This window comes from Cibotium barometz, chromosome 5 (genome assembly GCF_041138505.1).
Source record: "Cibotium barometz isolate CiBa-2024 chromosome 5, ASM4113850v1, whole genome shotgun sequence".
NCBI lineage: Eukaryota > Viridiplantae > Streptophyta > Polypodiopsida > Cyatheales > Cibotiaceae > Cibotium > Cibotium barometz.
Genome location: NC_141050.1, coordinates 42,513,945 through 42,586,033, shown reverse-complemented (window position 1 = coordinate 42,586,033; position 72,089 = coordinate 42,513,945). Strand labels below are relative to the sequence as shown.

Here is a 72,089-nt window from a genome sequence, read left to right as displayed (position 1 = left end):
TCACCTTGAACCATTTGACATCAAAGATGAATAGACTAAATGCTCTAAATCCAACCTCAAGAATATCTTGAATAGTTCCACAATACTCAAGATTGTCCTCTATGACATTGGTATCATGTCTACTAGCTCGACTTTCTTGCTCAAAAGTTTCCAAAAGTTTCCATCACACCACAATCAAATGTGTTTCTTTTAGAATCCACATGCACTGTGTGAAAGTGCCTTCCCTCTGACCATATTGCATTATATAGTTTTTATTAACATTAAATAAAAGCATGAAATTTATTATAGTGCATTAAACAAGGTATATACGTGAGATATAGATGAAGAATGTACTTACTTCTTGAGAGTCACATCCTCTTACATACTCATGCTCTTCTCTTGTGATCATCTCTCCATTTTGTGATGCCATTGATATTGCCATACGAAGCCATTCTATATTGATTACATCTAGTAGAGTATCCGTTGTGGGCGAGAATGGCAAGCGTCTATTTGCTCTTTTAAAATCTCTTCTTTCATCCTTTCGTCTATTGGTTGCATCCTTGTATGTCACAATCCACTTCTCCATGATGGGACTATTTAGAATGTAGAATGTATTCACCTTGTGGCATAATGCTTCATCCAGTCTTTGTTGCCTTCCTTTTCCCTGAGGCACATTAATGATTAGTCGATCATCCTCCTCATTGCTCCACAATCATGGCATGGAAGGATCTATGCGAGATATATGTTTTGAGATATACACAAGAGACTCTTGCATCAACCATACCGGATCTGCCATGCTTGCTTCTGGCCTTGCTCTTTGTCTCACAAAGTCCTTTAAGGTTTTCATGAACCTTTCAAGAAAAAACATCTATCAAACATGAACAACACCACACAGTGCCACTTCATCAACCAAATGCACCACAAGATGCAATTGGCTAGCGAGAATTGAAAAGTTGTCCTCAATCATACACACTACCTTAATAGCATTGAGACAAGCCATCTCAATGAATGTAGGATCTATCTCCTTTAAGAATATGTACCTACATACATAGCAATCATGTGTACTATTTACCAATACATAACTTGTGAGAGCGCATGAGAATACCAAATAAGCAATATAACTTAGTGAATTGAATTGAAGTTTCATACCTCACCAAGCTTCTCATTTTTTGTAAATAGCCTCTCTCACCTTCTTGTCTCCACAACCAACTATACCAATTGGAAGCATAAACTATGCATAGAAAAAATTGGAAGTTAGTATATGAGCTTACAAATTATATACCACAAAGAGAAAATGAATAAGTGATTATTTATATACCTGTAATATTTGTGCCAATCATGTGTCTTGAGGCCATATAATTGTTCCTCTCCTTTATTTTTGGTCTTTGTTGGGAAGGCACCCTTCAATGAATGCATTACTCCCATCGGTATACAAAAAGAGGCACCACGTTATCGTATATAATTGTTCCTCTCCTTTATTTTTGGTCTTTGTTGGGAAGGCACCCTTCAATGAATGCATTCGGTATACAAAAAGAGGCACCACTTTATCGTATATAATGTCCGTTACATCGATCACACACACACACAACGAATATTTTCTCTCAACCATGCCTTGGAACAACTTTCGACCCTTGATGATCACTTCCATACGTCTTTAACTTGGCCAAAACTGATTTAGGGTTCGTACAAAACACACAACAATATCCAAAACTGTAAACAAAAAATTGCCCAGAGTTTCGTTGGCTGCACAGTAAACATAGCAACGTTTTTTCACTACCCAACAGCAAAATGTCACTACTAATAAGCAGTGACCTGCGAACTATGACTCCCGCCTAAATCACCACCAACGGGTGTCAATACCTACCTACTTTCCCTATCCTGCACATGTAATGGCTACGCCTACAGCCTCTGACTATTCCTCCCACCACACCTCTTCTCTCAAGGGTTTTGCATCAATCAACTCTCCCTCTCCAAGGTAAGCCCTCTTTCTTGCTTTCTTCAAGCTTTAGTGAAAAGCTTCAATCTTTGCCTTCTTGTTCATAGCTCAATGTGAGCTTTTCTTCCCCTTCCTCTCTCTTTCCTTATCCTTTCTCCCTTCCCCTCTCTTTCCTCTCCCTTGCCCTAACCTTATAATAATGCATAGAGCTCTAATAGAGAGCTTTAATGGAGAGCTCTCCATCAATGCTTTCTATTAAGCATTCTATGCATAGAGCTAGGGTTTAAGCTTAACATAAACTAATTTTTTCATTCACTTATGCATTAAGAGTAGGGTTTAGGGTACTCGTCTCTTTTTGTTCTTGTTCTTCTTGCTTGCTAATGTGTTAATGAGGACTAACTTTTTTATTTATTATGTTTCTTTTTTGTAAGTTTATTCAAGTGAACAAGGGTTTGTGCATAGCCTCTCATATAGTAAGCCCTCTTTCTTCATTTTGGCTTATGCTTCTTGTCTTTGTATTTTTGCACCCTTGGGTGTCAGGATTAGGGTTAGTTCAATAGGCCTCTTGCAATAGGGTAATGCATAGCCCTTATGCAATAGGGCTTATGCATAAGCCCTATACAATAGGTTTATGCATAGCCTTATACATAGGGATTATGCAATAGAGCTTATGCATAAGCCCTATGCAATAGGTTTATGCATATCCCTATGCAATAGGTTTATGCATAGCCTTATGCATAGGGCTTATGCATAAGCCCTATGCAATAGGTTTATGCATAGCCTTATGCATAGGGCTTATGCATAAGCCCTATGAAATAGGTTTATGCAGAGCTTTATGCATAAGACTTATGCAATAGCCCTATGCATAAGCCCTATGCATAGCCTATTGCATAAGCCTTATGCATAAGCCCTATACATAGCCCTTATGCATAAGCCCTATGCATAGCCCTTATGCATAAGCCCTATGCATAGGCTATGCAATAGGCCTATTGCATAATATGTTAAAATAAACTAATTTTATAATTTTTTATGATAATCTTTTGTAGGTCTATTCAAGCGAACAACCACCAACTATTCAAGGGTTTAGGCCACAGGCGGCTCATACAGATTCGGCTATAAGAGGTACACCCTCTTTTTCCATTCTTTGTTTATGCTTATTCTCTTTGTGTTCTTACATCCTTGGGTGCGGGGGATTAGGGTATAGTGCCTATGCATACCCTATGCATAGTGCATACCCTATGCATAAGGCTTATGCATAGCCTATGCATAGTGCTTATGCATACGTTATGCATAGTGCTTATGCATAGCCTATGCATAGCTTATGCATATCCTATGCATAGCCTATGCATAGTGCTTATGAACTAATGAACTAATGTTTTGATTTATTATGATAATTTTTTGTAGGTCTATTCAAGCGAACTACCACCAAGGATTCCGGCCACATAGCGATTCGGCTAGAAGAGGTAAGCCCTCTTGTTTCATTCTTTGTTTATGATTCTTCTCTTTGTGTTTTTGCACCCTTGGGTGCCAGGGATTAGGTTTAGTTCAAGAGCCTATGTCCCCTATGCATAGGCTATGCATATGCCATGCATATAGACTATGCATATGCCATGCATAGGCTATGCATAGACTATGCATAGGGCTTATGCAATAGGGCTTATGTATAAGCTATGCATAGGGTATACATAAGGGTATTCATAAGGGTATGCATAGAGATATGGGACATTATTATATGCCATCTAGAATGCTACTTATGTCAAGTTAGGAGTGGTTATCCCGTGAGGGAGAGCCCTCGATCTTCTCATTATCCTTCTCTTGTAAAAGAGGAGTTTCCTTTGGCTTTAATAGTGGGGAGCGTGTGGAAAGTACTCAGAAGCTATCATCAAAAAGTGGCATTGTCCACCCTGCTTGTCTAAGCAATATTGTAAGAGGTCTTAACAATGTTCTAATATCACATGTTGCCTTTATTGTCTAAGCTTGTGTTGTTGTTTTCTCTTGGTTAGCTTGATATTGTCAAGGTAAGCTCTCTTATTCATTCAACCTCATGTTTATTGCACCCTTGGGTGCCGGGTTTAGGATTTAGACTTATGCATAGAGATATGGGGCATTGTTATATGCCATCTAGAATGTTGTTTATTTCAAGTTAGGAGTGGTTATCCGCAAGTAGGTGGTTATAGTGGAGGGAGAGCCCTCGATCTTCTCACTATCCTTCTCTTGTAAAAGAGGAGTTGCCTTTGGCTTAATAGTGGGGAGTGTGTGGAAAGTCCTCAGAAGTTATGGCATTCGAAAGGGGCACTTTCCACCTTGCTTGTCTAAGCAGTATTGTAGGAGGTCTTAACAATGTTCTAATATCACATGTATTTTTTGTCTAAGCTTTAAGTATGGCTTTTGTTAGAGAAATCATGTTTTGTTGCCTCATGCATGTATGTATAGGCAATGTCGATCAACCCCTCACAAGATCCTGATGTGGCAAATCTTCTAGCTATTATAAATGCACGATATGGGCAGCAATCTTATTTACTCAGACACAGGTATGGTTTCATCAAACCTTTTCACATACACAAATTTAATCTTTTATGCATTCTATAAGTCTTATTTTTTAATCTTATATGCAAGCAGGCTTACACTTGGACCAATTGACTCCATGGGGTCAATCTACCCCACTTCTACAGTCGGGGCGGCAGACCACGGCTTTGATAGGCACACAGGGCCGAGTGGTGCAAGCCCATCATGGTATGGTTGTGATGAGCCTACACCACCTTCCTCGTTTAGACCCACCCCCGCTCCCTCATGTTCATCTTCACCCACGAAGACGATGTAGTAGGGAGTTCGGGTAGGGAGGTAGTAGATGTGCTATGAGGGGGAATAGGCTGCTTTTGCTTTGGCAAAAGCCGCACTAGGTCTCCCAATGTGTCTCCCCAACAAGGGGGCTCTTCATCTACAAATTATGATCCAGCCCCCAGGAGACCCATTCCACCATTTGATCCATGCACCCTACCATACAACATAGATGTGGCTGGTGCCCTTGTGATGGATGCATGAGGAAAGCAAGTCATGAACCACATGCATATACTTGTAAACCTGTAGTCATGAACTCCTTCAAAAAGTGGAAAGCACAAGATGAACTTTCAAAGTAATACATCATTTATGTGCTTAAGTCGGAGTTCCCTGTTCCACATATGCGGGTCTTTGCTTCCCAGAGGAGTGGATGAAGAGGCAAATCAAGCTTTTTATCTCTAATAGGAGAGCAAATATCAAGAGAGCAGTAAAGAATAACTTGGAGAAGCCCACTGTTTGCACGGCCAAGGAGTGGAGGCATGCACGCAGCTTCGTAAGAAAGCACCCAGGTGCTTTTTAACAAGAAGCGGTGATGAGTGCTTCCCGACTACATAAGTAAGGGGATTCACACTTAGGCTTTGACAAAAAATCCTCCTTTATTTCTCATTTCGTAAGTAATCATTTCTTCTCCTCTTTGATTTTGTTTTGTACTATATTGCTTTCTTTAACTAATTGTATATTTTCTTAATTGTTTTTTGTAGAGGGAGGTTGTTGGGCATGACCCAACAAAGGAGAAGTACGACTATGGGTACAGAGCCCCCTGTCTGCAATTATGGGTATGGATGCGTACGTGAAGCGTATGCTTGGATGAGTCCATTTTGGGGACTCAAGAAGATGAGGTAAGTGAGCCTAAACCATTCTCCTTTCTACACCTAATTGTATTTTAATGCCCTTGCTTACCTTGTGCTTGATGGCATGTATGTAAGATGAAGGGGAAGATGAAGAGGAGGATCCTGATTATGAGCATGAGCGATAGAAGCAAGTGAAGAGGACGAGGAAGATGATGATGATGATCACTCAAAATCCGTTGAGGATTCCAGTTAGATACCTCTTCATTGTAAACATTTTATGTATATATGGCCAAAGGCCCAACACTTTGTGAAATATAATAAATTTTTGGCTCAATTGCATTCTCCACAATCTCTGTGTTTCTTATGTTTGTGTTTGTGTCATAAAACTAAAATTGTGACTCTGTTTTAATTTTAAAAAAAGAGCTAGGGTAGATTGGGGAGTCCTGTGTGCAGACTCCCCAATCTTCCCCAACTCTTTTTTTGTTGTGCAGAGCTTTCACTATTGAGCAGTAAAAATAGCAGCGAAATATCGTTGCTATTGAGCAACGTAATTTTATGAGCGAGACAGCGAAATATCGCTACTTAGTAGCCTGAGCAGTGATATTTCGTTGTCCCACAGCAAAATTACGTTGCTCAGCAAATGATATTTCACTAAGGTGAGCAGCGATATTTCGCCTACTATTTTTACTGCTGAGCAGCGAACCCGTTTGCAGCAAAAATAGCAGTGTTTCTAGTAGCGAAAATAGCCCGACATCTACCTACCCTTCTAGTTATAAAAATGTTGCTATGTTCGCTACTACACCCTCATTCTGTTGTAGTGTAACACATGCACACACATGGAATCTCTCTCTCTCTCTCTCTCTCTCTCTCTCTCTCTCTCTCTCTCTCTCTCTCTCTCACACACACACACTCGCTCTCACTCACTCACTTCCTAGTTTCTCACCCTCACTCTCTTCATGTCTATCTCATAGAAATACCTAAAGAGACATACACGAACTTGCTATCTTTATGTCCCTTCCTTATTTTGAACATTTGTAGATGTTTTCATGAAGACACACAATAAGAGAAGGAGAGCATAGCCACACAGGATAGCCGTGTGAAAGAGGAGAGAGAGTAGTGAGAGAGGAAACCTAATGCAACTGCGTAGGTTGTGCAAGGCCAATGTGCGGCTATGCACACGGCTATACCAATGTGAGGCTATAGCTGCATACCCCCTTCCTACGTGGTGTGCCGCCTATTCTCCATCAAACATTTCCTCCTTAGAGCTCAAAACCTTAGCTATTGCATGCTCTTGTACCTTGCCCTAATCTCCTTCTAGCCCTTGCTATCAAGCTCTTCTCACAAGCCCTTTTTCTCACAAGCCCTCACCTCTTCTCCGTCATCTCCCTTCACAGCATAGAGCTTATGCATTAAGCTCTATGCATAGCACTTATGCATGAGCTTAATGCATAATGCCATGTATAGAGCTTAATGCATAAGCCTATGCATAAGCTTAATACATAGAGCTTATACATAAGCTTAATGCATAAGCTCTGTGCATATAGCTTATGCATCAACTTAATGCATAATGCCTTGGTCCCACAATTTAGCTTGATTGTCTTTCGCGTGGTTCTTGCATTGCTGGAATCTCTCTTCGTACGTGTAGAAGCGGGTCAAAATTTTGTGGCTTGCTATCAACGATTATTGATTCACTACAACACGTCGAGGGCATAGCAGCATTTTAGTAGTGTTTATTTTGTCAGGATGTCGGGGATTCCACTCGCTGCCCCGCAGCAAAATTTTGTTGTTGAGGAGCGCTTATAGCAGCAAATTTACACTCCTTAACAGTGCATATAGCAGCGATGTTTTGCTGCTCTTCGTCAATAGCACCTATAGCTGCAAAATTTCGTTACTATACTGTAATTTAGGCTGCTATGCAGCAAAGTTACGCTGCTATTTTCGCTGCATAAAATTCCAAAGAGTTGTTGGATGCTAAATTTAAGTTATACATGTCACATACACACAGAAAATTATTATAGTTTTAAAAAACATCCGTCAGAACCCTTGGAGCCATGTTTCGAGGAAAAAAAAGATAGTTCAAAACTTTTGAGAAGGGAAACAATGTCAAGATCATGAATCTATCCCATCTTGTAATGAATCCATATGTGTTGCTTCATCAATGTCTATATCTAATGGAAGCTCATTGAAAAGATGGGGTTCCATATCAATATCACTATCTTGATTCAATGAAGCATTTTCATGATTGATAGGTGACTCATCATCTTCTTTAAATTGATGTTCCTTATGCTCTTGATCGGTCCCCTCCAAAATCTTTTCTTCATTGTCTTCTTCCAATGAGCCCATTTGAGGGGTAGTACTTGCACCTCATCCAGAGATTCAACCTCCACATCTTGATCTTGAAAGATATCTTTTGAATGAGGGAAAACATGTATAACATACCACCACTTTGGATCAATTCGATCGGCGTGAAACACAACCTAATATCATAAAGCAAAGGGGTTACACTTTTATTATACTACATTAAGATTTATTTTGGGATTGGTTGGATTACTAACCTATTAACAGTGTTGAGGTAGTATGAAAGTATCTTTCTCATCATTCCAAAACTTGGTGAAATCAATTTGAAAGAACCCATGTAGATGTTTCTTCACGGTTTCTTGAGCACCTATATATATCACCTTGAACCATTTGACATCAAAGATGAATAGACTAAATGCTCTAAATCTAACCTCAATAATATCTTGAATAGTTCCGTAATACTCAAGATTAACCTCTATGACATTGGTATCATGTCTACTAGCTTGACTTTTCATGCTCAAGAATTACCATCACACCATAATCAAATGTATTTCTTTTAGAACCCACATGCTCCGTGTGTTAAAGTGCATTCTGTCTAACTATATTGCATTATATAGTTTGTACTAACATTAAACAAAAGCATGACATGTAGTATAGTGCATTAAACAAGGTATATACATGAGACAGAGATGAAGAATGTACTTACTTGAGGGTCACATCCTCTTGCATACTCATGCTCTTCTCTTGTGATCATCTCTCCATTTTGCAATGCCATTGATATTGCCATATGAAGCTATTCTATATTGATCACATCTAGTAGAGGTTTCAAGCTGGGCAAGAATGGCAAGTGTCTATTTTGTCTTCTAAAATCTCTTCTCTCATCCTTTCGTCTATTGATTGCATCCTTGTATCTCACAATCCACTTCTCCATGATGGGACTATTTAGAATGCAGAATGTATTCACCTTGTGGCATAATGCTTCATCCACTCTTCGTTGCCTTCCTTTTCCCTGAGGCACATTAGTGATTAGTTAGTCATCCTCCTCATTACTCCACAATCGTGGCATGGAAGGATCTATGCAAGATATATGTTTTGAGATATACACAAGAGACTCTTGCATCAACCATACCTCTGCCATGCTTGCTTTTGGCCTTGCTCTTTGTCTCACAAATTCCTTTAAGGTTTTCATGAACCTTTCAAGAAAAAACATGAACAACACCACACAGCGCCACTTCATCAACCAAATGCACCACAAGATGAGCACAAGATGCAATTGGCTAGTCAGAAGTGTTCTAGAAAGTTGTCCTCGATCATACACACTACCTCAATAGCATTGAGACGAGTCATCTCACTGGTGGATGTAGGATCCATCTCCTCTAAGGTTATGTACCTACATACATAGCAATCATGTGTACTATTTACCAATACATAACTTGTAAGTGCATGACAATACCAAATATGCAATAGTGAATTGAAGAGAAGATTCATACCTCACCAAGCTTCCCATTTTGTAAATAGCCTCTCTCACCTTCTTGTCTCCACAACCAACTATAGCAACTAGAAGAATAAACTATGCATAGAAAAAAATGGAAGTTAGTATATGAGCTTACAAATTATGTATCATAAAGAAAAAATGAATAAGCGAATATTTATATACCTATAATATCTTGTGCCAATCATGTGTCTTAAGACCATATAATTTTACCTATCCTTTCTTTTTAGTCTTTGTGAAGGCACCCTTCAATGAATGCATTACTCCCATTGGTGTACAAAAAGAGGCAATCACACTTTTCACCTTATTGTACTCCTTCTTGGTTAATACCCATGGTACCTTTGGTAGGACCATGTTTCCACTCTCACTTTCAATTAGCCATGCACTTTGAAGGCGCCCAATGTTTTGTAAGTCATCCCTTGCATCTTTTTTATCTCTCTTAATAATTAAATGGTCCCAAATATTTATTGCCACATTCTTAAAGATATGCATGGGATCTAAGAGATGATTGATCTTCATGTCACACCAATATGGAAGTCGAAAGAAGATTGAGTGTCTAGACATCCCATCATATGGTGGATTAGAGGTGCTTCTCCATGCCTCAAACCAATCTCTACCTCTCATCAGATGTAGTGAGATCTCATATGGCACATACATGGGATGTGAAGGAGGGAGAAATCAATGGTGTTTGTCATACACCACCTTCTTAAGTGTAGAGGGTCTTTCCAAAACAAGTGATGGTCCATAAATCAGGCATGCATGATGTCTAGAGGTTGCCAAACCTATTTTAAAATTGAGATGATGAGAGGTAAAGATATAAACTTAAAGTTTAAAGGTTAAAGCTTAAAGTTATCTAGTTCAAGTAGGTACCTAAGCACTTCGAGAACCCGGGATAATCATACATCGTCCAAATAAAAACTCCTTTCACCTCCGCCTCACACCTATTTATTGGCCTTGAAACGTCATGTACTTTAATACCTCGCCATAGTGTCTCAAGCTCCTCAATCAAAGGCTCGAGGTACACATCCATGTTTGCCACCTTATACTTGCTTGGTAGAAGAAGAGCAAGCATGATATAACCTTTTTTGATTGCCACCCATGGAGGGAGGTTGTAAATGTTGAATAGCATTATCTTAGAGATTTCTAACAAGCTATCAATACTCCCGATTGGAATTCGTTCAACTAGTCAAACCGACATAGTTTAACTACGCACAAATCTTTGATTCAGTCCAAAATAGTTTGGACTAAATTTAAGTGGTTTACGTAGCTGAATTGTGCTTACTTCAACCTCCTCTCTAACAAGCCATAGATTGCTCGAATCCAATCCTTTGAACTAGGTCAAAAATTCATGGTTAACTAGTAGGCAAAAAAGTTTGACTGAACTAAAATCAATCACATAGCTCAAATGGTCTCTTTAAAAGTTTTGATTCAAGCCATAGACTCCCTGATTCCAACAACCCTACCTAGGTTAACGTGACTAGTTGACTTTTTATAAAAGTCAAAACAAAGAGGTATAGGAGCTGGACTGAACCAAAAAGGTTTATATGGCCGTGTAGTACATCCTCTTAGCTTTTCCATAGAGCCCAAGATTTCCTAACTCCAACAAGTTTTTGGTAGTCAACGATTATTTTCAAAATTTCAGGTGAAATTTTCATTAAAAAATCAACATGGGCAATTAACATAAGGACAAAGGCAAAGGTATTCGCATTGAAGAAGATATTTGCAATATGCCTAAGCATGATGATGTAATTTTTTTTCAATAGATGACTTGTCATATAAGGTGTTCTAAAAAATAGACTTAAGAGTCTTCTTGCTACACCATCTGAGATTAAAAAAAAGTGGGAGAGGGATATCAAAAGTGTTAAGGATAAGCTACAATCCATGGGTCAACATAACACGTTTGAGCTTATGTCAAAAGACAAGGAAGGAAAAGCTTTGTTTCAAATTTGGTGTGAGGAGTGTGAGTGCTCTTATGGGGACAAGAAGGGCATAATACTTTTTACAACTTTTTTTTCAAGAAAGAGACTTCTATTAAGTATGAAAAAACCATACAACAATCACGGCTACAAGACGGAATAGAATAGAATCATTTCAACCACTAAGGAGCATCATAATGCCATGAGAGACATGTGGGACTAGAGGAAAATAAAATGTCATGTTCCCACTCTAGCATAAATACAATGCACTTTGCCTGCATAGCATGAGAGGACCCTTGAATACGAGCCCAGTAGCCATGAGAGTATGGATGATATCACCCCATATAGTACTAATGCACTGAGACCCAAAAATCTAGACACCCTCTATACCTCCTTGCATCTAGCTCTCCAAATTTGCCATGCTATAATATTGGCAACAATCTCCCAACTGGTGTCAATCCTCTACCTAGGGGGTGTATAATCAGAGTGAGGGACATCCTACAATGAAACATGTTGGGAAATACCTCTATGAATGAAAATAGCAAATTAAGTACCACTGCCCTCATAGAAAAGCTGCGGGCCAGACTAGGAGAGCCAAGCAACTGCCCCCCAAGTCACATACATGGCAAAGCCACTCAATTTTCCCATAAGTTGGGCTATAGATCCCCAAATGTGATGTGCAGTTTGTATCCCCATAAACAATGTTGCACAGTCTCAAAAATTGTCGCACACCTCGGGCAGGTAGGTGCTACACCAAAAATCAATCTCCTGATTGGTGGGGAGACCACCATGTAAAAATAACCAAAACAAATGAGAGATCTAGATCCTTTTGTATGAATTCCAAAGCCTATGACAATATCTGCATTGTATCACTAGAGAGACATCATATCTCTCCCAACAATGAGGCCTAAGAGTATAGGGATCCTATGTATCTGTCAAGTGAGGAGAAGCCTAGCATTTCGGACCGTGAAACTACTTTATACAACTTTACACACTCGCATATCAAGTCATTGTCTCAGTTGTGAGTGATTAGCTTGTACCAAAAAGAGAATCAAAAGCCATGATATCCTTGGGGCCAAGTCATCATTGGAATTGGAAAGGATAAAGGCACAAAACAAACAAAAAGTAGATGAGGCAATGCTTGAGGTTTCTTCTTTTGGAAGTGAGAATGATTTAACATTTCAACTAGTTTTTGAAACTATTGGAGACTACACTACCTTGTCAAAGGTATTTATAACATGCTCATTGGATGATAAGTGGTTAGCATTATTTCCAAGGACAGGTCCTTTGAGACAATGCATGGTAGAGCATATGAAGTTAAAGCTCCATGTGAAAGCCGCTAGCAAAGGAGATGGTGATGAGCCTAAAAAGGTGGGCTAGCCAAGAAAACCAATGGTCATGGACAAGAGACAAAGAAATCTAATTGGTTTCTTTAAACCAATTCAATCTACCCGTGATCATGACATAAAAAGGTCATTTGTATCCTTTGTTATAACTTTTGTTTATTATTTTTGCTAAGTTTTTCTCATAATGTTTATATGTAGATACTTCTAATGCGCCAACCTTGGCCTTACCATGAAAACCATAAGGTACTACACAACTTCTTACTATTATTTGGTATTGTTGAATTTTTTTTTCTCTTTATTTTAGGAATCATTATTCAATAAAGGGAACAATAAAGTTTATGTCCAATCGTACTTGTGTAGAGGAGAGTTTTCTTACTACTCTTTATTGGGGATTTTGGCAAGGATCATATAGGTTTGAAAATAACGTGATTTACTTGAAGTCTTTCTTGGATGATAGCAAAGGAGGTATGCGTTGGAATTGTGAGCCAAGCACAAAAGCAAGCATTTTATTGGGAACAAATATTGTTGAGATCAATGGCACGTTTTGTCACAAGGATTGTTGTTAATCCAATTCTAGGATTAACAAGAGCTACCACCATTATCTTACATCAAGGAGTCACGGTAGATACACCAAAGGGTCATACATTCAAGATATGAAGCAATAGTGTCCAAAGCTACAACTTGGACGGGCGCCCGTAATGGTGTGACGGAGTATTTATGGTGATTTTCGCTTCAAGAACGTGTGGTAGCAAGTTAGGATGAAGTCCTAAGTGATGTACTTCATGGATATATTATAATAGTAGTCATTGTAATAGCATTAGGCCTCTTATGAGCCTAAAGTGCCCGGTCGGCCATAGTTTAAGTGAGTGTGAACACTTATTGGCCATGTATATAGGTGAATTTCTCTCATAATACAACATACTCTCCCAGTGTGCAATTGAGTCTTGCTAATCTCTCTCCCAGTGTGCAATTGAGTCTTGCTCTTGCTAATCTCTCTCCCTAATGCATACTAGTAAGTGTGTGTGAGTGAAGTGAGGTGAGAGGAGGGACGAGGACCCGTACTGCAACGCAACGGTGTGACAACGCTTGCGGGAGACGTGGTGGAATTGCTTCTCAAGGAGTTATAGAGCTTGGAGACCTCAAGGGTTATGAGCTCAGCCATTGAAAAAATCCTCACGATAGTTGGCGGTTCACCAGGTAAGCTCTTTTTGGATGTGTTTCAAGGAGGGTTAGGGTGAGCCATAACATTTTTGGCGTCACTGCCGGGGAGCCATCCCTTAGCTTTTTCCATCGTTTTGCCTCTAATCTACGCATAACCCATTGCCCATTATCTTGATTAGTGGTTTTCCATGAAAAAGATGTGGATTTGATAGTGATTTGTGTGAGATTTGGTGTAGAATAGCTCTCTTTTTTGTTTTTGGAAAAGAATGCTTTTTACTTAATTTTTAGATTAATTTGTTGGTTTTGTTGTTGTTTTGGTGGTTTTTCATGTTCTTAGGACTTGCACATAGTTTGTATTAGGCTTAGTTTGCATCCATTGCATCAAACAATGCAATAAAATGCAATTTTTAGTGAATGTTAGCTCTCTTTAGTTTAAACATAGAACTAAGATCATTAATTTTTAGTGAATGTTAGCTCTCTTTAGTTTAAACATAGAACTAAGACCATTAATTTTAGTTTAATTGTGTGTTTTTTGTTGAAATTGTTTGGATTAGAGTGTTAGCAAGCATTAGGAGTAGCTTAATCTTTCAAAAAATTTCTTAAAACCATCAAAAAAATCCTTGAATTTGACTAATTTCTCTTAATTTACTAGTTTTTGTTATTAAGGGTGATTAATATTGTTCAAGAGGCCAAAATTTTAGAAAATGTGTTAATTGGGGTCTAAATTGATTATATGAGTAGTCAAAATGGAGATTTTTGAGTGTTTTGAGAGCATCTAGATGCATCAAAACACCTAATAACTTCAAATTTTTCATCGATTTGAGAAATTTGACTCTCTTTGATTAATTTTGCCTTAAAGAGGAGACTATAATTAAGAGTCTAATTAATCTCCTATTTTAGATTAATTTACACCATTGTTGATGCACAAAGATTAGCATTCCCATGCTCTATCCAATGATGTGCTCAATTGTGTGAATTAATTAGGGATTAGTGGTTAATTAGAGTCCTTGATTAGTGTAAAAGAGAGAAATATTAGTGAACAGATTAATCTTGGATTAATCTTTGATCACTTTTTTACATAACTCATTAAGGCTAATGAGCATTCAATGAGTAGATGCTCATGAGGTGTCAATTTATCCATTTTGGGGGTCATTTACGAAGGGTGTAAGGGGTGTCATTAAAAGGTTGGGAAAATGCCCACATCCCTTTCATTTTAAATTTAAAAAATATCCCCCCCCCAAAAAGGAAAATTCGTATTTCCCACTAGACTCCAAAAAACTTTAAATTTTAAATTTTAAAAATTAACAAATTAACAAAGTTTTTTTAAAAATCTAGTTGTGAAAGACAATTCCAGCCAGTAAAAGGCAAATCCGGCGAAAAATTCCGGCCATAAGGCAAATCCGACCAACAATTCCGGCAGTGAAAGATAATTCCGGCAAAAAAATCCATCCGTGAAAGGCAAATACTACGAAAAATTCCAGCCGTGAGGCAATTCCAACAAAAATTTTCGGCCGTGAAAGACAAATCTGGCAAAAATTTACGGCCGTGAAAGGCAATTTCAATGAAAATTTTTGTCCGTGAGGTAATTCCGGTGAAAATTTTCGGCCGTGGAAGAGAATTCCGATGAAAAAATCCGACCGTCAAAGGCAATTTCGGTAAAAAGTTCCGACCGTGAAAGACAATTCCGGCAAAAAATTTCGACCGTGAAAGACAATTCCGGCAAAAAAAAAACTCTAGAAACCATCCCTGTTTGGAGGTCCGTATCTCCTAAACCGTATAAAGGCGCTCTAGGGTTCATCGGAAAGCTGACATCGAGCTCTTCGACTTTGGACTCGGTCTTCCGAAGACAAAATTGACCATTTTGGCCTCCGACCAGCAGCTTCAAAATTCAACCCAAAAATCGAGACAAAAAACAACTCAAAAACCTACTTGCCATGCTTGCCAAGCATGGCATGTCCTCCAGAAGTAACAATCAATGTCCTCCAGAAGTAACAATCAATCCTTCATCTTACACCTTTCAAAGAGAGCTTTCCAAACCCCTTTGTAATGCAAAATCATATTCATCTTGCATAGGGAGACGGTCCACTACTTCAAGCGATAGACGTATAAACAAATGAACGTTGATTTTATGTTGTTATTTAAGGTAACCTTCTTTTCTTAGAAGATAAGATACAATTTGAGGTTATATACTTACAAAGATAATTTAAATATCTACTCCTCCTTCACATGTAACATCACACCGCAAGTTATTTGTTATCTATCCAAGCATAAACATAAATACTTAAAACTCTTAGTACCCGACACATCATGGAAGCTCCCGATGCATGTTGATAGCTACCGGCATGGCATTGGAAGCTCCTAGTGCATGTTGGTAGCACTCGGTTCCTAAAGCCAAACCATCTATCTCTAATAAAGAACTCAAAGGAAAGGCCCTGGATCCTATGTATCTTCATTGATAGACCTCATCAAAGGAGACAACCACATGCTTAAAGGCGTCATCATCGGCAACCACTCCACAAGAGACTCTAACCTCATCATCATCTACAATGACCATGAGTCTCAAACCTGAAACCTCACACTAGCCAAAGTCAAGGACGGCCCCAAACCTTCCATATCAACCCTAAAGAAAACTCCACCAATAATCCCACAATCACGATATCTTAATAGTATCAAAATGTGGGTGGAGAAGCAACTACTTGTAGCTCAAGGCTACTATGAAGGTGCCAATCAAATTTGGGTGCCTCGACAGTCAAAACCTCTTCCTCAATGCAGCTCTCGGAAGCCAAGGAAGAAGAAGAGTACTCCACTACACCGTCCACAAAAGCCTATGCGAGTTCCTCAAAGAACTCCACCAATGCAACAAGTGTGGGTACCAAAAACGCTGCTGCAAGCACAAGGGTACTACCAAAGAAATACCAAAGCTTGGGTCCCCAAGCACATCACAAAGTCCCCTAATCTTGCATAAAGAAGAAAGCCTCAACACCAAGCACATCGGCAACCAAATTACAGTGTTCGTCAAAGATGGGTGCATGTGCATGTACTTCAACAACAAGAATACTATGATGGTAATACCATCATATGGTTTTGCCAAAATCGAACAATGTGAAAAAAACCTCACCACCGACTTCAACCCCAACAACTTCACCTATAGTTCGACAAGAATGGAGGCCCAAGAAACAGCAAGCAAATCACTCGACCACTCTCGTGCATTTAGCACCAACACAAGAGCTTGTCTATTCAAGCAAACAATCAGCAGTCTTCCCTATTGCCTCGACATCATTTGAGCAACAAATACGGAGACTTAAGAGCACATCAAGAACAAAATAACAATGCTCATGTCACCCCTCTGGAAATGAGAAATGAGTGCACAAGAAGCTGTTGTTTGCAAATCATGACCTACATGACCCACTTTTTTTTTAACCTCGAGATCAAAGCCTGCAACTTCATCGAATTAAGCCATATCACGTAACAGCCACTATATATTTGTTAAGCTTATTGCTTACTATTCTTTTGGCTAAATTAATGTAGCAGCTTCTCCATGAGTACATATCCATACTCATGCAACTGGAGAACATTTGCACCAAAGCCTCACCATCGACAACTTCTAAGTACATCTCTGGATGGGGGGGCCATGGTGGGCGAAAGCCCGGTTAATGGTACAACCCATCGCGTTGAATTTTTCTTCAAATTACAAACCTCTCCAAACGACGCCACCATCTTCACAACTCAATGATTTTCCATCCCTAGTGAAGATCTCTATATTAGCCTCGCAAGTCAACGTAATTCTTTCAATTGTCACCAACAAGTGGCTACTTCAACACATAGCAGCTCAATAAGAGTCTATATGACTCAATTATTGTACTTCATGTAAATCTACTTCATAAGAGCACTTAAATATGCATAAAAACATAAAAATCACATGGACAAAAGAAGACATGATCGAATCCTACTCAACAACATTTGAAAAGAATCCTGCCACACAAAGGGACATCATCACAAGCCAATTACTTCAAATGATGAATGCTACTTCAATGAATCAAATGAGGAGCTGAGAATCACCATCTCGTTCTGATGATTAAGTCTATGTTCCTCCAGATCCTCCTCTCCCATTATTAACATCTCTTAGTTTAAGTGAGTGTGAACACTTATTGGCCATGTATATAGGTGAATTTCTCTCATAATACAACATACTCTCCCAGTGTGCAATTGAGTCTTGCTAATCTCTCTCCCAGTGTGCAATTGAGTCTTGCTGTTGCTAATCTCTCTCCCTAATGCATACTAGTAAGTGTGTGTGAGTGAGGTGAGGTGAGAGGAGGGACGAGGACCCGTAGTGCAACGCAACGGTGTGACAACGCTTGCGGGAGACGTGGTGGAATTGCTTCTCAAGGAGTTATAGATCTTGGAGACCTCAAGGGTTATGAGCTCAGCCATTGAAAAAATCCTCACGATAGTTGGCGGTTCACCAGGTAAGCTCTTTTTGGATGTGTTTCAAGGAGGGTTAGGGTGAGCCATAACATTTTTGGCGCCACTGTCGGGGAGCCATCCCTTAGCTTTTTCCATCGTTTTGCCTCTAATCTACGCATAACCCATTGCCCATTATCTTGATTAGTGGTTTCCCATAAAAAAGATGTGGATTTGATAGTGATTTGTGTGAGATTTGGTGTAGAATAGCTCTCTTTTTTGTTTTTGGAAAAGAATGCTTTTTACTTAATTTTTAGATTAATTTGTTGGTTTTGTTATTGTTTTGGTGGTTTTTCATGTTCTTAGGACTTGCACATAGTTTGTATTAGGCTTAGTTTGCATCCATTGCATCAAACAATGCAATAAAATGTAATTTTTAGTGGATGTTAGCTCTCTTTAGTTAGGAGTAGCTTAATCTTTCAAAAAATTTCTTAAAACCATTAAAAAAAACCCTTATTTGACTAATTTCTCTTAATTTACTAGTTTTTGTTATTAAGGGTGATTAATATTGTTCAAGAGGCCAAAATTTTAGAAAATGTGTTAATTGGGGTCTGAATTGATTATATGAGTAGTCAAAATGGGGATTTTTGAGTGTTTTGAGAGCATCTAGATGCATCAAAACACCTAATAACTTCAAATTTTTCATCGATTTGAGAAATTTGACTCTCTTTGATTAATTTTGCCTTAAAGAGGAGACTATAATTAAGAGTCTAATTAATCTCCTATTTTAGATTAATTTACACCATTGTTGATGCACAAAGATTAGCATTCCCAATCCAATGATGTGCTCAATTGTGTGAATTAATTAGAGATTAGTGGTTAATTAGAGTCCTTGATTAGTGTAAAAGAGAGAAATATTAGTGAACAGATTAATCTTGGATTAATCTTTGATCACTTTTTTACATAACTCATTAAGGCTAATGAGCATTCAATGAGTAGATGCTCATGAGGTGTCAATTTGTCCATTTTGGGGGTCATTTATGAAGGGTGTAAGGGGTGTCATTAAAAGGTTGGGAAAATGCCCACATCCCTTTCATTTTAAATTTAAAAAATATCCCCCCCCCAAAAAGGAAAATTCGTATTTCCCACTAGACTCCAAAAAACTTTAAATTTTAAATTTTAAAAATTAACAAATTAACAAAGTTTTTTAAAAAATCTAGCTGTGAAAGACAATTCCAGCTAGTAAAAGGCAAATCCGGCGAAAAATTCCGGCCATAAGGCAAATCCGACCAACAATTCCGATAGTGAAAGATAATTCCGACAAAAAAATCCAGACGTGAAAGGCAAATACTACGAAAAATTTCGGCCGTGAGGCAATTCCAACAAAAATTTCCGGCCGTGAAAGACAAATCTGGCAAAAATTTGCGGCCGTGAAAGGCAATTTCAATGAAAATTTCTGTCCGTGAGGTAATTCCGGTGAAAATTTTCGGTCGTGGACGAGAATTCCGACGAAAAAATCCAACCGTCAAAGACAATTTCGGTAAAAAATTCCGACCGTGAAAGACAATTCCAGCAAAAAAATTCCGACCGTGAAAGACAATTCCGGCAAAAAAAAAAAACTCTAGAAACCATCCCTGTTTGGAGGTCCGTATCTCCTAAACCGTATAAAGGCACTCTAGGGCTCATCAGAAAGCTGACATCAAGCTCTTCGACTTTGGACTCGGTCTTCCGAAGACAAAATCGACCATTTTGGCCTCCGACCAGCAGCTTCAAAATTCAACCCAAAAATCGAGACAAAAAACAACTCAAAAACCTACTTGCCATGCTTGCCAAGCATGGCATATCCTCCAGAAGTAACAATCAATGTCCTCCAGAAGTAACAATCAATCCTTCATCTTACACCTTTCAAAGAGAGCTTTCCAAACCCCTTTGTAATGCAAAATCATATTCATCTTGCATAGGGAGACGGTCCACTACTTCAAGCGATAAACGTATAAACAAATGAACGTTGATTTTATGTTGTTATTTAAGGTAACCTTCTTTTCTTAGAAGATAAGATACAATTTGAGGTTATATACTTACAAAGATAATTTAAATATCTACTCCTCCTTCACATGTAACATCACACCGCAAGTTATTTGTTATCTATCCAAGCATAAACATAAATACTTAAAACTCTTAGTACCCGACACGTCATGGAAGCTCCCGATGCATGTTGATAGCTACCGGCATGGCATTGGAAGCTCCTAGTGCATGTTGGTAGCACTCGGTTCCTAAAGCCAAACCATCTATCTCTAATAAAGAACTCAAAGGAAAGGCCCTGGATCCTATGTATCTTCATTGATAGACCTCATCAAAGGAGACAACCACATGCTTAAAGGCGTCATCATCGACAACCACTCCACAAGAGACTCTAACCTCATCATCATCTACAATGACCATGAGTCTCAAACCTGAAACCTCACACCAGCCAAAGTCAAGGACAGCCCCAAACCTTCCATATCAACCCTAAAGAAAACTCCACCAATAATCCCACAATCACGATATCTTAATAGTATCAAAATGTGGGTGGAGAAGAAACTACTTGTAGCTCAAGGCTACTATGAAGGTGCCAATCAAATTTGGGTGCCTCGACAGACAAAACATCTTCCTCAATGCAGCACTCGGAAGCCAAGGAAGAAGAAGAGTACTCCACTACACCGTCCACAAAAGCCTGTGCGAGTTCCTCATGCGAGTTCCTCAAAGAACTCCACCAATGCAACAAGTGTGGGTACCAAAAACGCTGCTGCAAGCACAAGGGTACTACCAAAGAAATACCAAAGCTTGGGTCCCCAAGCACATCACAAAGTCCCCTAATCTTGCATAAAGAAGAAAGCCTCAACACCAAGCACATCGGCAACCAAATTACAGTGTTCGTCAAAGATGGGTGCATGTGCATGTACTTCAACAACAAGAATACTATGATGGTAATACCATCATATGGTTTTGCCAAAATCGAACAATGTGAAGAAAACCTCACCACCGACTTCAACCCCAACAACTTCACCTATAGTTCGACAAGAATGGAGGCCCAAGAAACAGCAAGCAAATCACTCGACCACTCTCGTGCATTTAGCACCAACACAAGAGCTTGTCTATTCAAGCAAACAATCAGCAGTCTTCCCTATTGCCTCGACATCATTTGAGCAACAAATACGGAGACTTAAGAGCACATCAAGAACAAAATAACAATGCTCATGTCACCCCTCTGGAAATGAGAAATGAGCGCACAAGAAGCTGTTGTTTGCAAATCATGACCTACATGACCCACTTTTTTTTTTTAACCTCGAGGTCAAAGCCTGCAACTTCATCGAATTAAGCCATATCACGTAATAGCCACTATATATTTGTTAAGCTTATTGCTTACTATTCTTTTGGCTAAATTAATGTAGCAGCTTCTCCATGAGTACATATCCATACTCATGCAACTGGAGAACATTTGCACCAAAGCCTCACCATCGACAACTTCTAAGTACATCTCTGGATGGGGGGGCCATGGTGGGCACCCATCGCGTTGAATTTTTCTTCAAATTACAAACCTCTCCAAACGATGCCACCATCTTCACAACTCAATGATTTTCCATCCCTAGTGAAGATCTCTATATTAGCCTCGCAAGTCGACGTAATTCTTTCAATTGTCACCAACAAGTGGCTACTTCAATACATAGCAGCTCAATAAGAGTCTATATGACTCAATTATTGTACTTCATGTAAATCTGCTTCATAAGAGCACTTAAATATGCATAAAAACATAAAAATCACATGGACAAAAGAAGACATGATCGGATCCTACTCAACAACATTTGAAAAGAATCCTGCCACACAAAGGGACATCATCACAAGCCAATTACTTCAAATGATGAATGCCGCTTCAATGAATCAAATGAGGAACTGAGAATCACCATCTCGTTCTGATGATTAAGTCTACGTTCCTCCAGATCCTCCTCTCCCATTATTAACATCTCTTAGTGTCCCCACTAACAAATATAACATGTAACCTTGCCGATGATTGCCAAAAACAAATTTAGCCCCAAAAAAAGGGAGACTCACACAAATATATTTTTTTAAAAATACGATCATTCACAAAAAACCCCAACCCCCCACCCCGTTAGGAATTACCAATACACCACTAACCTCTTCATTCGTTTACTAACTTTTCTTATTTCTTCCGGAGGAACAAAGATCATTGAACGTCATTCAACATCAAAGCCATCGCCAAAGCTTGTTCCTTCTCCCCACACAAAGGTCTTCAACACGATTATGAGGACGTGATCGCCATATGGAAGGGGAGAATGTTAATCCAATTCTCGAATTAACAAGAGCTACCACCATTATATTACATTAAGGAGTCACGGTAGATATACCAAAGGGTCATACATTTAAGATATAAAGCAATAGTGTCCAAAGCTACAACTTGGATGGGTGCCCGTAATGGTGTGACGGAGTATTTATGGTGATTCCTACTTCAAGAGCGTGTGGTAGCAAGTTAGGATGAAGCCCTGAGCGATGTACTTCATGGATATATTATGAGAGTAGTCATTGTAATAACATTAGGCCTCTTATAAGCCTAAAGTGCTCGGCCGGCCATACTTTAAGTGAGTGTGAACACTTATGGCTATGTATATAAGTGAATTTCTCTCATAATACAACATACTCTCCCATTGTGCAATTGAGTCTTGCTCTTGCTAATCTCTCTCCCTAATTCATGCTCGTGAGTGTGTGTGAGTGAAGTGAGGTGAGAGGAGGGACGAGGACCCATAGTGCAACGCGACGGTGTGAGAACGCTTGCGTGAGATGCGGTGGAATTGCTTTTCAAGGAGTTGTAGAGCTTGGAGACCTTAAGGGTTACGAGCTCGGCCATTGGAAAGATCCTCACACGACAGTTGCGGTTCACCAGGTAAGCTCTTTTTGGATGTGTTTCAAGAAGGGTTAGGGTGAGCCATAACAATTGTAAGTGAGTGAGTTTGGACAAAATATAATAAGGGTGGGTCAAGGAAAGCGGTATTTTGATACAATAAAAAATCTATTTTAAGCTGTAAAGATTTGGGGAGGGACAAGATTACATAACTTTCTCTCCATGAATTTTGATGGTCCACATATGTCAACCACAACAAGGGCTATGAGAAAAGCACTTTGCTACAGGATCGGCTTAAGAGAGGATGTGTTTTAGCACGTGGCAGAAATATACAAGCATCATATGTCAAAAAATGGGCTTTACATGGGAAGTGTGCCTATCATTGTTGCTGAAGATGAGACTATGGTAAAGAGGATGGTGAGGTGGATGATGACCAAGTTATTGGTTTTTGTGGGAAGAAGTTATATCACACATGCATTTCAAATTTGACAGTGCTTGTTGGTGATGGCGAGAATGGGTATCATAGAATTGTGGATGCATTCTAGAACAATGTGATTTCCCACTATGTAAGAGTATCAATTGCAAACCCTTCTTGTTGAATGCTTACCAAAGTTAGTTCTTCTAATACAACTAACTTCTAATAAGTTTGATTCCATGTTCATCAAGGATCAATGGAAAGAAGTCACTTTGTATTGGAATATGTATGTGAAAGATGTGGTTAGCCCTATACTTGGTCATGCTCGTGGTGATAGAGATTCTAGGCACACAAAGCTTATGGTAGAATATAATAGCTCTCTCATAGGTGTCAAATACTCAATCCCTTGGAAAAGTTAACCATTCACAACTTTTGTGGAAGTTGTGAATGGAAAAGTTGATCATTCACAACTTCTGTGTGGAAGTTGATGGAAGCATCATTGGATTGCATGATCAAGATTATATACACAATAAAAAGAAGCTGATCAATCCTCTAGATAATTAATTTATAATATTAGTGCTTTTTGGTAGTGATCTTGCCACCTTCAATCATGTGGCAGTAGTATATGAAAGTTTCAAGGCTGATGAGGATCATGGTCTGCAACAGCAAGAAGGAGATATAGAGAGAAAAGATAGATGAAATTGGAGATCGGCACAAAGGGTAGCGGCACGTAAAGTTCAAAATTGTTTAGAGCTCTTATGGATGGGATTGGTCATCATCAAGAGCGAACACTTGGCACAAAGGTGTATCTCTCTCAATGGTGGCATCATACATTAATATTTTTCTATCTCCTAAGCTCAACTTGTACGAGCGTGTGCCGGAAAAGTATCTTTCTTTTTCAAGTACCAAATGCTTGCAAGCTTTTGAAGATATTTTAACATATAATTGTTATGGTATGTTCATGGGATAGCTATGGCAGCTTATTAGACTTGTGACTTATGATGTTTTCATATGTCATTAGGATTTGGTGCATGTGGATCACAAAACATGATGTGTGTACACTCAAGCAAAACTTCTTGAGTAGAGAAACGTTCATGGACATCTAATTGTCACGTCACTTTGTGGTTCTTCTCATAAAGATCTTCAGAGACAAGTATGGTCACTTGCAAGTTCCCTTCTCTTATACGAGATCGGATGCTTGTGATAACTTCCTTAGTAAAGTGGGAGGCATGGTTAATAATTAGAGATGTTATGATGGTTGTGACTTATTGAGTAGTGCGGGACCATTGAATAGAATTTATGAGTTTCAAGAAAGTTCAAATTTAAGTTTTCCAACAGCTCACTCAAAGCAAGAAAACATATGGATTGGTACGAATCATGTACATGGCATGTATTTGGCCAATCTAAGTGACCACCTGAGCACTGATGATGAACAGATTATATCCGCAATAAAAGAGGGTTTAACATAAGCAAAGTCTATGTGTCAAAAGCTTGGTATGCAAGGTGAAGCTTCATGGGGTGCTTCATGGGAGGAAAAAGATACCTTGGAGCATCTTGAAAACAATGCACTTGACAATGTTGAAGAATAAGAAGATCTATCGAATGATTGTGCTAGAGATGTAATTAAAGATAGTGTTTTAGATGTTGATGATGAGATTGCAATTGCCCAAAGTGAGCTTTGTCATGTCATGGATTCTCTTAATGATGACCTTTTGTGGAAGTCGATGGGAAGACTTTGTGTAAGAGCATGCTTGTGAGTCAGTTGCATGGAAATCCAAGATTATTAAAGGATAGACTAACAAGGGTGAAAAGTGGAGTGTATTTCTCATTTGAGATGAAGACAAAGCTTCAAACTTACATGCCTTGGAATATGGTCCAATTGTGTTGTTCTTTTTAAAAATACTACATCTAAGGATAATGCAAAGCTCAAAAGAAAAGGAAAGGTTGCAAATACTAATCAAGGAGTCATGAAAGGCATGTGGTATGTAATGAGCATAAGAGTTGGGAAACGGTATAAAAGAGACAAGGGGTCCTTTTGATCTTTTGGATCGTCCTTCAAATGTGGAGATTCATCTAGCATGGTATCAAATAACCAAGGGAACTAGATGCTACACATATGATCTTGTTGGCAACCCAATGCCTTTGGAAGCTATAATTACCTTAGCAAATTTGAGCTATGATCTGATATCAAAGAAATATCATCTTAATGCCCATGACTATAAAATCTTCAATGACTATGTAAGGGACACAAAAGGTAACTTGACTCACATAAAGTAATATTGTGATTTGTATTGCTTAAAACTTTACAAATGGATTGTGGATTTTGTTCTATTCATTGAATATTAAACATGAGATATTCATGTGTTAAATAAAGAGAAATTCATTAAAATAGAAATATGTTAGATCAATATAGGTAGGGAACTTTTAATGTGTGTCTTTATTATCCGTGTGTATTAATAATAATGTTTTTCTTTGTAGGTTAAACGTCGACATGGATCTAGGCTACTAAGAAATGTCAGAGAACTTTTGTGATCGTCTAGTTTGTTATGCAATTCTAGCATTGGGGTCATAAACATTTTGACCATTTTGGGTCTTTTATACTTGGAGATACTGAGTATAACATATTCATTTTGCTTATGTTATTGTTATGTGGCATTTAGAAAGATAATGATGGAATTAAAAACATTCTCAGCATATGTAATCTTTTGGTACTTTTGTATACTTCTTGGCACTTGTTACAATTTATGGCAATTTATGGTGTGTTGTTTGAGACTCATATTATGGATAAGAATCTTGTGATCTTCAAATTCTCTTAATAATGTGATTATTATTATGAGTTCATGTTAATGGCTCAAATGCTTGTTTAGGTCATCATCCTTGTGTTTTTTTTGCAAGTTCTTAAGACTAATTGCTTTTGTTTTATTTATTTGTTGACAAGACATGTGCAAATTCATGAGAAAGATATTATATATAACTTAAGATGGATGCAGTCTTCTTATATATGTAGGATTTTTTAACGAAAGAAGAGTTAGAAGATGGGGATTCAAATCAACTCATATACATACACTTTGGTATTCTTTTACGAAGGTGAGATAATTTCAATGATTTAAATGGTTTTAAGTCTAATTAAATAAAAAAATCTCTTTAAAAAATCTCAAAATGTTGTGTAGCTCTTTTAAATGCTCAGCACTTCTCTTCATTCTAAGCAAGTGAAAACAAAACAAGTAAGGACTTTCTCTTTTTCAATCTTACAGGTAAAACAACGACATTATCGACTAGCTCTTTTAAATGCTCAGCACTTCTCTTCATTCTAAGCAAGTGAAAACAAAACAAGTAAGTACTTACTCTTTTTCAATCTTACAGGTGAAGAAATTGGCTTCAAGTTTATCATTTCATTAATGTCAAAAAGTGATGCATTTTTTATTTACAAGAGCATGTTGTATTTCACACATTGTAATATAAGGTTCCAGTTTTATACAAAAAGCTTACTATAGAATAAAAACTTATTAAATTTTGATGAAAAAAATTTGATGTCTAAAGTTTGTTTGATTGAGTGTTTTACTATCTCATTGATTTTTTTAATGCTTGAAAGCGTGCTCGCCGTCACATGAGATGAGGCTTGAATCAGTATTATTGGGTAGGATTAGGTTTTCCCACAATGTGTGGATGGTCTACTTGGTTGTCAAAATGCTGCCAGATTTTTTGAAAACTTTATGGTGGTGAGAAAAGTTAAACTTATATATGGCCAAAAATCTGTTTTGACTAGGACACTCTTAAATAAACAAACGTTGAAGATTTAACTATTAAAATCCCTTTATTATATTTCCTAGTTTATGCGAAAGCAAATTCTAAGGTTGGTCGTTTGATTATAGATTTTGCAGTCCACATATTACCAAAAGATAACAGTATACTAAGTTTTAAATAAACTTTTCATTGTATGATTAGTTCTAGTGTTTATCAAATTTATTATAGTTTCAAATTTACATTTGATTGGTTGCTCTCTAGTGCTAATGCTAAAGCTACCTGATAGTGAGCTCATTTTGATAAATTAGATAGCTTAAGATCATCCCCCCAAAAAAATTGAATGCTTATTCTTCGGTCGATATGTTGTTAAATTTTTAAAACAATTTAGAACATCCACCATTATGGCTTTAATGGAAACCTCAATTCTAAACTGTACATTTAAGAAAGGGGATATAAAATAAGTCTTACATGTATATTGTACAAGTTTAAATAGGGGGATCATATTAATCTCATAAGGTCTATAAATAGGGGGTTTTCTAGAAGTCTATGTATGCAGGTGATGTGTCCCCTTTACTATGAGTGAACCCTCTATAATCATGGGTACCATGTGTATGATTATGGTAATTAGTATTAATCTTATATTAATTTCATGATTAAGCTAATCTAAGGTAGGTGATGCCTAAGATTAAACATGATGATTAACTACTAAACTAATTAAGCTTAGATTCAAGCATAATTAGGTTACAAGATTGTGACTTATACTCATAAAGAGGCTTGACAGCTTGCTTCATCTAAATCATTACTTGAAACGGCCCCCCTTTATATGAGGAGGTACACACTTGGGCTTGTATATCAATGTGGGATAATTCCCTTTGCTCAAGTGGCTTCATGCTAGACTTTGCTCTTGCTTGGCTTACTCAACTCACTCCCTATCTCTTCCTTGTGCTCTATAACACCACATTTCTCAACACCCCCCCTTGGTGCCATTTTCTTAAGCTATTGGAAGGTGGTCAGATGCGAGTTTTTGTAACATATGTTCATCCCCTCTCATTTCTAACTTGGCTAGGTAACTCAAAGGCTCTTTGGCTTGGCTACTCTCTAGCGCTCAGGATTACTTTTAGAGATGGTGGGTTTAATTTTCACTCCCCCCAAGGTGCTACTTCGACTACTCTCTAGTGGTCAAGTGTTCTACATTTACATATCAATTTGACTACTCATTTGGTGGCTTATACAATATATGATTTTGGTTAGGGTAGTGGTTGTTGGTAGCTCAATGTTGCTTAGTGTTACTGCTAGCTTGAGATCTCTTTGCTTTTACTTGATGAAGATCCCTTGTTGCTTCCTTCATTCTTCATGTCGATGTTGTGTCCTTCTTTGTATTGTTGAATGCTTCATGGCTCTTGGTCTTTGCTCTTTGGCTTGACTCTTGGCTCTTTGACTACTTGTCTTCATGTCCACCTTTTAGCATTGTCTTCTTCATTATGCCTTTGGTGTAGACTTTGTCTTTAATGCCACTTGATGCTTATGTCTGGTGCTTTGATACTTTGTATGTGAGTGCCATGATTTGTAATGTGGTTGCTCCATGCGTGTGTACTTTTGGCATGCTTAGGAGAATGTTATGTGCAATCATATTATGCTTTGTGAGATGCTTGATATCCTCAACATATGTTTCTTCCCCCGATGAAATTCCCAATGTTTAATGCCATGTGAGAGAGTGTTACCATGAGCTTGTGACAAGTCTCCATGGTGGTGGCAGTGTCTGTACTCTCGTACAAGGTTTGGCAATGCAATGCTTTAATCCTTTTATGCAATGAAAACGTTTGATGCAAGTGATGTTTTCAAGATGCAAATAATTTAAAAATGATTAAGTTCCAAAAGAGAGATTACCTAATGCAAACCTAATCCCAATTTTCCAATTTTGAAGCTTAATTGGCCCAATTTCTACTAATGATGCACTATTGACAATGATTAAGGGAAAAAAAGCTATAGACTTTGGAGGACACAATTGAGCTTAGATTAACACAATTTGTTGGGGCTTTTGATATAGGGGGTTAGCCCTTGATGGGGATCAAGGTAATAAGCAAAGAAATTAGCTGAAACACTTCCAAATAGGGCGCAACAAGCTAAAAAATCTCGATTGGTTTTTCATGCCTCCCAGGTCATTTGCTACACTAAATGACTTGAGTTTTGATATGTGGGAAGCTCAAGGTATACCCAAGGTTGCCCTAAGAGGGATTGTGCCAAGTGATAGTAGAGAGTGAGAATGAGTTGATTTGCAGTCGATGCTGTAGTGCGAAAATCACAGGATATTGGGCAAAATTGGCCAATCCATCTGGTGGGATTGGACGCCTTGATGTGTTGAGGTTCCTCAAAATCTTGTGGACAATGCTGGGGAGAGTTGGGAGAACCAGCTCCTTGAATCTCAGCCTCTCTCTTGGGTAGAAGATATTGGGCAAAATTGGCCAATCCATCTGGTAGGATTGGACGCCTTGATGTGTTGAGGTTCCCCAAAATCTTGTGGACAATGCTGGGGAGAGTTGGGAGAACTAGCTCCTTGAATCTCAGCCTCTCTCTTGGGTAGAAGATAAGGTTTGGTTTAAGTAAGTAATTAGTGATTAATAAGCAAGGATTAATGCAATGTGAGTTGATGGAGTGTTGAGATATGGTCTGAGCTTGCAATGATGAGATTTGGAGAAGCTCATGGGTGAAAGGGGTGGCTCTAATACCATATTAAAATAATGGGTACCCTATGCATGACTATGGTGAGTACTAATCCTATATTATTCTAGTAATTAAGCTAATCTAAGGTGGGTGATGCCTACACTTAAACATGATGATTAACTAATAAAGTAATTAAGCTTAGACTCAAGCATAATTAGGTTACAAGATTGAGACTTGTACTCATAAAGAGACTTGAGAGCTTGCTTCGTCTTTCATTGCTTGAAATGGCCCTTTTTTATATGAGAAGATACACCCTTAGACTTGTACATCAATGTGGGATAATTCCCTTTGCTCATGTGGCTTCATGCTAGACTTTGCTCTTGCTTGGCTTACTCAACTCACTTCCTATCTCTTCTTTGTGCTCTATGGTACCATTTCTCAACCACCCCTCGAGGGGCTGAGAAGTAATGTGCTTGCTAGCACCACTATCAAAATACCAAAGACGTTGATGTATCACTAACATGCATACATCATGGACAGAAGGGTCATGACTGTAGTGCATAATAAATGCCCAATCATCTTGTGCAAAGTTCATAGACTCCTCCTTTTCAAAATTTGGCACTGCTCATGCACAAGCCACAACTATTCTTGACTCTTTCTTCTTCTCCTTCTCTAGCCTTTTGTTGGATTCATTGATATGATTGCTTAACGTCAGATAATAGTTTTATTTGCCTTTCTTATTAGGTTCTTCTTAGGCTTATCACCCTCTTTTTTGCATTCATTGATATAATGGCTTAGGTTTCAATAATAGTTGCATTTGCCTTTCATCTTAGATCCATCTTAAGCTTATCACCATCCTTCTTAGCATCCTTGCCGTAAGATTGGGTTAATTCTAGATTTAGCTACCTTTTTGACTTGTAGAGTAGCACTAGTCCTTAGAGCTTGCGCATACCTAAATCTCAAGTTTGGCATTGTTTTAGCACTGTAATCAACTCATCAAATGTAAGGGCATTAAGGTTACCCTTCATCATGAGCCAAAGTGTGGATACAATCCTTGGTATAAATCCCATAAAGATGTAAGAACAATAGATACAAATGAATTGTCTAAACAGTCTATTAAGAATCATGGTGCTCTAGGCAATGGCTATGAAAGCTTGCTAACCCTAAATGCATAAACATAGTTAACCTAATCTATGGTGGGTGGTACTACATAGATGAAAACATGGTGTGTGTATGTGTGTGTGTGTGCATGTGTATACTAACTAAGAATTGTACTTAAGCTAAATGGGTTGCAAGATAGATTAACTTGCACTCATAGATAAGCTTAAGATGCTTGTGTGACCCCTTTAATATGGGTGAGTATAACATTGACTTTGCTAGCTCATGTAGGATAATTCAGCTTTGCTCATGTGGTTTCTTGCTAAACAATGTCTTCTTTGGCTTACTCAACTCACTCCCTACCAACTCTTGTGCTCAACAGCACCATATTTCTCAACACCCCCCCTTGGTGGCATTTTCTTAGGCTACTGCAAGGTGGTCAAATGTGAGATTTACAAATACTTCACCCCCTATTTGGACTTGGACATGGAACATCTCCCCCCTGGGTGCTTAATTAGCTACTCTCAGTTGGTCATGAGTGTTTACATTTGTATCACTTCCCCTAGGTACTCTATGGCTACCCCTATGTGGTAAAGCATGCTTACAAACACATAGACTTGCCTACTCATTTGGTGGCTGACAACATATGAATTAGGGTAGTGGTTGGTAGCTCCTTTGGTGCTCAATGCTTATGCTTGCTTGAGATGTCTGTGATTTTTCTTAATGAAGATCCCTTGTTGCTTCCTTTCCTCTCAGTCTTTTGCTCTTGGCCAACGTTTGGTTGCTTGTCCTTGCTTATCTTTGTGTCCACCTTTTCTCATTGTCTTCTTCATTGTGCCTAAGGCATCAAGCAAAATGGTGTGGCTGAGAGGAAGAACATGTCTCTCATGGAGATGGCACGATGTATGGTGAGCCCAAGATTTACCTCGTGGTTTTTGGTTAAGAGGCAACTATGTGCACAAACTATGTGTTGAACAAATGCCCTACCAAGGCCTTGTAGTCTAAAACTCCTTATGAAGCTTGGCATGGCAGGAAGCCTTATGTGGCTCATTTGCATGTTTTTGGTTGTCTTGCTTATGCTCTTGTGCCCGAGCAACAACGTAGTAAGCTTGATGATAAGGTAGTTAAGTGCATATTTATGCGATATAGTTCAGAACGCAAGGGATATAGACTCTACCATCCGGCCTCAAAGAGGATTTTGGTAAGTAAAGATGTTGTTTTTGTTGAAAACTCAGTTCAACCCATGCTTTCATGCATAAAACAACAGAATGTATGCTCACACGACATGTTTGATTCACTCCTACCTTTGTTTAATGAAGGACAGCCATATGTAGAGCAATTGAATGCTCAACCAAGTGCTGAAATTTAGCCTTTGCAAGCGCAAAATCAGCCTTTGAGGGATAGTAAGTTGGTAGCTCCTTTACCTAGCAGAACTCATGTAAGTTTTCATCATGCAGATTATTCTCATGTGGATCATGTTCTCATTTCTACTTTATGTAATGAGGAGGAACCTCTTTCCTTCAAGGAAGCATAGGATGATGATCAATATAACTCTATACTCAAGAATGACACCTGGTATTCGACAGATCTACCTCATGGCAAGAAGGCCATTAGTACTAAGTGGGTTTACAAGTTAAAATGCAAAGCAGATGGTAGCATTGCTCGCTACAAGGCTAGACTTGTTGCAAAGGGGTATGCCCAACAAAAGGGCATTGATTATGATGAGACCTTTGCACCCACATCTCATATGACTACCATTAGGTGTCTCATTGCTTTGGCAGCACATCATGGGTGGAATGTATATCAATTGGACATTAAGACTGCATTCTTGAATGGTGATTTACATGAGGAGGTGTATGTATCGCAGCCTCCTGGTTTCGTTATTATGAAAGGAGAAGAGTCTAAAGTATGGAGGTTGAAAAAAGCTCTTTATGGCCTTGAGCAGGCTCCTAGAGCATGGTATGATAAGATTCATGCCTACTTGGTTGCAAATGTTTTTTGCCAACAGTCCAACAGAGAGTACCCTTTGTGTGAAGAGGAGTAAGGGCACATTTTTAGTCATCGTTCTATACGTTGATGACATGCTGCTCATGGGACCCGATATAGATCAGATTTCAGTCTTTAAGACTGATTTGCAGTCATCGTTTGAGATGTCAGATTTGGGGCCTTTGTATTACTATTTGGGGATTCAGTTTATGTAGCACAATGATGGCATTGTTATGCTACAGTCTAAATATATACAGAAGCTATTGAAGAGGTTTAATCTTGAATATTGTAAACCTATAGCTACACCTATGGAGAGACAGGTACTCAACTTAGTCTTCAAGATGCAGGAGACTCTTTTGATGCTAGTTTATATCAACAGGCTGTTGGATCCCTTCTTTATGTATGTAGTATGAGGCCAGATATATAGTATGCAGTCTCATAGTTGAGCAGATTTATGCATAGCCCAGGTAACGAAGCCTTGGTAAGCTGTTAAGTGGGTTTTTTGCTATTTACAGGGCACTCAATATTTTAGATTATTTTATCCAAAGGGGGGTGAATCACAACTGCATGCTTTCAGTGATTCAGATTGGGCTAGATGTTATGACACACGAGTGTCCACTAGTGGGTTTTGCTTTTGCCTTGGTGATTCATGTATATCATAGCTCAGCAAGAAGCAATCTACAATGGCCATTTTGAGCTGTGAAGCTGAGTACAAGGCAGCTTTTCAAGCTATAGTTGAGTGTGTGTAACTCAGATGTCTTGTGGCTGATTTGGGTGTTGGACAGTCATCTAGCACTATGATTTTCACTGATAGCCATAGCTCATTAGCACTTGCGAGGAACCTAGTGTTTCATGCTCACACTAAGCACATTGAGATGCATTACCACTATGTCAGGGAAAGACTCTCTACAGTAGAGATCAGCTTGGTCTATGTGCCTACACATGACAACATGGCAAATTTATTCACGAAGGCTCTTCCTCGTGAAAAGTTCGAAGCTTTTCGTAAAGCTTTGGGCTTACTTCCTTTTTCAGGTTGATCGGCCATACCTTGTACATGTTCACATCATTACTCCAGGGGGGATTTGTAGCATTATATGGTAGTGATATGTGTGAACACACTTAGGACCGCCGGGGCCCTTTTTCCCTCACTAGGAGGTTTTTTCCCCTGTACGTATGTACACCCTCTTATCTACTCATTTTGGGCTATGTACTTATCTTTTGTATCTGGCACACATGTTATATGCACATTATGTGTGCATATACTAGGAAGCTAATCCACATTAGGCTTGTAAGCATGGGAGCATGGGAACAAGCTCTAGTGGAGCATGGGTTAGGACTAACCTTAAGGGTTAAGGTTAGGGTCAGGCATCCAAGGGTCACACGTGGGAAACGGAGAGTCAAGAGTCACTTGAGGGCCCTCCTATATAATAGGGGCATGGGGCACACTCAAGGGAGGCTAAGACTATGTTTTCTTGAGGCTAGGCTATGATATGATGTTCTCTTGTATAGAGGATTATATCTACTTACCTACCATTTCACACTATAACTACATGCTATTGGATTGGAGTTATACCTCTTGATGGTATGGGACATCAAGGTAAAGGTATGATGTACTTCATTATAATTCATGTGTGCATCCCTTGGGCTCGCGGGTGGATGAGTTTATGCTTGATTTATGCATGTTTATGCATAACAATTATCTAGAGAGATCTTAGGGTTTTAACAGTGGTATCAGAGTAATCTCTAGTTAATTGTTGTTATTTTTTATTTTTTATCATAATTTTTTTGGTATTTTTTGAAGTAATTGTAATTTTTTATTTTTTATTATAATTTTTTGGCATTTTGGATAATATCATGTGCTTTGAAGGTAGCATTTGCCTTCATTTTTTGCACATAATTTTGGAGTATATTGCTTGTACTCTTGTACATATTCCAACTCGGATACCTAGTTGCTTATGTATCTAGGTGAGTTATTTTTCTACCCTAACTTTATTGTGTTTTGGGTAGTTATCATTAGAAAGGCGCCAATAATTCAAATTCTTTTTTAATGATGTACTCGAAAAGAGTTAGGTATAGAGCAAGGAGGTACTATGGAGCTCTAATTCAAGTGTCATAATGTCCCCACATGTAATTTCAAGAGTGCTTGCCATTAGCAAATGAAACCCATCCAAGGGGTATGTTTACAAACCCCCAAAGAGTACCAACTCCGCCACTAATGTCATTAACTAACCTACACAATATCAGTAGCTTAAACACTAATAACTACTATGTCAAGGAAATTAGGTGGCAGTGACTATAAAGATTAAGGGGAAAGAAAGAAAAATCATAAATATATGGAAGATGAGAGGAGAAGTATTCTAGTGTGTGCAGTAACATAGTATGCTCCACGAAAACTAATGGAATGTTTTGGGTGCATTGGAAATCATAGGGTTGACTGGAATATCACCCTTAGCATCTCCCCTTTGTGTGGGAGTTCGCCATGCCATCAAAAGGGATATTTAAATATGCAACTACTGGTGGATGGATTGATGAGGCCTATGAGATTTGGGGAGTCTAGCTCTCAAAAGGGATTGTGCTTGCTCACTAATCCATGTGGAGTTTAAGGGTGGCCTACCACTAGTCCATGTTGAGTTTAAGGGCGGGCTTCCTCTGTACATCCTAATACCTGTTGAGACGACTTTGATCTTTTTTGCTTGTGGGGTCCACATCAAACTCTTTTACGTGTCTAAAGACCTTAATCCCTTGCTCTAGAGAGAGGCAAGGGATGGGGGAGGATCAAGGAGAAAGGCAAGCCATCACATTTTGCCATCTTGAAGGTCCATTTGCAATACATTTATAAAATTCATGAGCTAGGGAAAACGTCTTATAGGTACTCCCATCATTTTCAAATAATCAACACATATACATATTTTAAAGAAGATAATAAGAGCATTCTAGGCTATATTATTATGCATACTTTTATCAATTTGGTGGCTCTTTAACCCACATAAAGTACAAGATAAAAAGAGCATGCGAAGCTATTTTATTTATGCTTTCTTTTTATGACATTGGTGGCTCATCAACAGACATCGAGTATGATTATATATCTTTCTTATTCACAGGAAAGGGCATCTAGGCATGCTACTATTTGCATGTCATTCCTAAGCATTTGTACACATTTATTTTTAATGTTTGAGGAATGGGCATCTAGGCACTTTCAAGGCTCTCCCTATGTAAACACAAGAAATTTGTGAGACAGGTGATTTGTATGAGCACTCATTGATGGTGGACATGGGTGACAGTGTATCCACCCTTAAAATACAATTATCCCTCACAATACTAGACATGCACGACATAAGTGGCTTCCTTGGTACATAGGGCACACTATTCAACCTTAGGGGGATGTAGACTACGATAGTAATCTCACAATACACGACGTGTGAACTACTGATAGTTTGTGGAAGGTAGACATGTTGTGCTTGCTTGGGCTTGATCACGCACACTACATTCTAACTGGTGCGCTCGAAGTAGTCAGTCAATGTTAGACTAAGACATTTAGCAAGTGCCTGAAACGGGAGAGACAACATCGATTGCAATATGAATGCCTGTAAGCCAATAACTATATATATATATATATATATATATATAGAGAGAGAGAGAGAGAGAGAGAGAGAGAGAGAGAGAGAGAGAGAGAGAGAGAGAGAGAGAGAGAGAGTACATCACATGCGGCCATGTGGCCATTTGTAAAGTAATTTTGATAATATATCTTCTGTTACAAAGAGAGAGAGAGAGAGAGAGAGAGAGAGAGAGAGAGAGAGATTGATTTATATCTTTAAAGGGCCCATAGGGTCTATGAGAAGAAAAAGGTAGTACAATGTATCCACGTTGAAAATTGAACTATCTTAAAGAAAAAAAAAACTGTACAAAACTAGCTATATAAGCTAGACTATCCATGGGATGCTACAAGTCACACAATAATACCATCCCCCCTTAGCATCTCCCCTAAGGTCGAGCTAGGTGGAGGGATGAGGTCTCTAAGTGGGCTTGCACATCCACATGGAGTTTAAGGGTGCTTGTGGGTCCATTGTGTCAATCCCTTCCTTTCGAGAGAGACGGGTGAGCCGTCGGATCTTGCCATCCGACGGCGGTGGTTTCCAATTCCATTACATTTCTAAAATGAACGAGCCGGGGAAGGTGTAGCAGTCGTAGTGAGTAGAAGCAGGATAGTGCAGAGGGACGCTGAAAGCAAGTTTCTGCACAAGAAAACAGCAGCAGAGCTGCGGTAGGGGATTCAGAATTAGGGAGAGCTTCTGCGTTGTTGACGGATTAGGGTTTCTCGTCATCGCCATAGCTCACTCCAGGTATTTTTCTCTTCTTCTGTTCCTGTTTTTTTAATTGGTATTTTCTTTTGCTCTGCCAGGTTTCTCCTGTGCGTTTTCTCCATGTACGGGTCTGTAAAAATCCTGATCCTGGCGAGTGCTCTGGAAAACAAGACGAGAGATTCTCACTGTGTCGGCATGCTGAAACCCTAATTTCAGTGAGCGTTCTGTTGCGGTGTTGATGATGAGAATAAGTGCATAAAAACTGAGTATTAGGCATAGCCAGCATGAGAGAAGGTAGGTGTCAGTTCTATCGGGTCTTGCTTAGCTCTTTGTATTGTAGGTTATCTGACATGCCGTCTGCTTTTGCTACATGTTGGTTAGATAGCTTTCTTAGCCTTGCATTCCCTTCTCGACAGTGCTCCATAGTGCTTGTGTGTTTGCCCAAGCGATCACTTCTCTCTCTGAGTCAGAGTTCTCATTCTATAGTTTATCAACTTGTAGAAAGTGTTTGGTGGAACCTTTTCAATTGGCTACTATCTCAACCTTTCACTTTCAACATCTCAAAAATCTACCCTTTTTGGCAAATCAAGGCAGGAGGTCCGAGGGGGAGGGGGGGTTGTGTGTTGGTCAAAGGATTGGCTTGCATTTTTCTCTGATGTACCATAATGCTGTGTCTGTGGCAGAGTAGAATGGACATGGATGATCCATACTTCAGAACTAGAGGGAAACGAAGCTACTCTTATCATGACCGTGAATACCCACCAGAAACTAACGGTAGACATAAAAAGTACATTTACGAAGATACCCTAAGCGGTCCACTGCTACCGCTGCCCAAGTCTGGTGCGGGCGACACAGTTTTCCGCCTTTTATGTCCAGAGACAAGGGTAGGAAGTGTGATAGGCAAAGGCGGCAGTACTGTGAAGAGTTTGAGACACGAGACAGGTGCCAAGATCATGATTGCAGACTCAGTCGAAGGTGCTGAGGAGAGGGTCATATTCATTTCTTCTTCTGAAAGAGACAGGGAACGACTCAGAGACAGGGAGAGGGGAAGTCAACGCAACTGGGATAGGGATAACAGGGACAACTATGCAATCTCACCTGCTCAAGATGCACTAATGAAAGTCCATGCACGAATTGTGGAAGGGGGTATTCTGAATGGAGCAGACATAATGGAAGAAGATCCTTCACGGATCATCACGACACGCTTGTTAGTGCCTAATAGTCAAGTCGGGTGCTTACTTGGGAAGGGAGGGAAAATCATTGAACAGATGCGTGAAGAAAGCAAGACACAAATTCGGATTCTGCCTAGAGATCAGGCTCCCTTTTGTTCTATGCCTTCCGATGAAATTGTACAGGTAATTTCTGTTTGCAAAACAACTTTTGGCTATCACCATGGAATCAATAGCTTGTCAATCGTATAAAGTGTGGAGTTTTCCCTTTTAAGCATAGTCGTGTGCAACCATTTCCTTTCAATGGACTTACCTGTATGTTCAGTGCTTATGGTTTTTCTTCTCTGTGTAGCTGCATGCTTTAATTTCCTGTTCTTTGTTAGTGAAGGTTGTTTGTATGTCACTGCACTTGTATTCACATTCAAATTTTAAGCACTAAATTGATTAGACTGAGCTGTGAAATAGCAGACTGTTGCTCAATTAGCTGCTAAAATACAGCTAATCTTTAGTAGAAACTACATTCTCTCTCTCTCTCTCTCTCTCTCTCTCTCTTTACAACAGCCAGACTTAAAGAGGATGGAGGTGTGTGCTATGCAATAGATATGCTGTAGATATCCTAGTTACGTAAATTTGCATCTATTGCAGCTTATTTACTCATTTGCCTGTCATTCTTTTTGATCCACTACAGATAGTTGGAGATATAAACAGTGTCAAAAAAGGTCTTCAGCTTGTATCCACCCAACTTTTCGAGAACCCGCCGCGTGAACGAGGCCCTGGTGCAACACGTTCCCCAGGTCGTGGTGTTTTCTTACCAGAAGATGTGAATGCTCCGTATCAGCATTCCTTGGGCTCACGTGGAAGCTATGATGGTGGGCAGCACCATAAGAATCTCCCATTATCGTATTCTGATTATGAAACAGGTGCAATTGGCATGGCTGGGCACTTTCATGGTTCTGGAAATGCAGTGACAGATGTGGAAAGTCAAGCTCCTGCCGTTAATGATGAGCTTGTATTCCGTATCTTATGTCCTAATGAGAAGATTGGAGGTATCATTGGCAGGGGAGGCAGTATCATTCGAAGTTTACAAGAGGAGATTGGTGTCAGGATCAGAGTCAGTGAGCCAGTTGTTGGGTCGGATGAGCGTATCATCATCATCTCTTCCACTGAGGTATGTTTACATTGCCATTGCAGCTTCTTTTTTATGATCATGATGAGTTCTCTGTGCTGCTTGTTCTTTGGACTGCCAAGTATTGGCTTTACCTAAGTTGAAGTTTGATTTTACAGCACCCAGATGACAACATATCTCCTGCTCAGGAAGCTCTATTACATGTGCAAAGTAAGATTGCTGATCTGGGCCCAGATGAGGATGCAGTGATTACATCAAGGCTTTTAGTGCCTTCAAATCAGGTTGGTTGCCTTCTTGGCAAAGGCGGCAGTATCATAGCAGAAATGAGAAGATTGACGCGTGCAAACATTCGGATTTTGGGCAAGGATGATCTACCAAAGTGTGCATTACCTACTGATGAGCTTGTGCAGGTCTTTCTCAACTCATTGCAAGGCCTACGTTAGTGTTGACATATTTTGCTGGCTTGCACAGGGATCTGAAAGCATGTGACTAACCTTTTAAGTCTTGCTTTTGTTATGAAGATTGTAGGTGAGATCAGAAATGCTCGGGAAGCTCTAGTACAAGTAACTAAGAGGCTTAGATCCAATCTATATTATGAAAAGTCACTTCTGAACTCTGATGGAGGAGGCGTGCCTACATCTTTAGGGGGCTCAATGCCTCAGAGGAGAAGTGATCATGTTTCCCCTGGAAGGATCGACTTCTCTGCATCAGGAATTCATGGTGGGGGAATATCATCTTCAAGTTACCATGCTTTTTCTGGACAGGTTAGCACCTAACTGCGAGAGAGACATTCAGCTCTTGTATACACTTAATATTTAGATTTCCATACTATCAGATTTGGATACTATCACCAATTTTATAAAGCTAGGACAACCACCACGAGAGGACTTCCTTGCAGCAGCAATTTAATACAAGACAAGAAGACTTTCAGCTTTTGCAAGGGCTTCAAAAATAAGTCACAACTACTGCTCACACCCAAAACAGAACAAACACATCCCAAATAAGATGCTACCATCAGTTTTGAATAATTTTAAAAAGTTTTTTCATTGACCTTAGCTCATACATCCTCAGAGCAAAATAGAAAGCTGCACTTGGCCTAATCAAAAGTGGTCTCAATTTTATATTTCCCCCAAACCCCCCCCCCCCTCTCTTCCCAATCTCATATTCCCTCCCTAATTTAACATTTCCCTTGAATCTCTGCAACCCCCTTAATTTCCCAAGTTCCGTCAATTATATATTTTCTCCATCAATTCCCAATGGATTCACCTGCACTCCTCCCATCCGCTAAGGGGTGGGATTAACAGTCCTTGCAAAAAAAGGTAATTATATCCTCCCTAATCAACATTCCCCCAAATTTTTCCTTTCCTAGCCCTAATTTCCCCCGTCAATTTTATATTCACCCCCCTTATCTTACATTTCCCTCTTAATTTTATATTCCCCCCAATTTTACATTTTAGTTTCCTAGGTGTTCTTGTTTCTTGGTTTTGAGCTGTAGACATTTCCTAGGTGTTCTTGTTTCTTGGTTTTAGGCTGTAGACGTTTCCTAAATGTTCTTGTTTCTTGGTTTTGAATTGAGTTGTAGACATTTCCCATAGGCCACCCTTGCTGTTTTCGTTTGTGTTGCTATTGTATGCAACTATGTTCGTGACAACATAAAAGAAGATAGGTTGTGTTTTGAACCCCCTTGCCCCCCTCTCTCTCTCTCTCTCTCTCTCTCTCTCTCTCTCTCTCTCTCTCTTATAGGCCCATTGGGTCTTTAGTAGATGCTTAATATATCTTTCTTTCTTTCTTTCTCTCTCTTTGAGTTTGAAGGAGGGAGAGCTTAGCAAACGACGAGCTAAAACCTTAGTGTGCTTAATGTTTCCTAGTGTTTTTAGCACTTATAAAAACCTTAGGTAATGGAGGAATTGGGCATGGGCCATCAGCTGGTGCCATGATGCCATGATTGTACTTGGATGGGAGGGATGGTGTGGAAGTTCAAGGAATTTTACTTGTAGTTTGCAAGAGATAACATTCACGAGAGAGAGAGAGAGTTGTATTAACGTCTTCAAAAGGCCAAACCTGTGAGACCAAATTGTTGTCATGTCCATGAAAGTAAAACTAAAAGAAAATATCCGTGAAAAAAACAGAGAGCTACAAGCTCTCGCATCAGCCAAGAATGGAGAGAGAGAGAGAGAGAGAGAGAGAGAGAGAGATTAATGTCTTCAAAAGAGCTAGAGGGTGTATGAGACCAAAAGGTAATACAATGTATCCATGATGAATATTGAACCATTGATAATAAAAACTTAATGAAAGTAGCTAGATAGGCTAAAATATGCGTGTGATTTGACAATATGGGCTCATACAATGATAACATCCTCCTCCAAAGTAGTGTGCCATAGAACCTCCTCTCTGCGATAGAAGCTTGCCATATCGTCGAAGGATATCGTGGAACTACACTTGCCGAGTGGAGGGGGAAGTCTCCTAGTTTGGCTCTAAGAAGAGATCATGCAAGCTTACTAGTGACACCTTGTGTGTGTGGGGTGGGTCGAAGGATCACGTGTTCGTGTAGGCTATTGTGGACATGGTCTTGCTGCTACTCGGGTTGAGCTCTGTCACAAACTGGGGACCCGGAACAAAGACCCAGAGGGGGTTTTTCGTCTCTCAGCAGCGGTATGTTCATGAGTTGCTTGAGGCCTTTGGGATGGAGAACTGCAAGCCTATTACTTCGCCGATGGACCCGAACACAAAGTTAACCGTTACTGATCCTTGTGAGCCAGTTGATGCCTCGCAGTACCGGAAGTTGGTTGGTTCATTGATCTGGTTGCTGAACACCAGATTGGACTTGAGCTTCTCCGTGGGGCTGTTGAGCTCTTTTATGCAGACGCCATTGAAGTCTCATTGGGATGCAGGATTGCGGATCTTGCGGTATCTGCAGAGTACAAAGGATCTAGGACTCTTTTACACAGGAGGGGATGGAGTCAGGCTCCAAGGTTGGAGTGACTTAGATTAGGGAGGAGATCCAGACACGAGGAGATCTACTTCAGGATACAGTTTTATCCTCGGCTTAGGAGCAGTTTCTTGGAGCAGCAAGAGGCAGCCAACTATTGCCCTCTCTTCGACAGAGGCAGAGTACCGGGCTGCTTGTGGTGCTGCTTGTGAGGTTGTGTGGCTGCGGAGGCTGCTAGGCGAGATTGGGTTTCCACAGAAGGAGCCCACAGTCATTCAGTGCGATAACCAGAGTTGTATAGCTATTGCTCGGAACCCGGTCTTCCATGCCCGGACCAAGCACATAGAGATACAGTATCACTTTGTACGTGAGAAGATCTTGGCTGGTGACATCTTGCTACTTTATTGTTCGACGGAGGACAATGCGGTGGACCTCTTCACGAAGTCTCTACCTCAGGCTACGCTCAGGCGGCACTCCAGCTCCCTTGGGTTGATTTCACAGCCAGGAGCTGAGAGGGGGTGTTAGAAGTCATCCCCTGTCGATATTTATACACCAGGGCCTCTGTTGTGGTGTGCCCGCCCTGTATAGGTGTTTTATCATTTTTCCTCACTCCCCGTATTTTTTCCCATTTTTCGGTGGTATGGATGGATGCCAGATGTTGGCAGGAGCTTCTGGTGGCTGGCCGACTTTCCATTCAGCAGTCGTGTGGCTGGCCGACTGCCCAATCAGCAAGCGTGGAGTATTTTACTGCTGGCCGACTTGCTTTATGCAGTCGTGGAGTTTTCTACTGCCGGCCAATTGCTTCATGCAGTCGTGGAGGGCCACCAGCGCTGGCCGACTGCATGCATGGGGCATATAAATAGGCCCCATGCCCCCCACCACTTTCTCATTCAGTTATTTGCGGGATCTTGTGTATAGAGAAGAGTTTACACACCTATCTCTTTGTGTTTCTTGTGCTGTCTATTTTCTGCATTCTACTTGCTCTTGTCAACCCAAGTTTGGTTATCATTTCCGTTGCATATTCTGACACCTCTGTCCTGTTCATGCACAGAACCTTGTGAGTCGTGACCATAGTTGTCAAGTACGAAAAGTTGATTCGGTATGGTACGCTCAAATATGGTCTCGGAACGCACCATTAAATTTTGAAAACAAAAATACGGTGGAGGTATGGTCCATTTGAAAAATACTTAAAAATATAAATATATATCGTTATACACATACACGTAGATGCAAAACTTAGAGAAGTTCAACTGACAAGTTACCCAAAACATAGAAATTTAGAATGTTGCATAGAAAATGAAAGTAGTCAAATGTACATGTCAAAGAGTCGTGAATATATATAAAGCCGCAAAAGTCAGCATGCTGCATGGGCAAGTACAAGAATGTGAGTACAAAAATGCAAAAAGGCTAACTAGGTACTGGAGGTGAGAAGGGCATGTCGTCGCATGGCTAGATAGTAGATAGTAGAGTCTAGAGTATAGAGGCTAAAAGCCTATGTTACCATCTATGTCAGAGCTGTCGCTAGGCACTTCAATATCCTCACTAGAGGAGGACACCTCAGAGCTCCCACCAAAATCCCCATCGCTAAGAACGTTGCCCTCATCATTATATTTGTCTCCCTGATATCATCATGAATTGTCAAAGAAGACTCCGTAATGGAAGCATCCTCAACTCTAACCGCTGCGGGGTAGAGCTCCGACTCGTGGAGCCACGTTTGACATAGATAGCAACTCGGGGTGAAACTTGCCTACACAAGACTTGTAAAAACAACATTTAATTTTAATATTTTCTGAATTTACAGAAACAAGTACTTGATAAAGATTCAAATTGGAATGCAAGGTGAGGAGACTGTTCTCCCCTTTAATGTGATCCTGGTTGGTGCAAACAGCAGGTACAAATATGGCAGCCAATAGGTACAGATGTGGCAGCCAGCAGGTACAGTAGTCGGGTACAAGGCAGCAGCCACATATACAGTAGGCAGGTACAGATGCAACCGGTAGGTGCTATAGTCAGGTATAAGGCAGCAGCCACAGGTACAATAGGCAGGTACAGATGCAGCCGACAGGTGTTGTAGTCAAGTACAAGGCAATAGCTAGCAGCAGGTTCTGATGCAGCAACCAGGCGGGTATTGACGTAGTATCCAACAGCAGGTTCAAGGGTAGCAACAGCCAAGCGGGATGGAGGTGGGCCCAGGGCAACAGCCAGAGGCGGGTGCAAGGGCAACACACAAGCGGGTACCAGGGGTGGCAGCCAGCTGGTTACGGAGCAGTAGCAGCCAGTTGAGGTGGAGGCAGGTACAAGGAGCAACACACAGAGGTGGGTACAGAACTGGAGTAGCCAGTCAAGCTGGAGGCGAGTACAAGGAGCAACACACAGAGGCGGGTACAGAACTGCAGCAGCCAGTTGAGCTAGAGGCGGGTACAAGGAGCAGCACACACAGGCGGGTACAAGACAGCCAGGCGGGTGGGAGAAGACGCCCCCCTTTTCATCAACCACCCCCTTCCCACCATCCATGCAATCCTTAATTATAAATATTATTAGGCAGTAATTAAAGGGTTTATCCTTGGGCACCCACAATAAAAGGTGTCTAGCCAATGTTTTAAATGTGTGTGAACACCCAACCTTATAAATAATAAGGTTTACACTACTTAATAGATTTGACATTTGAAAAGGGCCAAAAAGGCAATACTTACCACCTATTCACACGTCACATCAACTCGTCAGCAGCAGACAGCACACCCTACACTGGGTGGTGTCGCCGTCCAGTGTACTGGCACGTCATAGTAAGCAAACACACGAAAACAAGTCATGCAAAAACAAGTTTGTGCATGCAAACATGAATGCATGTGCACATGTAATGGACTAAATCTCCCTTTCATGAAACTTGTACAAGAATTTCTTGTCAAGCTAAATAATCTCAAATGGGGCCTTTCCCGTAGAGGCATGTACTGTATTATTGTAGGCAAACTCTACAAGTGGAAGATACTTCTCCCAAGCACTCTTTTGATCTGCTACATAACACTTCAACAAATCCAACACAGCAGAATTTGCAGCCCCACAATAAAAGGTGTCCAGCCAATGTTTTAAATGTGTGTGAACACCCAACCTTATAAATAATAAGGTTTACACTACTTAATAGATTTGACATTTGAAAAGGGCCAAAAAGGCAATACTTACCACCTATTCACACGTCACATCAACTCGTCAGCAGCAGACAGCACACCCTACACTGGGTGGTGTCGCCGTCCAGTGTACTGGCACGTCATAGTAAGCAAACACACGAAAACAAGTCATGCGAAAACAAGTTTGTGCATGCAAACATGAATGCATGTGCACATGTAATGGACTAAATCTTCCTTTCATGAAACTTGTACAAGAATTTTTTGTCAAGCTAAATAATCTCAAATGGGGCCTTTCCCGTGGAAGCATGTACTGTATTATTGTAGGCAAACTCTACAAGTGGAAGATACTTCTCCCAGGCACTCTTTTGATGTGCTACATAACACTTCAACAAATCCAACACAACAGAATTTGCAGCCTCACTTTGACCGTCTGTTTGGGGGTGATAAGCAGATGAGAACTCAAGCTGAGTGCTCATGTTGTCAAATAGAGCCCTCCAAAAGAGGCTTGTAGTCCTGGGATCTCTATCTCCAACAATGGACTTAGGTATACCATGATGCTTGAATATGTGAGCAAGGAAAAGCTTCACCATATAATCAACTTTAATGGTTTTCTTGACGGGCAAAAAGTAAGCTTGCTTGCTAAACCTGTTAACTATGGTCCAATAGCATCATTCCCATGCTGGGGTCTAGGTAAGTCCATAATGAAGTCGCAAACTTGGAGGCTTTTGCCTATCAAATTTCACCTTTTGGCAAGTAATACATGCGCGTACATAAGCCTCAATGTCTTTACGCATGCTTGGCCAAAAGAAATATCTTTCTATCATGCGTGTCGTAGGTAAAATACCTCTATGACCAGTATAAGGTGGGGCGTGGCATTCCTCCATAATCTTTGGACGCATATCCTTCTTCACACATAAGCAGTTATCCTTCATAAGATAACCCTCTTTGATCACATAAGAGGCATGCGAGTGACCAGCCATCAAATCAATCCATATATGGAAAAAATCAGCATCCAAATGATACAAATCACGCATGGCAGATAAGTCTCCATGTGAGGCCACTGAAACTGCAGCCACATAAGGCCTCCTCGACAAAGCATCTGCCACTACATTCTTCTTTCCCAGAGTATGTACAATCTGAAAATGGAACATGGAAAGAAAGTTTGCCATTCTCATTTACTTCTCCGAGAGCTTTGTTTGAGATAGAAAGTACCTCAAGCTTTGATGATCTGTCTTGACTACAAATTCAGTCCCAAGCAGATAATGCTTCCATATTTTGAAGGCATGAATTACAACCAAGAGCTCTTTTTCATAAATGTCCATATGGATCTCGGCATCATGTAATCGACAGCTCTCATAAGCAACTGCATGATCCTCTTGATTTAGGACAGCCCCTATACAATTCCCACATGCATCACATTCCACCGTGAATGGCTTTTGCAAGTCGGGAACAATCAACACGGGCCCACAAATGATAGCATTTTTGAGTTGCAAAAAGGCATCTTGCTCATTGGAAGGCGACTTTCTTCTTTGTAAGATCATGCAATGGCAAGGCAATCTTAGCGAAATGCCTTGTGAATCGCCTATAGTATGAACATAACCCAAGAAAGCTACGCACCTGATGTATATTTTGCAACTCTGGCCAATTTCGAATGGTTTCAATCTTAGCAAGATCCATTCGTACACTATCTTTGGATACAATGTGCCCCAAATAGTGTATCTTTGAGAGAAAGAACTCACTTTTCTTAGCATTTATGAAGAGTTTATGCTTTCGCAACTCTTCAAATAATGTAGCCAAATGAGTCTTATACTCCTCCTCATTCTTGGAGAAAACCAAGATATCATCAAAAAATACACCTGTGAATTTACGATGGGGTCGAAATATCTTGTTCATCATACGGTTGAATGTTGTCGGGGCATTGGTAAGGCCAAAAGGAATCACCAAAAACTCATACAATCCAAAAGTTGTCCTGAATGCGGTTTTACGGACATCTTAGGGTACCACACGAATCTGATGATAGCCACTCTTTAAGTCTATACGGCTAAAACAAGCCGAGCCATTAAGCTTATCCAAGACGTCATCTATGCGTGGGATTGGAAACCGGTTCTTGATGGTGAGCTTGTTTAGAGCTCAATAATCCACACACATGCAAAAGGATCCATCCTTCTTTTGCACAAGAAGCACAGGAGAACAGAAGGGTGAAGAGCTTGGTTGAACCAAACCCTTCTCCAAAAGCTCATTAACTAGCTTTATGATTTCTTCTTGTTGTGCGGCGCTCACATGATATGCAGATTTGTTAGGTGGGAAACTACCTGGCACTAGATCTATGCGATGATCCTTGGGCCTCTCAGGAGGTAGTTCTCCTAGCAATGCATCGGCAAAACAATCTTTATATGCATTAAGAAAATTCAACCTATCTTGAGTCAGTACATCCACATTTACATTACTTTGTTCAATTTTGTCTCACGAACAAAAACTAAGTATGCGGAAAGACTCTTTTTCATTGCCTTGTTAATTTGGATGTGAGATACAATTGGGATAGAATCCCCTTCTTTGCCAGCATCAATGACATGCATGCGGCCTTTATGCATAAAAGTGATCCTGTTGGTTTTATATTCTTTGCGTGGCTCAAGCCTATGATGCCAAGCCTTTCCAAGCAATACATCACATCCATTGAGAGGAGCAATCAAGAAATGCTCATGATCCAAATAACCCTGTATATGTATGCGCAACTTACCAATAAGAGGAGTCACCCGCACCTCTTTGCCAACAAGAGCGGTCTCTGCCTCAATCTGGGGTCCCATGTCCCCAATCTCTATGCCCAAGGCGGCTGCCATGTGTGTAGAGATGAAGTTATCTATTGCACAATCATTAAACATAAACAAGGCAAGCTGATCCTTGATTTGTCCCCAAGCTTTGCATACCACCCCCTCTCTTTGTCATCATTCTTAGTGTTACCCTGTACATCAGGAATGGCATGCACATTTGCCTTGGGTGGCTCTCTTGCTTTTGCTTGCAGGTAGGACATTGCCTATGCATATGCTCTTTACTACCACAAGAAAAGCATTTCCCCCCCTTTTTTGCATATTGCTTCCTTTTCTCGGGAGTCAAGCCAAACTTATTTTTCTTTGGTCCAATGTCCTTGGATGGGGTATTTTCAGCTTTACATTCCTTTTGGGCTTCTTGAAAGTTCTTTTTAGGTGGCTATCCACCTTTTTGCAGGTTTGGGATAGCCCTCTCTTTGCCCTTAGAACCTCCATGATCCTGCTTAATTTTAAGCACCAATTGCTCCGTAGCAAGAGCAGATGCTATGAGCTGCTGAAGGGTGTGTTTCGGGTGCCCGAACAGTAAGCTGGTTGCAACCCGGAGCGAAACTTCGTTTTCTTTTTATCTTCGGAGAGTTGCATAAAGGGAGTAACCTCAAGCAAGACTTTCCAAAATTTGTTGAGATATTGTTGCACACTCTCATTATCTTTTTGCTCAAGTCTATCTCACTTTTGTGTGAGAGTTTGCTTCGCATTTGGAGGCAAAAATTGGGCATAAACTCTGTCCTTGAACTCTTTCCAATTACAAATGGGATCTTTGGTGGTCTTTTCAGTGATCCACCAATGGGCAGCTGTCCCCTTCAAAAACATGCTTGCATGATGAATTTTATACTTCTCAGTGAAGTCTCCTACACAAGACTTGTAAAAACAACATTTAATTTTAATATTTTTTGAATTTACAGAAACAAGTACGTGATAAAGATTCAAATTGGAATGCAAGGTGAGGAGACTGTTCCCCCCTTTAATGTAATCCTGGTCGGTGCAAACAGCAGGTACAGGTATGGCAGCCAGTAGGTACAGATGTGGCAGCCAGCAGGTAGAGTAGTCGGATACAAGGCAGCAGCAACATATACAATAGGCGAGTACAAATGCAGCCGGCAGGTACTGTAGTCAGGTACAAGGCTGCAGCCAGCAGCAGGTTCTGATGCAGCAACCAGGCAGGTGTTGATGCAGTAGCCGACAGTAGGTTCAGGGATAGCAGGCAGCCAGGCAGGATGGAGGCGGGTCCAGGGCAGCAGCCAGAGGCGGGTGCAAGGGCAGCACACAGTCGGGTACCAGGGGTGGCAGCCAGCCAGGTACGGAGCAACAGCAGCGAGTTGAGTTGGAGGCGGGTACAAGAAGCAGCACACAGAGGCGGGTACAGAACTGGAGCAGCCAGTCGAGTTGGAGTCGGGTACAAGAAGAAGCAACACATAGAGGCGGGTACAGAACTGCAGCAACCAGTCGAGCTGGAGGCGAGTACAAGGAGCAGCACACAGAGGCGGGTATAGGACAGCCAGGCAGGTGTGAGAAGACGCCCCTTTTCCATCAGCCACCCCCTTCCCACCATCCACGTGCTAGAGTGAAATGTTCCCCATGCAATCCTTAATTATAAATATTATTAGGCCGAAATTAAAGGGTTTATCCTTGGGCACCCACGATAAAAGGTGTCCAACCAATGTTTTAAATATGTGTGAACACCCAACCTTATAAATACTAAGGTTTACACTACTTAATAGATTTGACATTTGAAAAGGGTCAAAAAGGCAATACTTACCACCTGTTCACACGTCACATAAACTCATCAGCAGACAACACACCCACGGTACACTAGGGGCGTCCCCGTCCAGTGTACTGGCACGTCATAGTAAGCAAACACACGAAAACAAGTCACGTGAAAACAAGTTTGTGTATGCAAACATGAATGCATGTGTACATGTAATGGACTAAATCTCCCTTTCATGAAACTTGTACAAGAATTTCTTGTCAGGCACAAAACTGGTGCGACATAAATATGAAGTCTCCCAAAACACCGGCCGGAGGAGATGATTATGACAAGGTGCCACTCTAGCCTTATATATGGCTCTTCAACTTCCCATGCTTCCACTTATGGGATAATCCAAGGCACCTTCTAGCCATAGATCACAAGCTCGAAATCGCCAACCTTCCAACACCTTCCCTCGATTCGAGCTCCACAAGCCACCGAGCCGCGAGGGGGTCTCCCAAGACCACACACGCCTGAGCCGCCCAGGACCACACACGCCCGGGCTCTGATACCATGTCAGAATGTGCAGCGGAAGACTAACGCACGTAGGAGACGCATCACCATCGAGCTCCACGAACACCCCCATCGGGCACTGCAGCATCCCTCCACCGGGCTCCCATCTCCCGGTGAGCTGCCTCCCAAAACACCGGCCGGAGGAGATGATTATGACAAGGTGCCACTCTAGCCTTATATATGCCTCTTCAACTTCCCATGCTTCCACTTATGGGATAATCCAAGGCACCTTCTAGCCATAGATCACAAGCTCGAAATCGCCAGCCTTCCAACAAAGTCTTGGTCTTCCTATGGAGTGACAGTCCCATAGGCAGAACACAAATCTTGGCACAAGCCTTTCTATGGAGTGACAATCCAATAGACAAAGCTCGACACAAATATTAGTCCTACCATGGAGTGACAATGCCATGGGTAAGACACAATCCTGGTTATACACGGATGGGTAGCAAACAGGCTCCTGTCCATATGACACAATACTGGTCACACACGGGTGACACAAAACTGGTTCCCGTCCGTGTGACACAAGATGACTGACTCTTTCACATGGGAAACTGGCCTGGCCACATGTGAACATGGTACAAATCTGGCCGCTCTATGGAGTGACAGTCCCATAGAAGTGACTCCAGAAATGGAGGTGGACCAAATGGTGACACGACTTGGAGATGAAGAAGCCCTCCTCGACGCGCTTTGCCTACATGTGGGTTCTTCTAGAGCACCTTTATGCTCCAGGTAACAGTGGTTTCGACGAAGTGGCAAGAATGGATACAAAGTGATATATCTTCGCGTGTCGATGAGGCAAGAGCCATTCAACGGCTATGCTTAAAAGAGGAGTTCTGGCGCCACGTCCGTGCCATAGTCATTGCGATTACTCCCTTGTATAGGATTTTACGCATGACAGACATGGAAGGGGCTACAATGGGACTCCTTACTCATTTTACGAGAGAGGCCATTGCCGAGATTCATCGCACCACAGTCCTAGATGAGCTTGATCCACAGTATATTTGGGGGGATTTTCTTTATTTCTTCCATTTTTCTCCTCCACACATTTGGATGAATCTGATTGGCCCCTCAAAACCTTAATTTAATTTTTCTAGAAAATATGGACCCCCATGATAAGGCCTTTAGAACAGATTATAATTTATTTCGAATGCACCTTCTGAAAATCTTTTTGAACTTCTGTTTCGGGGGAACTTGTTTAAATACGAAGAGATATTTTTCCATCCAAAAATATCCAAAATCTGAATAATCTCTCTCTAGAATATTTTCTCTCTCTAGGCCAAAACAACAAGTAGAAACAAGGTCTTTGATATTTCTGAAGAGGGATTTGACTAACAAGGTAAATAAGAATAATTCAATAAACTAAAATAGAATGATGAATCTAAATACTTATTCTTTCTTTTTTCTCATATAATATATTCTTTCTTTATTTTAAAATTCAGTAATCTCCTTGAGGCTACTCCTCGACGCGATGCCCTCTTGGCACTCGTGGAGAAGAGATGGAAGTGGATGAAGAGGTCGAGGAATCCATGGTCTTGCAGCTGTGTTGCATCCTACAAAGCACTCTTACTTTTCACAGATTAGGAGTTGCTTTTAGCTAGCGATGCTTTCTTACCGAAAGCATTATCCGATGATGAGAATGGACAATTTTAATTCTTATAGGAGCTCGTCAACTATAACGATCAAAGGCGCCCTGCATTCGCCAATGCGATATGTTGGAGGAGGGATTCTACATTGAAGCCTCTCTTTTGGTGGGAGTCATTTGTTTACCAAAAGCCTCACCTACAAAGAGTAGCTTTGAGGATTCTAGCACAAGTAACCACTAACCACGAAGTTACTAACTTGTTAAGAGATTCTAACTCTTAAGACTTGAGCTAAAAATTATAATTATGTGTAGATACTAGAATCCTAAACATTGTTTAATTTTATTGTGGATTAGGATTGCTCTTCGGGTGCATGTGAGAGGAACTCGAGTTCCTACTTACTTATACATACGAAGTTACGCAATCGGTTGAGCACGAGACAGTTAAAGCGGTTGGTCTATTGCCGCAATAACTCACGCATGGTGTGTGCAATGCACGATATGACTCAAGCTAGGCAAGTATATTGTTACGTTAGACCTACATAACTTTCAATATTTTATTATTTACAATTGAAATATGTTGTAACTTGTGGATTTACTAATAAGCCCGAGACTCCTAATCAATTACAAAACTTTTAGAGAAACGTCAACGAATTCAAGTTGACGGTGGACACTCTTAAAAGTGTCCACACAAGGAGCGTAATGCAGATGAGGAGGCCATATATGTGGAGCTCTACAAAGAGCTAGAGGAGATTGATAGATGAGTCTCTTACACTCATCGTGGCCGCCGAGCTAGAGGTGAAGTACAAGTTCGGCCCATTCTTACTTTTTGCTCCCGAGGCTCTGATCGCATAGCGAGTGAAGGTTATTGGGGTATGAGGAAAACTTGGAGCAAAGCTTACTTGGGAGCACCAGGTATCACTCCCTCCGCGGTGTTTCACCCTGCTAGGCGTTAGTACAGGCGTGCCTGTTGGTGCACGGTCTCGGAAGACTAGTGAGGGGCGGGTGTTCACCCAGTGAAAGTGGGAGACTGGCTGTGATTTGGTCTACTTCAACAACCGATTCTTCATTGACAAAAATCTTATTGTTTTTCAGTTGTATTCACTCCATGTTATGGAGAAATTTGGCCTTGGAGCCTGTGAACACTTGTACATATAAATACTCCAAGAAATACAAACTATATTGAGAGAGGGGCCGGTCCTTTCAAGTTTCCGGCCCCAGTGATGGTGTCAAGTGTTCTTTGTCATTTCTAGTTTTAATGTTGCAAATATTGTCCATTGTTTGTATTAGTTAAGTAATCTAAAAATGTGTATTTTATCTTCTGATTTGTAGGCCTCCAGTAAGGAGCAGTTACAGTTGCTGTGATGGTGGAAGATAGCGAGGGCCTTGACTTTCTAACTGAAAAAAGTGACAATATAATTAGCTTGTGTCATCACGGTCTTCACCCACTCTAACTTGTCTTTTTTTTTTCCGAGAAAAGATCCTTTCATTAGTTATATAAAAACGCCCGTACGGCTACAAAAGATCTCTCCTGCTCATAAGAGAAACAGAGCAGTGAATACAGCAAGGCAGTCCGGGAGACTCTCCCTAGGTGCTGCAAAATACAAGCATCAGTACAAAGGACTGAAGGGCTAAATCATACAATAGGGGGGGGGGGGGAAAGCCAAACAGGTGGCCTGTAATGCCAACGGGGGGATCCCGTGTGTAAGGTATAGAAGGGGCTGCAGCGCCAGGTGGTGTGAAAGGCTTGGCGCCGCAAGATCGCCTCATCCGAGTCGCCTCGGCGGATGCGGTCATACTGTCCTCGCAGGGTGTGGATCAACTCCTGCCAGATCCCTCGTACAGTCTCTGCTGGTGGCTCCAGTCTCCCCTCAAAGGCCGTGAAACACCAGGCCCTCCAGGTGAACCAGATGGTGAGGCTGCTGACCTCTCCTGTGTCCAGCTGGCGGACGAGAAATCGTGTGCCGGAACCAGGCGAGGCTGGTCCCTAATGAATCTGATGGCCTGACTGTCCTGCTCCATCTCATAGCCCATAGCAGGCTCTGACGAAGTCGACCAAGCAGCGGCACCCCACGTAAACATACCCTCTGGAGAGAGGGGGCCCAGAATACGCAGCATCCGCAGCCAAATCTGCTGCGCCAGAGGGCAATCCCAAAGGCAATGTCTCTGTGTCTCCATAGGGTGGCCGCATCGGTCCAAGGCTCAGCGCCTGGAAGCAGCCCCCGAACAATAAGCTTCCCCAATAAGGCTCTACTCTGATCGACTGGATCTATAATGCCCAAGCCTCCCTGAGCCAGCGGAAGTGTAATAATTGCCCATGCAACCTTTGCCCGGGCTGGCTGACCGTCCCGCCCAGACCAAAGAAAGTTCCTGATCAGCCTCTGTACCTGGCTGATGCAAGAGCTCGAGAAGATCCAGCAAGACGTAATGTACCACATGGTCGCTAACAGCACCTGATATGCCACCACCACCCTCCCAGCCAAGGATAGTCGAGCTGTACTCCAATACAAAAGCTTCTTCCGAATGCTCAGAAGAAGCGGGGCAATCTATTGCTCAGGTGACAAATCTAGTCCAATCTGGCATCCCAAATACCGCACTGCTGTGCGAGGAGGAATCCATCTAAAACCGGGGTCCGGGCTCCATGCCGGAGTGGGAGCACTACTGATCCAAAAGGCCATTGTCTTGCGCCAATTGATCAATGCTCCCGAAGCTGCACTAAAAACCTGGAGCGACTGCTCTGCCCGAAGAAGATTGGCCTCTTGGCCATGCAAAAATAAGCCCGTGTCGTCTGCAAACTCAGCATCGAGCAGGTCCTCCCCCCGGACTGGGAGCTGGAGTCCTCTTAAACCAACCTCCTCTGCCGTCAAATACATGCTCATAGCCTCCGCAAAGAAGAGAAAAAGAAAAGGGGCGAGGGGACACCCCTGACGGACTGATCTGGTCAGCCTCAAAACTCGGCCCCCGTCCTCCTGCAATCAACACCTGGCTACGAGCTGTGGAATACAGAGCCGCCACCCCTCTGATCCATCTTGGCTCAAAGTGCAGGCGAAGCATAGTGCCCTCTAAGAAACCCCAATCAACTCTATCGTATGCCTTCTCAAAATCGAGAAGCATCACGACCAAGTCCTTGCCAAGAAATCTAGCTCGGGCCGTCGCCTCCCAGAAAGTAAAGATGTTGTCAAGGATACTGCGCTCCTTGACGAATCCTGTCTGGGTAGCATGAATCAACTCCCCCAGGAAGGGCTGGATCCTCAAACTCAAGGCCTTTGCTAAGACCTTGTAGACAGTATTGAGGATCGTAATAGGCCTCCAATGCCGAATATCATCTGATACTCCCTCCCCCTTGGGGATAAGAAAGATCAAGCCCTCTGAAAAGCTCTGTGGCATCACCCCAGTGTCCAAAACATACTGAAAGCCCCCGCGGAGGCCTGGCCCCAAAAGGTCCCAATAGCGCATAAAAAAGGCTGGCGTCAGTCCGTCCTCCCCTGGGCAACTATGTCGCGGGACGGAGCCCCCTCGCTCCCCTAACCAGTCGCCCACATAACAGTGATCAATCCGTGATAGATTAGTCCCTCCCTGCCGGCGATCCGACCGAGAGAAACTAAGACTGTCCTGAGAGCGGGAGAAGGCCCCATGCTGCCATGCATCAGTGATCCTCAGTGACATGCAAAACCGGTCCCAAGCTGCAAGCTCCGTGCCGTGCACTGTAACATGACTGCCTCCCACCCTATCGGCCAGGTCCTCAAGCATGTTGAAGTCTCCCCCGACACACCAATGTGCGGCCTTTGGCAATGCATCCGTAACCTGGGTCCAGAACTCTGCTCTGGCACTAGCATGATTGGGCGCATAGACGTTGAGCACGCCCAATAGCTCATCATGCATCCTCAGAATAACATACTATGCTCTACTAGGCACAATGATCCCTCGATCCACAATGGCCTGCCGCCATACATCTGCAATGACCATGCATACTCCTCCCTGTCCACCCAAAGGAGCAAACCCTGCAGACCAAAAGGTGTCCCATCTACCACGCATCACCGAACCATATCTCCGGGTCCTGCTCTCACCCAAGTGGTGCTCCTGCATCATCAAAATATCAATGCTGCCACCAACCAGGCATCTCTGAAGCTCCTGCCTCAAGCAACCACGATAGCGTATAAAATGTGCTCCGCCAAGGCCTTGTACATTCCATGAGATGATCCTCATGGATGACCTGCTGAGGTGGATGCTGTCTCAGCCATACGGCGGGCCTTTGCAAGCGGCTTGGATGGAGAGTAGTCCCCATCCGAGCGGCTGCGAATCTGCCCACCCGGTGTACTGCAAGAATCACGGATTAGGCGCCAGTGGCTGTGGCCCATGGCGACTGCCTCCCGCTCTGACAGAGCAACCTCGTGTATACATACATATCCAGGGTCGCGTGCTAAGTTTGCCACTATGCGAACGACCAAATGACGAATCCCTGAGGCATCCACACTCCCGAGATCCAAGAAAAAATGAGCCAACTCCCATAGTCGGCCTATCACATCTGTCACCTCCAGATCGCTCACATGATGAGAAAACTCAACTGCCTGAGTCTTCAAAGTGCTAAGAGCGAGCTCTAGAGTCCACTCCTGGTCGCAAGGGCCACATAGAGGGAACGAGAAGGCCACCGCTGAATCAAGTGCCTCCTCCCCGCGGGCCGGAGGTATCACTACATGAACTCGGATGGGTGCTGGCTCATGGGGGCCCTCTGCTCCAAAAAGCCGTGTGAAGGTGTAATCAAAAGCCTTCAAGCGCTGTCTAATGCCGAGGCGACTCAGCCGACTGCGGATAGATGATATCCGTGAAGCCCGAATCGGCATGGTGGGCCTCCTCTGTGGTGCTCGAGCGAGGTCGGTGCTCAGCGCCCTCCGGACTGCAGGTGAACGCCAGGGGACTGCCAGGGCCTCCCGGGAAGGTGAGGCGGGCGGGGGGGGAGGAGGGGGGGGCGAGGGGGGTGGAGAGGGAGCCGCTGCCGAAACCGGAGCGGGGACGGGAGGAGGCGAAGGTGGAAGCGAGGCGGTGGGAGGGGACGGGGGTGGGGGGGGTGAAGGAGGGGGTGCTGGCATCTCCTGGTCCTCAGTCGTCGCCGCAGGGGTCTCCTCCTGGAGGGGAGCAAAGCTGTTCCTCATGGGAACCCAGTGAGGCTGAGACTGTGGTTGCTGCTGCAGCGGTCTCTGGGCGTGCTGCTGCGGCTGTCTCCCTTGTCTAGGCTGCCACTCCGAGGTCTCTGTTGCGTGAGCAGGTGTCCCAGAGGCAGCGTGCCGAGCCGCATCTGTGGGTGGGCCATCAAGGGCCTGCTGCTGTGGTGAGGGTCGGGGTCTCCTGCGAGGGCAGGCCTTGGCCAGATGACCGACCTGCCTGCAAATGAAGCACTGGTTCGGGAGCCCCGAGAACTCCACTCTCTGATCAATCCATCCCCCCCCTATCCTAGGTAGCTGAATGACCTTAGGAAGGGAGGAGATGTCAGACACCAAAACTCTGACCGAAGGTAGCCCAGCTGCTGTGGCCACCACTGAAGCTGCTGTGGGGCCAGTCTCTAGTATCGAGCCCACCAATGCTCATAGCCTAGAGAGGAGCGGAAGATACTCCCGACGGAGTCCAGGGAAGCAAACTGTAACATGGAAAAGGCGCTCTCCCTGCTCAGCCGCTGCTGGGTCAAAGCCATGCTGCCAAGGTCTGAAGAAAGCCCGAGCACCCTTGATGTCAAGGGGACTCATGGCAAGGACCTTGGCCACGCTCTGGGCGGTCTCAAACTCGATCTGGTAATGTCCACGGCCCAGTAGCTGTACGTCCAGGATCTTGCCCACATCTGCAAGAAGGCGGGCCTGAAGAAGATCCCGGATCTCCCCTCTGCTAGGGCAAGTGCCGACTATATGGCAGATGGTGGAATGAGCGTGGAGGCGTTCCACCTCTGCGGTGAGGCTCGCTTCCTCTTCTGGCGAAAGAGAAAGTCTGATGGGGGTGTCCTCAGGGGCGGGCGAGGGGGCTGCGGATGAGTCCCTCTGAGGCAGGGCGGGAGGAGCCTCCATCAGAGTCTGAAGCTATGGCGAAGGCGAGGCGAAAGCGGAAATCCTGCAAGAACCGAGCTGCACACAGAGAGGCGGAAGACGAAGGCCGGAGAAAAAGGAAAAACCCCCCTGGGGGCGGAAGTCAGCAAGAAAAGGGAGGGGGGGGGAAGGCGAAGGAGAAGCCTGGGGGGGGGGGGGGGGGGGGCGGGCGGCGGGGGCTACACGCAAGAGGGGTGGGGTGGAGAAAGAGCTGGTGGAGGGTGGGGGTCAGGGCGCTGCAGAGGGGAGGTGGGCGCGAAAGAAGGGGGGGAGGCGCGAAGGCGAGGAGGGGCGGCGGGCAGTGCAGCGAGGGAGGGGGGCGCAGTAGCGAAGGCAGGCGGGGGGGGGGGAGGGGGGGGCAATAGGAGAGGCGGCGGGCAGTGCAACGAGGGAGGGGCGCAGTAGCGAAGGCAGGCGGGGGAGGGGGGGGCAATAGGAGAGGCGGCGGGTAGTGCAGCGAGGGAGGGGCGTAGTAGCGAAGGCAGGCGGGGGGGGGGGGGGGGGGGGGGGGGGGGCAAGGGGAGGCGCAAGGAATGAGGGGGGCGCGAGGGGACGAGCAGGCAGGTAGGCGGGGGGCGCAGGAGTGCAGGTAGCGCGAGCAGGGAGGGGCGGGAGCCATAGTTACCGCGGAACGGCGTTCCGCCTTTCTGGAACGTCGGAACGCCGCTCCGAAGCTCAAGGCGTGCCCGGAACGCGGAAACGGAAGCCGGAACGACGTAGTCGCCGGGGAACGTGGCGGAACGTCTGTCGGAACGCCGGAACGCTAGGGCGGAACGCACGTTCCGGGCGTTCCGAAAAAAGCGCGTTTTCGCTAAGTCACCGGCGGCAGTTTTTATCCAGCGTACGGCTTCTATTCGCTGCTGCGCCTGTTTTGTTGGCTGGGCCTGCTGCTTGAGTGCTCTCCCTACCACTCCACCCTTCCTCTTGGCTGCCCCCTTGGCTGCCCCACACTCTCCATTCCACCTACTACCCCACCCTTCCTCTTGGCTGCCCCACACTCTCCCTACCTTGAGCCTTGGCTGCCCCACAGTGCACACTCTCCCTACCTCCTCTTGGCCCCTCCTCTTGGGCCTTGGCAAGTTGGCCCCTTCTTTTGCTCGGGTGGCACTCGAGTCTTGAGCAGGTAAGATTTAAAATTTGACGCAATGAACATTGGATTTTGGAGATTCTAGTTTGCTGCGTTTTTTTCCACTTTGTGGACACTTTACTTATGTCTCATGCAAGGGCATTTTGCATGTTTTTTAAATTTTCAGCCATTTATCAATTTCAATGGCACCTCCTCGTGGCATAGATGCAGAAAACAGATCCCCTTGGTGGAATGAGGTGGATCTTGTGTCCAGATATGATAGTGCAAGAGGAGGAGGGTCACGCAAGTGGAAGTGCCACTTTTGTGGATCCATTAAGACTGGAGGCACGGATCGTGTGCTAGCCCATTTGTTGGGGGTTAGAGGCAAAGGCATTTCTGTTTGCCCTACAGTGTTAGGAGCAGATATCATACGATTGCAGGCACTTGCAGATAGACTTGATGCAGCAGGGAGTCGGCCCTCTGTTCTTGATCCTCGAGGTACATCATCATCAGCTACACCTGCAGGCGTGGCATCTTCAGCGAGTGCATCTACCCCATTATTTGGGGCTGCTCCACAGCCATCCGCACATGGAACAAATGCTTCCCAGACGCAGGCTTCACGAGGTCCAGTGCAGGCTAGTCTTGTGGCATCATGGCACCCTGGGAGGAGGGCACAAGTAGATGCATCAGTGGCACGGTTTTTTTATGCTGCAGATGTTCCTTTGGTAAAGGCCCGCAACCCATACTTTGCAGATATGGTGAAGGAGATTGCTTCTTTCGGACCTGGCTATGCTCCACCCTCATCCGAGGCATTGCGCACTACACTTCTAGCCATAGAGAGGGCGGCCATAGAGGATGCCTTGGGACCCATTCAGGATGTATGGCGTAGATGTGGCGTCACTATCATGGGTGATGGTTGGAGTGACACTAGGAGGCGCTCCATTCAGGGTATCCTTGCGTACTCCAGAGGATGTAGCTTTTTTATTCAAGCTATTGACAATTCAGAGGCGGGCAAAACTGCAGAGAGATTGGCAAATATTTGGAGTGAAGCCATTGATTACGTGGGTCCCAATAATGTCATCCAGTTTGTTTCTGATGGAGAGAACTCAAACAGGGCAGCAGGGAGGATCATTGAGGATAGGTACCCACATATTTGCTTCACTCCTTGCATGTCACATGGGCTCAACAATCTCCTCAAAGATATTGGTAAGATGCAGTGGGTGGAGCCTTCTATTAATCACATTGTTTCATTTATCACTCGCCACCACTACATTTTGGCTGTATTTCGACAGAGATCCCCAAAGGATCTCTTAAAGTATTTAGATACACGCTTTGCATATAATTTCCTTATGCTAAAGCGTCTTTTTGAAGTGAAGAATCATTTGAGGCAGCTTGTAGTTTGTGAGGAGTGGGATGCATGACGAGAGCGTACCTCAGTGGCAGGTATTCGATGCAGGTCCATAGTTCTTGATGACACTTTTTGGGACACTGTTGAGGTATTGTTGCAGGTTGTATCATTCTTATGTTGAGGCTTCTTGATGGAGATGAGCCTTGCATTGGCAAGGTGTATGAGGGGATGGACAGGATGATTGAGAGAATCCTATCTCTACAGACTTTGGATGGGGGTAGGAGACAGGAGCTATCTCGTCTTGCGACAGGCAGGTGGACAGAGTATCACTCTGCATTAGAGGCTGCTGCATTTGTGGTGGATCCAGAATTTCAAGGCAAAGGACAAGAGACAGATGCAGAGGTTGTGCAGGGTTGGGAGGATATCTTGAGGAAGCTTGTACCCAGTGCAGATGATAGGAGGAGGGTTCGTGAAGACCTTTCCTTCTATCGACAAAAGAGAGGCCTCTTCGCTTTGCAGGATGCACAAAATGATAGGTTCAAGATATCCAGTGCACGGTGGTGGGAGGATTATGGGGCAGATACACCATTGCTGCAAAGATTGGCCATTCGAGTGCTTAGCCAGGGTGCTAGCTCCTCGCCATGTGAGCGCTTATGGAGCAGTTTTGGGAACATTGCAAGCAAGAAGAGGAACAGACTTGGTGTCCAGAAGGCAAATGACCTTGTATTTGTTAATGCAAACTTGCGTTTGCTTAATAAGTTCAAGGCTGAGTGTACTCCAGAGCCATTTATTGGATTTTGCCTTGATCTTGATGACAATGATGGTGAGGAACAGCCAGAGGGAGAGGATGATGTGGAGCAGCATGAGGATGAGCAGATTGAGGGACAGCCTGGACAGGAGGATGAGATCCCACTTGCTGATGACTAGTCTTTGACTCACCAGTTACCTTGGTCCTTGAGGCTAGTTTTGTACTTGTCATGCGATGTACTTTCTTTTTCAGTTTCTATATATCCACATGCGATGTACTTTCTTTTCAGTTTCTATTTGGAGTCTGGACTCTTTAAATTTTTAATGTTTAAGACTTTAAAGTTTAATCTTGGATATTTTAAATGTTTTGTCATTTTATGTCATATGCTGACATGTCATATGACGTGGCGTTCCGCAACGTTCCCGATCCGCTCCCGTTCCCGTTCCTGTTCCCACTCATGTTCCAGCATCCGACGTTCCCGGAACGTTCCCGTTCCGTGGTAACTATGGCGGGAGCTTCAGCGAGCCCTTCTAAATGACAGAATTACTAGAAAGACCCCACTCTAACTTGTCTATGTCCTCCATAAGCAAGTCACGGCAGTGAGAGGCATAAGGAGTCCACACTATGGACTTGAACTCCGCCTCAAGCAAGCGGCCCATCTTATGGCAATTGGACGCATTGTCTGGAACCACTTGAATCATATTTTCGGGGCCAACCTACAAGGATGATGCATGCATGAAATTTGAATGAGAATATGAAAAATAAATGAGACTTCAAAGTTGAAACTTGAGTAAAAGGCAAAGGCTAAAGCTTCAAACTCAAAATTGTATCTCACCTCGATTATGGCTTGTCGAATGTGGCGATAGATGAAATCGCCCGAGGTTTTCTTCCTTGCCTTTCCGGCATCCATGGCCCGCAAGAAGAAAGTCCCAAGAGGGCAAGATACTAGAATGTTGAGAATGCCCTCTTCTTTCTATCGGTCCATCTGTCAGAGACCATGGAATATCCATACTTTACTCATCCCGCTTGGACGGGCTCGAGGGTCTTGTTGATTCTCTCCTTTTCTTCATCAAGTCTCTTCATGTGCATGTCGTTGTAGGTGATACCATTCCAAAGGCCATGGCATGGTCCTACTTCGGTAATGACTCACCATCCTTTGCTGTTGAGGAGTTTAAGGAGACGAAATGTGAGATTGCACTCAATGACCGTGCGTGCAATCTCCACATTTGTCTCTTGTTGCTTTGCTCGGACCCAAGAGAGAGAGGTCACATTCGCTCCAATGGTGTCTCCGAGAGTGGCTTGTCTCTTGTGTGGAACCTCAAACTCACTTGGTCTCTTTGATCAGGGGTTGGAGTTGGTCAAGGGGGAGAAGAATGCGGAGAAGGATGAGGAGGATGTATCCTTTGCCGGCGGGATGACTTTGTCTTTAGCGGTGGCAATGGCGGGGGAGACTCGTCCACTATCACTTGCTTTGCCAAGCAAGGAGTACTTCTTCACAATGCCATCGGCAATGTCTTGAGGGATCATCTTGTAAGCTGCAATTTACCCCCCATCTTAGAGAGACGTGCAAGAAGCCTAGAGGCACTGCTAGTGTAGACCTTGCCACAATACTTGCAAGTCCACTTCCATGCCTCCGACTTCCCCTCGTTCTTCTCATGGGTAATGGCATGCAAAGTAAAGACTTCATGCTTTTCTCTCATGGTGAAAGAGGCGAGAGAGGTCATGGGAGCAAGAAAGGGAGAGGGAGGGACATGCTTGAGGAAGAGGGGAAGGCTTGAGGGAGGGGGAGGGAGGGGGAGGCTCAAGGAAGAGGGAGAGGCTTGAAAGTTGAGAAAGAGGGAGAGGCTTGAGGGGGAGGCTTGAGGAAGAGGGAGATGCTTGAGAAACCCTAGAGGGGAGAGAGGCTTGAGCCTTGAAGGAGAGCTCGAGGGAGAGGATTGATCTTGAGCAATGAGCACTTGTGGGGGGAGGGTTGAGCAATGAGCACTTGTGAGGATGGGATTGGGGGAGGGGCTATTATATAGATAATAGAATGAGGCTCAAGCAAAGGCAAGGAAAGGCTAAAGCCTAAAAGAGTCTCAAAAACGACGCCCAAAACGGTTGAAAAAATGGCCAAAAAGGGACAAAAAAACAGTTGATTGTACCACCACCGTACGAAACTGCACCAACTGTATCGAATCGTACCTTTGCTGTGGTGCGCGAACCGGGTGCCACTATGCTTGTGACCAGCCTTGAGAAGCACTTGTTAGCAAGTCGGTTTGCTGAAAAGACAGCCCTAGAAGAGATACGCTAGATTTTTCATAGAGGAGGAGTGTGTGGATCAAGCCAGTTCCCACTAGAAATAACCCTGTCCTCTCAAAAATATTAGTTCTAGCCTTGTTTAGCAACTCGTGTAGCTTTTCCATGCATCCGGCGCCCAAAGTTTGGGTTTTGGTCGGTTAATCATTAAAATAGTTTAATTCTGGTGTGTACTCACTTATAAATTTGGCTGACCAACTTCAGTGGGTGTGGACACATGCTTATAAACCTTATAAATCCATATAAATGAATAAAATCCATAGAATTAATGTCTCGTGGCCCATCTTTAAGTTCAGAAAGATGCGTAAGCCTTCCAAGAATATTTGGTGCCAAACCTGCTTGCCACTCTGTGTTCCTTTTCGAAAGCTTCCTTGCATTTGTGGAAATCCCCGTTCACACCTTGAATCTTTTTGTGGGCTTTCTCCAAATCACTAGACAAAGGTGGGAAAAGGGTCAAATGGTGACATCATATAGAGCAACATTTGGAAGCAGACAAAGAAGAAGACATTAAAGAACGATGGTACGACTTGGGATTTAGCATTTAAAGCACGACAACAAGATAATAGAGGAAACTTTTTCAATATTTCTCAGTGCTAGCTTCACCACAAGCATAAATGGCCTAAGGACGAAGATCTTCAGCAACATCATAAATCTCTTATTTAGCCGGAGTCTTATTTTAAGTGGGAGGGAATGTCACAATTGTGACTTAATCTCTCTAATTACTATTGATTAGCCTTCCATCATTGAAAGGACGCTAGTGAAGGGTCACACCCTATCGCACGGGTCATCACGAAAGAACACGTCTATTCAAAGGGAGACTTCTATTGATCAAAAGACACATCTCTACGTCCAAAGGATGTCTTTGGATGTAAGTATTCATTTAAGAGTCACATCCTTTCATTGGGGGGGAGGTGGGACCCAATATTGCGTTGTCTATTCTCTCTCTCTCTCTCTCTCTCTCTCTCTCTCTCTACTTAGTGAATGGATGCTAAAGATCTCATCAAAGTAAAGTTTTAAAGAAGGCTTTGTTGTGCATTATCACGATCAACCTTGGTGCATGTAACATTGGTATTAGAACATCAGGTTGCTGACCTAACTCAGCTATCTAAAGAAGTGACAGCATCGGGTGGAAGGTAATACTGCGGTCAGGAAAGACCACCCAGGCCTCCACCATGTTGGGAGAGACATCTCATCAGGAAGAAAGCCAACAGGAAGTTGTGGAGGCACAAAGCCTCCAAAGCAACACATCCAAAGAAAGTACACTTCCGCCAAGCACAAAAGAGCTCCTGAGAATAATGATGAAATAAATTCATTGAAGTGCAGCTTGCAGCAAAAAAAAGAGAAGCCCAAAGGTCTCGAAGATTTGGCAAAAATGTTCTTCGGTCAGGAGGGGTGTTCAAGATGGTATAGAGTAGTGAAAATCGTCTTCCCCAAGTTGGATATGTCTATGGTGGGCTTAGAAATGAATAGAAATGGTGAAAAATCAGAGTTTTCAGCCTCCAAAAATCTGCTTGAAGCTCAAACTCGCCCAACATATGACTTTCTCATGTTCAAATAAGCAAGAAAATGCTACAATGCCATGTGTAGAGCTGAATTGACAAGTGTGAGGACACTTGTCTCACTTTTATCCTCTTATTTGTCACATGTCCCAAATCCAAATTCGAGAAATTCCACAATCTTCAGCTCTAAAAATATCCTAGATGATAGCTAATTTCACAATGGCGCTTCGGCAATCCTTGATTTCTGTCGAATTCTAGAGGTAATGACGCGAATGGAAATTCCATTGGAGAGCAAGCTTTAGGACTGTTTTGCTGAAAAAACAGCCATCTGGGGTATGCAAGATGGTGTAGAGTAGTGAAAATCATCTTCCCCAAGCTGGATATGGCCATGGTGGGCTTAGAAATGAATAGAAATGTTGAAAAGTCAGAGTTTTCAGCCTTCAAAAACCTGCTTGAAGCTCATGGCTCTCTCATGTTCAAATAAGCAAGAAAATGCTACAATGCCATGTGTAGAGCTGAATTGACAAGTGTGAGGACACTTGTCTTACTTTTATCCTCTTATTTGTCACATGTCCCAAATCCAAATTCCAAAAATTCCACAATCTTTAGCTCTAAAAATATCCCAGATGATAGCTAATTTCACAATGGTGCTTTGGCAATACTCGATCTCTGTCGAATTCCGGAGGTAATGATGCGAATGGAAATTCCATCAAAGACTGCCAAAAATAGCAACTTTTCCTAAAATTTAGGAGATGATCTCTTTGTGTTCCACCACATGAGAAATACATGTAAGCACCATGTAGAACCTCTCTTATCTCTCCCAAATCCTCAAGAGTTCGTCATACATACTTTCTACTCGACACTTGAGCTCCAAAGCCCATTTTTGTGTCCAAGAAACCGTTTGGAGTGCCCAGACCATGCTACGAACACTTGGTCCTCTATACTGGATAATCACCCATTCCCAAAGCTTGTACATTCTTGATCTTTTGGGCATTCAAAGCCTATCTACACGCATGAATTCTGGAGATGCCCAAAATAGTGACAGTAGTTGAGTGTATCGGAAGAAGACAAGCTAAAACAGTTCATTAGAGGTTTGGACACAAACATTAGGTACCTAGTCAGAAGTCGCTAGCCACAATCTATTGCGGTCATGTGATGCATACGATGTCGGGTCTATGAAACCTCATTAGGATTTCGGTTCTAAGTCAGATAATCCTTGGGCATGGTCCTTGGACACCTTAAAGGCTTGGGGGAAGCTCTTTTGGGTTTTCCTATCATTTGTCCCTATTTGGTCATCATGGATGCAGCCATTACCTCCCTCCAACAAAAACACTTGGCAATCTTAGATATTGCTTTGTTGCTTTCCGGCATTGGGAGTCGCTGTGACGTCTCCTCATGTTTATTTATTTATTTTGCCAAACACCCCTCCTGTTTATTTTGGATCTACCGGGAGAAGTTACCCTTGATGTTCGATTGGCTGGTACATCTTCAAGTCTCTGGTACTCTATAGAGGATTTTGCAATAGTTCTGAAACAATAACAGCTTTAGAAACTGAGTGGTTCTTGCCACTTCAAGGTCTTCACCGTTTGTCACCCAACTTGGGGACTTGGCACAAACCCCTTCGGACCTAGAGGTCCAATTCTTCTTAGTTGCTCTCCAAGGTGTCTGCTGTTGCCATACGAGTAACTCATTTAATAGAAACTAAACACTTGCATTCTCATCCACATATATGGGTTGTGATGGTGATACCAGTCCCTTGCTATAATCAGGCTGAAATCTGCTGAAATGAAAAACATACTGTGCTTGCAATGTTTACCAAGCCATGAACGTAGCAAAACATTTGTCTTCTCCTCCAATCTTGCTTTTTTGATTCTCAGGCCCTGAAGAACACCGCTTTGCTTCTGATTTTGGACTACTTTATTGGCTTCTCTTTCCTGATGGTTGAAGGAACTGAATGCAAAAATGAGGGGAAAGTGGGCGTAAGGATTTGAGAGCTCTTTTCCTTCATTTTGCGAAGAGAGAAGACAACAACTAGAAGCTTGATTAATCTTTGATTATTGGTTAATTTGCACATTAGACAAAAAGCACATAGCTTAGTTATTGGATTAATTATTCAGTTGTGTGAAAATTTTTGTGAATTAATCATTAATTAGTGGTAATTAGAGCCTCTAAATTAAGCCAAAGGGGGGAAAACTAGAGGGTGCAAGCCTCGGCATCATTGTTGATCATCTCCACAATCATGGATTTGGCTTGTGTACATTAATTCTAAAAAGGAAAGCTAAGAGCAAGGGGCTGCTGAAATATCCTCTTTGGCCCCTTTCACTTACTCAGCACTCTGCTAGGCTTTGTGTGTCTGGCTGGGTTAGGGGTTACATATGGGCTGCCCTAAACTGCCCAAACCTGCTTATCCTTTCTTCATTCTGAAATCTGCCCCTTCTTCATGCAAGGCTCATCCTGTAATTCCCAGAAACCCTTCAGAGGCATGCACCTGTGGATTCCTAATCCTCACAATCTCTCAAACATCTGTTGCTTCATATAGGTAGGGGTTGCAAATGACCTCAATTTGATCCCACTGTCTCTAATGGTTTCTCGATAGTAGGACATATTTATCCTTGCTGGGGATGATGCATAGTGACCAGCTTATCCATGTGAGCCACCGAATGTGTTGAACATCAACAAGACTAGAGAACAAGGCAAGCATCCTACAGCCACAGAGTATACTACTTTACTCTTGGTGGAAGAGCATAGAGAATCGAAGGTTAAAGACAAAAGGGAGGGTTTCTTTCAGTCTAAACATTCTGTAAGATTGGTGTCTGGATCTATTTAAAACCCCGGACTGTCAGTCTCAACCCTGATTTGACTTTCCAAAAGTTATCAAATTACATATCACAATTCCAGTCTCAACTCCTTATATGGGTTTTCAGGAGCAAAAATTTGGAACCATGGACTTGACCTTTCTGCTAGCTCTGAACTTAATTTTTCAAGACTGTTGTTGAACCACATGCTTAATGAAGTGATAATTCCATGACAACAACTTTTTTGGCTCTTGTGATAAAGTCAAGCATCATGAATTGAACTTTTTCAAAGATCTTAATCACACAGAAGGTTGTAAGCTTGTAAAAGTTGAGTTTCTCTTGATTAGTTCTGTCATGTTAGCTAAGAGTCAAGACTCAATGTTTTGCAAGTACTAACGTCAAAATACTTTTGATTACCCACCAATTGTGTAATTTACAGGATGTTCATGGAGGAAGAAGTCTTGCAGACTACGACAGCCCTTCGTTTCATGAAGGATCTGACTTGTTTAGGTATGTTTGACCTCTATGTCAGCCCAACTACCTCATAAAGTAGGGAGGTAGCTCAGTTTTGACATGCATGTGCAGGTCGACAGGTGCACTTGTTACAAAAACTACTGTTGAGGTAGTAATCCCTACGCGAGTTGTTACTTCCATCATTGGAAATGGTGGCTCCAAAATTGTTCAAATCCGCCAAGTAAGTATCAGATCCTCTTGTTTGACTGATGTTGTCACTAATATCCTTCTGAGAATGATCTTTTTTTTTGTTGGGCTTCAGATGTCTGGTGCAAAAGTAAACCTCCTAGATGTTGGACGTGGAGCAACAGAAACTGTTGTGGAGATATCTGGCACACCTGAGCAAACACGTACTGCACAAAGCTTGCTACAAGCATTTATTTTGAGTGGGCAGACATCGTCTCTTGGCTATGCAGGATAAGTGCATTATCTTGGGATGGTGCCTGTGATGTCACACAAAAATGCTTTGATGCATTGTATGTGCAGTAACTCCTCATTTTTCCGGAATATACAGGGTCAATAGTGGACGTGAGTGGTTTTGTCCTAAGATTTCATTATAATACTGACCTGTAATTGTTTTCTTTTATCTTCCTTCCGTGGTGTAGACACGACAAACCCTTCATTTAAAGATCTCTGAAAGCTAACCTTAAAAGCTTTTCCATTCAAGGCTATAGCCAGTTTAACTTGGTCCTTGCTATATTACTGTAACGCACAAGGCCAAGGTTTTTAGGAATCCTTTATTGTATGTACAAAATAACCTGGCCTTTTTCTCCGCACAGAGATCAGCTAGACTAATGGAAGCTGCAAAGATCCTCTCAGAGCTTTAACCTGCCATGGCACTGATATGTGTGTAAGATGCCCAATCTAGTTATGTGTGTGAGATGCCCAATCTAGACTTCATAATTATCAGTAAAGAGAGTAGGTTGTGGGGCTCTTATCATGCATTGGGCAAACAAATATCTCAAATTACTAAGCTGTTGTTAACACTCATTATGTTTCATTGAAGTGTTTTGAGTAATTGATGCATCCGTAGACAAAGTGGAGCCTGTAGAGATCATTGGATGTTTTGAACAAGGTGGCATTTCAAAAGTATCTAGAACCGAGCTCCTCATGTGAGCCTTTCCTTGTACATGGCCCATCTTCCAGTGTCGTTAAGCAGAAAATTTTCACATGTTGTTTTTTAAAGATATTTACTTATGTGTCTTGTATCTAGTACATGAGGTTGGGGTGCCATTGAGGTTTGCTGGCAATGTTTGAGTTGTATGAGCTGGAGTTTGAGAATTTCCAACCTTAGAACTTAATAGTCAACAGCCCAAACAAAGCAATGCACAGACCGTCGAGAGACGAGGCCTTAGAAACCTTTTGTAGTACGTAGCATCTAGGCTTCTTCTGAATCAAAAGCTGCATGTGTCTTTCTCTGGGTGAGTTTTCCTCTGGTATACGTCTGGTCTCAAGCAAGTTCTTCTTCCTTATTTCCATACAGAAGCATGAGTTCTCCATTATGTGTGTGGCTATATAATTTGTTTAAATCACAAAGTATTGCAAGTAAAATTACAAGGAGCAGTATTATTGACTCTTATCGGAGTCCATGGTATCATTCAAGTGATAGTGGCATATTATAGAGAGCAAGATGCAAGTGTCTATCGCGGAAGCTTGAGAATTCTTTGCATTAACTGCATCATTAAGGGCACTTGTGCTTGAAATACCCAGCATGCCAATGACATTGGCTTAATGCTGGAATCAGCCAGGAGGCTAACCCTTAAGCGTCAATATTCAGAATTTGAAGCTGGAGCATGAGAGCTTGAGCCACGTGCTCCTGCTAACCCCAAAAACAGCCAAGGGGAAATCATATATAAGTACCCTCTCATTGCCACGTCTTTATACATGGTGAAAGTTTTATCCAGAAGTCAAAATTTTCAATTTCTAGAAATGGAAAAGAAAGCCATTCATGTGTCTAAGTAAATTTTCAACCGTCCTGGCCACAGCATGTAATTCAAGGATACTGTAGGAAGCGAAAGATTAAGGATATATTGGACAAATCAAAGAATTATAAATATATTGAGAAATGAATGCCGGCCAAAATGGCTTTTAGCTTACAAAATTCAGATTGATTGGCGTCCTTGTACACATTTTTAATGAAACATGAACTTATCATTCAATTTGTCTCAGCTTGTCTCCATAATTGTCCCCTTTGGTAAGGTGATTGTAAAATATTAGTCAGGCACATCGTTAAAATGTGAAAATATGAGGATTTTTTAAAGTTTATTTAGAAAACAATGGTCAAGGAAATCGTCCTGAATTTAATTTAGCTTTAGGATATTCTTACATGCTAGATGTGAAAGTTTAGCCGTAACTTGAATAAATTATGAAATTCCAAGATTTGCACATCCTCTATGTTCATCTTAATTCGATCTATCATTCAACATCAGGCTGAGTTTTTTTGTGAGATTAGTTTGATTGAGGTGATCTTCAACCCTGTTGTGGACATCAACTTCTACATAATTGGTGATCACCACAATAGAATAAAATAAATCTTAAAAAAGGCCACGGCCATTTTGGACAAAAAACTTTAAAGACCACGTCTATAGGCATCTAATGAAATTCTTTGAAGATACCATTTTTTTTTGGTGGTAATGTGACCATATAATCATAAAGTTGAAAAATAGCTTAATATGAATAGTTAGCTCAATACAAATTTGAACCATCATGTAATCATCAAGACTAAAAAGCCTTTGTCTTCTTGCTAGTTGCATGTCGAGGATGAACCACTTGGCATGTACATGTCACAAGAGGAAGTCTACCAAAAGGCATACTAGAATTTCTTTTGATGCCTCCTGAAGGGCCACCATTGTTGCACACCTCCTCTATGGCAACTTCATTCATCATCTCTTTCATCGCCTCGGCAAACATACTTTGCCAATAGGATCTATGTGTTAAAACCCCTACATTTACCTTCCTCCTCACTTTACCCTTTAGCTTCTTTCTCCTCCTCCCCTACATTGAGCCTCCTCTTGCTCTTTAAGTACTACCTAGCATTGTTAGCTTCTCTTTGTGCTTGGGAAGAGTCCTTAAAATGGACAATCTCATGGAATTTGATGATGTTGTAGCTTTGACTTTGTCTTGGATGCTTTGATTGATTATCCAAGTTTTTAAAGATTTTGGATATTATCTAGGCCTATGGAAATTCGGTCAATGGGAATGAGAAGTTTGGTTCTTGTTGTAGTGGGTAGACAACCGAGCCAGATAGGAGGGTTAGGGTTGATGGGGTTTGGGTTTAGGATTCCTCGTGTGCTCTAGAGCCAAAGCAAGCCGTATTCATCCAAAAATTAGGAGGCATGTGCATAGATGATATGTTGGAAAACAAAGAAAATGAGTGGTATAAATAAATGAGAATAGTTTTAAGGTACACTTGTGCATGAGCGCTTATCATGTATATGTATAGTATACAGTTCTTCTTAGGAAGCAACCATGGCTATGGTGAAGTTGTTGC

At 42.2% G+C, this 72,089-nt stretch overlaps 1 protein-coding gene across 1 annotated transcript; it reads left to right on the top strand.

Annotated features, from left to right (window-relative positions):
• Positions 1–36,899: 36,899 nt before the first annotated feature.
• LOC147638521 (RNA-binding KH domain-containing protein RCF3-like) lies at positions 36,900–69,631 on the top strand. Its single transcript, XM_086798437.1, has 8 exons — positions 36,900–37,296; positions 37,941–38,612; positions 39,115–39,594; positions 39,711–39,962; positions 40,074–40,316; positions 68,526–68,596; positions 68,672–68,780; positions 68,862–69,631. The coding sequence occupies exons 2-8, from the start codon at positions 37,947–37,949 to the stop codon at positions 69,018–69,020; spliced, it is 1,980 nt and encodes a 659-aa protein (XP_086654563.1). The 5' UTR covers positions 36,900–37,296; positions 37,941–37,946; the 3' UTR covers positions 69,021–69,631.
• The last annotated feature ends 2,458 nt before the right edge of the window (positions 69,632–72,089 follow it).

Bases quoted from the DNA above. Each gene is read 5' to 3' on its own strand.
- LOC147638521 (XM_086798437.1), top strand. From the start codon at position 37,947: ATGGACATGGATGATCCATACTTCAGAACTAGAGGGAAACGAAGCTAC. The intron at 38,613-39,114 runs GTAATTTCTGTT...GATCCACTACAG, and splicing joins CTTCCGATGAAATTGTACAG to ATAGTTGGAGATATAAACAG. The intron at 39,595-39,710 runs GTATGTTTACAT...TTGATTTTACAG, and splicing joins TCATCATCTCTTCCACTGAG to CACCCAGATGACAACATATC.